General features: G+C 47.0%; 3 protein-coding genes across 3 annotated transcripts; all 3 read right to left on the reverse strand.

Annotated features, from left to right (window-relative positions):
- Window positions 1-10,247: 10,247 nt before the first annotated feature.
- On the reverse strand, window positions 10,248-13,427 carry LOC126188333 (bifunctional endo-1,4-beta-xylanase XylA-like). The gene is made up of 6 exons (XM_049929930.1): window positions 13,318-13,427; window positions 13,025-13,194; window positions 12,442-12,622; window positions 12,172-12,327; window positions 10,773-10,933; window positions 10,248-10,528 (listed from the first exon to the last, which is right to left on the reverse strand). Exons 1-6 carry the CDS (start codon window positions 13,425-13,427, stop codon window positions 10,248-10,250), a joined length of 1,059 nt encoding a protein of 352 aa, XP_049785887.1.
- A 5,694-nt stretch (window positions 13,428-19,121) lies between these two features.
- On the reverse strand, window positions 19,122-23,130 carry LOC126188334 (myb-like protein I). The gene is made up of 7 exons (XM_049929931.1): window positions 22,881-23,130; window positions 21,421-22,504; window positions 21,116-21,376; window positions 20,844-20,991; window positions 20,486-20,761; window positions 20,206-20,332; window positions 19,122-20,098 (listed from the first exon to the last, which is right to left on the reverse strand). Exons 1-7 carry the CDS (start codon window positions 23,128-23,130, stop codon window positions 19,122-19,124), a joined length of 3,123 nt encoding a protein of 1,040 aa, XP_049785888.1.
- Window positions 23,131-23,930: 800 nt separating this feature from the next.
- On the reverse strand, window positions 23,931-34,320 carry LOC126188335 (putative uncharacterized protein DDB_G0271606). The gene is made up of 8 exons (XM_049929932.1): window positions 34,120-34,320; window positions 30,636-30,846; window positions 29,769-30,118; window positions 29,565-29,713; window positions 27,895-28,401; window positions 26,627-27,023; window positions 24,857-25,132; window positions 23,931-24,245 (listed from the first exon to the last, which is right to left on the reverse strand). Exons 1-8 carry the CDS (start codon window positions 34,318-34,320, stop codon window positions 23,931-23,933), a joined length of 2,406 nt encoding a protein of 801 aa, XP_049785889.1.
- Between the last annotated feature and the right edge of the window lie 34,190 nt (window positions 34,321-68,510).

Below are 68,510 nucleotides of genomic sequence, written 5' to 3' on the forward strand. Positions count from 1 at the left end.
TTGCACGTCTACATGAATTTCAGTGTTATTAACAAACCTGCAACACCATTTTTTCAACGAGCGACTAAGGAGTATAACTTTAGAAGCAGTGACAACATTTTCACTTGACATTTCCTAGGTGCAGTCTTTGAAAACTTTCAACAGGTCACAGGCTTGTGTTACACTTGCAATGTCCTCTGCCGTCAGATTTGGAAGATCCGGATAATTCAGAGTGATAACTGTCATTAGGGAATTCTTAACCTCGATTATTCTTCGCAGCATATCATAGGTTGAATTCCATCTTGTAACAGTGTCCTGTTTTAGTGTCAGAACTTAACTGTTCCTGCATCTTTTTCAGTTTCGTGCAGGCCTGCGAACTTCTTTTAAAAAATTCAACATTTTTTTTTACTTTATTCAGAATGGGTTGAATGTGCGGAAGCCCATTCTGAACAATTAAATTGAGTGTGTGCGCAAAGCAGGGGATGTGTTTCCAGGCTGTGAGTCTTATAGCTGCCACAATGTTAGCAGCAGTGTTGCTGACGACACACACGACTTTTTCTTGAATGCCCCATTCCCTTGTGACACGTAGCAGTTCTTCCGAGAGTTTTTCTGACGTGTGCCTTTCGTCGTATTTAAAGCACTCTAGGAGGGAAGACGCCAGCTCCAGGTCTTTAACGTAGTGTGCTGTCACCGACAAATAACTCATTTGTAGTTGAGGTCCACCCATCCATTGTCAGCACAACCGCTTCCGCAGAATTAATTTTGGCTCTCACAATTTCTTTCATCATGGCGTACTGTTGTTGTAGCAGCGTATTGGAAATGGTCTTCCGAGATGGCATTCTGTAAGCACCATTCAGTTTGCCTACAAAACTTTGGAAATGTTTGCTTTCCATTATGTTGAAGGGCAAACAATCCTTTACAACAGTCTGCAGAAGTGCGAAATCTATCTCCCGATTTCTTTTGTTAGAAAGAGGTTTCGGAAAATACATGGGTAATGTTCCGTGATATTGAGGTCTGCTTTCTGATACTGAAGTGATACTGTTATTTTCTGGCACCAACTGCTGTTCGCTTCTGGCATTTGACGATGTTGGTTCCGGATTGTCCGGGTTTTTTATCCAACAAATATCGGAAGATGCAGGAGCAGGGGGCGCTAAGCGCCTGACTGACAATGACACTGTTGGATGCAGCACTCGAGCTAGATTAAATGTATTTCCTCCTTTATATGAAATACACTTAGAACAATAATTGAACTTTGCTTTACCATCACCTAAATCGGCGAAGAAACCCCAAATCTCACTACTTCTACGCGATCGCGAGTTGCTAGCCATTGTATAAGAGTGAACAGATGCAAAAACTGCTTTCCAAAGAAAATAAAGAGGGATTTTACCTGAAATCGTACCAATGACTACAGGTGACAGTTTACGTTTTGAATTTGGAGGGTTATTATTCTCAACAAAAATAAAATCTACAGGAAACTTCTGAATAATTACTTAACGTAGGTATATAGACTTTGTAACAGTGGTAAACATACTCATTCTATTTTGGACTAAATTTTAGAAGAAACAAAATTGGACTGCATTTCGTTGGTAGCCCTAGTTTTCAGTCCATGAATACAACAAATAAGGTTTCACTTGGCAGATAAAGACTTTTTTGGGCGCTTCATGAGAAAATGTCGAGCAAGATTAAATGGAATACCTTCTTTATATGTGACAGGTTTCTCTGTTTATCTTTCCTTTGTCCCCTTCGACCATGCTCTATTTAACTCTCAGACTCTGTAAGAGCGTAAAACGTTGCGTTCACGTTACTGCATAGTTCGGCCATCTGTTGGTAAAATTATGTAGTATTACGAAGCTTTATTGTACGAGCGAGGCGAAGCGAGCGTAGCCGCGGCTGAGCGGCGAACTGGGCAACTTCGCCAGCCTTCCGTACTTCATGAATGAACTACTTCATTTGAACGCTTCACGGCAAAGAGTGAAATGAATGAAGTAGTTCACGGGAATGAACGAGCTCGACCCATCTCTAGTTCGGGGGTCTTTCCGAACGTGCAGAGCAATATCTGACATGTCAGATATTGTGAGCGTGCGTCTGAGCGTTGACCAATGAGATGTCACGACGCCACCTACGTCACACGCACGCCATCTCCCTTCAGTACAGAGTTGTGAGGGGCCATATTGGCATTCATTTCAAACCTATATGTATATATGCCGTTTCTGAGCACCAGAAAATTAAGAATCACTGGAAAACCCGTTATTAACTGCGTTATTCGTTCCAATAAAATAATGAGAAACATATTCGTGGCAAAATAATTGTTGTGACTTGCGTATTATGAGAGTAGGCTATTTGAAGGCAGCGACATGCTGAAGATCCACCCAAAGCGCATTGTTCTTGGCACAATTTGTTATAATTAAATTTCAATTAGTAAGATGTCTACGATTAAGGTTTTCGCATGGGGTAACATAATGTGATTAGATACAGTAGACGGGTTGTTGGTTTAGTGTAATGAGTAGCGTCACTCTCCCGAATTTTAATGACGGCGGTAGTTCACTACTTGACACTCCCAAATTTTTTATCCTAACATTCACGTTTTTATTAGGTTCTGATACTTTATTATTAGTTTAATGTAAGTATACACTATAATATTTGATGTTATGTAAAAATAAGTTCACCTTTTTTGAGGGGTGAATTTGTTCGATTGGCTTAATCTACAGGAGAGCTTGTGCTACTTGTATAAAGATGTTTTGCTCCTCTTTCTTTTACGCTTCGTAATTCACAGGTTGCAAAGATTCTGCTACTGGGTAGGAACAGCGACCAAGTAAGCCTGACCTTGTGATTTTACTAAAATGTGGGAATGATGAAATAATGTTCATCTTATGCGGTGAAGCATTCCAAATTTGTATCGTACTGTTTGTAATGGAACTTTTACAAGCCTGTGTCCTTATTGATTGGACATGGTACTTTCCTTTTCGGGGACGAAGGAGGAAATGTGCGTTTTAATAGAGCTAACGTGGGAATTTTACGCTCGCCCGTCGAGTAATCAGTGTGATTTCCGAACTAGAAACATCCCTCAACTGCCGCTGGAGTGCGTTGCGATCGCGTTTACCACGTTGTGGCCCACGTACCGTATGCACAAGTCGGATCGTTCCTCAGCATTCAGCAGCACGTTGAACTTGGCACGCTCAACGTTAAGGCCTGGCCAGACAGAATGCGGCCTGGCCGCCCGGCCTATGGCCTTGAACCGCAGCAGGCAGGCCGCATTGTTGAATCGCTCGTTATTGTATGGCGGCCGTCACACAGAGTGCGGCTTTGAAGCAAGGGCATGCGGCCTGCCGCACCGGCCGCCGTAGGGTTGTCACAGATTACAGATTCGCCGCAAGCCGGAGCGGCTGCTTGCCTCTGTTGGCGCACTCAACTGCTCTCGGTTTTTGTCTTTCAGCTCGTAGTGCACGCATCATGGACACAGAAAGACTTATAGAGGAGGTGAGACCATACAACTTTTTGTATGATACACGCGATCCTGATTTGGAGGTAGAATACTTTTGCCCTCCATATATTCTTGATAGAAAGCTGAATTCTCAGAAATAGTGTTGTCACTGTGACGTCCATAATTTCCAATATCAACTATTGTAAACTCGTATTATGGATCAACGATCGCCAGGAGAACCAGCGAAAAGAATTGTTTGTAACAGAAGAACTGGGATCCACTATCCTTCGGGCATTTTAACCATCTTTTTCGTCTACGTTTCCAAGGCAGTTCGGAAACCCCCAAACTTCTAGAAATCCTTCTTCAGATTTCTTCCACATCTCTGTTGTAGGAGTAGGTAAATATTTGCGTTGTAGAACAGTCCATATTGCCTGGTACACTTGTTCCACAATTTCTGAGACTGTTGAACGTCCTAACCGAAAAGAAAAAGTTATGGTCTGGTGACTGTCGTCTGTAGTCAAGTATCTGGAAAAGATTAAAATAAATTATGCCGATAGAACGAATAGGTAAGTTAACGACCAAAGATAGGTTTGTTTAAATTCAATGACAATGTTATGAATACAATGAAACAAAACAATCTATTAAGTAGAAAGTTCTCTCTAGCGGGATATACGGATGCTAGATGTTACTATCGTTTGCTGTATTCGTAAACACTGCACATAAATTTATCATTCCACTCGTAACTATGTTGTGGGATAGAATTTTCTCCGCCAAACCTTTCATATGATACAGCAAAACTGAAATGGAATAAATTATACGAGTTTTGTATGAAGCACAAAGAGGCCATAAACGGTAAAACTTACCTCAAACAAATGGCTAGCCTGTGCCTCGTATCAATTGGCTTTCTCCAGTTCGTTGTGCACTTCTCGGTGCTACCTTTTTATCAGGCGATGCAGTTCCTCGAAACATTCTTAAAAATGTTCAAATGTGTGTGAAATCTTATGGGACTTAACTGCTAAGGTCATCAGTCCCTAAGCTTACACACTACTTAACCTAAATTATCCTAAGGACAAACACACACGCCCATGCCCGAGGGAGGACTCGAACCTCCGCCGGGACCAGCCGCACAGTCCATGACTGCAGCGCCTTAGACCGGAAACATTCTGGCGACATACGAAAATATTTGAAGAACCTATCTTCGTCAGACTCTAGATCAATACACAGCCGACGGTATTCTCCTAAGCTTTCTCTCTTGCTATTAATGTCGTGCACCCAACATCTCCTCTTCTTGGTGCCATTTCGTATCGCTAGTGCGAGCTACTCATTACTGCACTTTAAGCTTAGTAATGGGGTTCGGCCCCTTCCACAGTGTAACAGGTGACGCATCAAGAGTCGCTGCGGCCGGATTCTGTCTGGCCGGGCCTTTAACGTTCGACAGCACGGTCCGTGTGCCGACGGCTTAACTGTACTCCGCCTCTTACAACCTGACGTGACGTTAAAACGCAGTTGTCTTACTTTAAAATTTAAACCGAAACGTGTCACCTCTCCAGTGCGAGTCCAGAGTCGAAATCGTTGGGGACTCCTGTTCGAATCGAGAGAAGGTAAGGCTGCGTGACACTCGACGATATTTTTGAGAGCGAGCAACACGCCACAAGTATGAGCGCGGGGCGTCCCGTGGCGCAACTGCGGGCCTACGGATCGAACTCGCGTAACAGGTTTGTCCGCGGCGTGGCTGGTACCACCTCTCGGAAAGCACTCCAGCTCCCGTAGCGAAAGTGGACCTCTGGCGCTCCTTGTGCGCGGGCAGATTTTGTCGTGTCTAAAGAACGCCTGTGTTTAGTGAGGTCTTAGTGTTGTGTAAGGGAAGCAGGATATCTCGTGAGACGTGGTCGACGTCTATAATTGGCTCGGAATCATTTCTTTTGATCAATGATAGGGAACTAAACTGACGGCGGTATTTATGAAGTAACTGTATCGGCGTTCGCCAGAAACGATTCACTATGTATGTGGAAAATATGAATCTATTTGACAGTACAGGCAGTACAGTGTTACACCCTCCGAATACAAGTAAGGACGGTGTTAATCGTGACATCGAATGTCATATTCCTCATGCTCGTTCCACTTGACGAAAGGTGTCTTGTCATCAGATGCCAAATTTGTAAGAAGACTTTTGTGATCACAAAAGAAGTTATTGTGGAACGATCTCATCAGTTGCTCTTTGTTTCCGTATGGAATCTTCCATCGAGTTTCTCTTTATAACACAAGAACATGATGTCTGACGTGGGATGCGAGTCCTGTCTCCTGGACTCGAATCCAAGATTTGGTTCTTGGGGGAGGAGGGGCAGCGTTTGTCACTGTGTTTCTTCTCCCTCTTTCCCCCACAAATATAACTTGTCTCATTCTCACTTTTGGCGTACAACAGTTGCCAATTTTTATAACAATAGCAAGAAAATATGTTACATGTTTTGATGTAATGCACACCCTGACTGGGGAGAAGAGGAGCTTGTGGCATAACTTGACTAGAAGAAGGGACCGGTTGGTAGGACATGTTCTGAGGCATCGAGGGATCACCAATTTAGTATTGGAGAGCAGCGTGGAGGGTAAAAATCGTAGAGGGAGATCAAGAGATGAATACACTAAGCAGATTCGGAAGGATGTTGGCTGCAGTAGGTACTGGGAGATGAAGAAGCTTGCACAGGATAGAGTAGCATGGAGAGCTGCATCAAACCAGTCTCAGGACTGAAGACCACAATAACAACAACAACAACAACAACAACACAATTTTGAGCGTCAGATTTTCGACACGCCGTAACTTTCTTCCATTACGATGGAGAAGTTTGAAATTTGGCTCAAAGGTGTCCAGAACTAAAATGGACAGCAAAAGTGATTGAAAATCTGTGAGCACTAGAATTTGGGACACAAGAAATGGACAGCAAAAATGAAAGATGTGCACATGAGTTGGAGCTTTTAACCTCTCCACATCTGCTCTGGAAATGTCTTGCAATTTAAAATCTGGTCACTAAATCTCTTTCTTACCATTATGAAATCAATCTGAAACCTTCTGGTGTCTCCACGTCTCTTCCACGTAAACAAGTTTCTTTTATGACTAATTTACGCTCTGTGCAAAATTTTACCTGGCGGCTTCCTCTTTCATTCCTTTCCCCGAGTCCATATTCACTACTATTTTTCCTTCTCTTCCTTTTTCCTACTGTCAAACTGCAGTTTCCCATCACAATTAAGTTTTCGTCTCCTTTAACTGTCTGAATATTTTTTTATCTCATCATACATTTCTTCAATCTCTACATCCTCTGCGGACATAGTTGATATATAAACTTGTACTTCTGTGGTAGCCGGCCGGTGTGGCCGTGCGGTTTTAGGCGCTACAGTCTGGAACCGGGTGACCATTACGGTCGCAGGTTCGAATCCGGCCTCCGGCATGGATGTGTATGATGTCCTTAGGTTAGTTAGGTTTAAGTAGTTCTAAGTTCTAGGCGACTGATTACCTCAGAAGTTAAGTCGCATAGTGCTCAGAGCCATTTGAACCATTTGAACTTCTGTGGTAGGTGTGAGCTTCTTGTCTATCTTCGCTACGATAATTCGTTCACTGCGCTGTTCGTAGTAGCTCACCCGCATTCCTGTTTTCCTATTCGTTGCTAAACCGGCTCCTGCATTACCCCTGTTTGATTTTGTCTCTATGACCGTGTGTTCTTACTGCCACCGAACTTTACTAATTCCCACTACATCTAACTTCGACCTATCCATGTCCCTTTTTAAATTTCCTAACTTGCCTGCCCGATTAAGGGATCTAACATTCCACGCTCCAATCCGTAGAACGCCAGTTTTATTTTCTCCTGATAACCACATCCTCCTGAGTAGTCCTCACCCGGAGCTCCAGGTGGGGAACTATTTTGCCTCCGGAATATTTTACCCAATAGGACGCCATCATCGTTCAACAGTAGAGCTGCATGCCCTCGGGAAAAAGTGTAGCTGTAGTTTCCCCTTGATTTCAGCCGTTCACAGTAGCAGCACAGCAAGGCCGTTTTGGTTGATGTTACAATCATCCGAACTGTTGCATCTGCAACTACTAAAAAGGCTGCTGCCCCTCTTCAGGAACCACACGTCTTAACAGATACCCTTCCGTTGTGGTTGCATCTACGGTACGGCCACATATATCGCAAAGGCACGATTCACTTCTAGCGTTAATAACAGTTTCACATGTTCACCCGTTTCCAGGTGAGTTAACGTTTCAATAGTATGGACTGCTCATTAATATACATTGGCTGTATCCGCCAAAGGAGGAAATAGAAGAGCAAGATTGTAGCTGGAACGCCTCGTTGTGCCTGTCCTGCCGTGTAGTGGGTGACGACACACACCGTGAATGCGGCCTTTAACGCCAGATGAAAATCAGATAGCTGATCGATGTGGGAGTGTGGGTATTATTCGAAACAGAGGAGTAAGAGGGTAAACAACGCTGATTGAAATTCCATTCAGGCGAAGCTCTCGGGAATTTCTGAGAGATTGAACGATCAGAGACGCACTCAAGTTTCGCTGCTCTGTCCGTGTGCCTCTAGCCTTTTGTGCTGTCGCCGAGAAGCAGCACGTTCACCGAAGCGGTCCCAACGCGACACAGTTTTCCTGGTGTGCTTACGGGAAGTGTTTACCGACGCACCAGTGAAGACGGTTGACATTACGGGTTGAGCCTCCCACTGGCTTTCGGTTTCCCGCGTCATTTCGAAGACCTCAGTAGTTTTGAGTTTCTCGTCTAAAGGATCCAAATCCTTAACGCCCGTCCGCGCACTTCCTTCTGTAGATAGTATTTGAGAAGAAAGTCCCGAATGATACAGTCGGCATACGATTTGCGACGTGATTCTTCTGTGCACACAAAAGCACTGCGACAGCTATGGCCCAGTCGTTACCCAGTCGTTACAGGATTCTGACTGCCATTTAAAACGCCGGTAAAATTCCAGCCCAGCCTACGCCTTTCGGTGTTGATAGGTATAATGATCCGACGGCATGTTACAGAGTTCAGAAAATGAGAATCTATCAGAATTTTTCGTGGGGTACAGCTCACGGACCAACCCCACTACACTATACGAAACCCACGAAAGAAAAAAATGACCACTATTGTCAACATATAAGTCCCGTGAAAGATAGGAACTCTATCGATGTTTAACATAATTCTGATTTAAGGTTCCGTCTCACTTGCACGTTTTCAATTAGGTTATAAGTTTCGATCACTCTGGATCATCTTCAGATCGAAAACATAGCAAAGCTAAATATGTACGATCTAATATTTTACAGTAAGCAGAAAAAAGAATTGTACATAAATGTACAATGTTTAAGTACTTACAAAAGACAGTTCTAAGCAGACAAGAGCGGTTTCTGGCGCAACTACTTACGTAAATTCTACATTTATGTACAATTATTTGCTCCTACTTATTGTAAAATATTAGATGGTACATATTTAGTTCTGCATTGGTTTAAAACTGAACATCATCCTGAGTGATCGAAGCACGTAATCTAATTAATAATGTGCAACTGAGACTGAACAATAAAGGAGAATTTTTTTAAAAAACCGTTACCTATCTGAATCGCTTATCTTGTAAGCTGTGAAGTGATGCCTGAGGTGCGGTAAATACGTTTACTTGTCGTCAACACCGTCCAGAGACGTTGAAAGCGGCGAGTCTGCCGAAGGCGTCTCGTTTCTGGTGGACAGCGCAGTTGTTTGCTGCTGTGACGGAGCTGTTGGTCACATAGCTGCCAATCAAACTCGTTGTTCCTGCTCTTGTAGAAGCCACAACCACTTTTGCTGTTGGTCCGATAGCTGCCAATCAGACTCTCGTTGTTCCTGCTGTTGTAGAAGCCACAAGCGCTGTTGCTGTTGGTCACATAGCAGCCAATCAAACTCGTTGTTCCTGCTGTTGTAGAAGCCACAAGTGCTGTTGCTGTTGGTCACATAGCAGCCTATCAAACTCATTGTTCCTGCTGTTGTAGAAGCCACAAGCGCTGTTGCTGTTGGTCTGATAGCTGCCAATCAGACTCTCGTTGTTCCTGCTGTTGTAGAAGCCACACGCGCTGTTGCTGTTGGTCACATAGCTGCCAATCAAACTCGTTGTTCCTGCTGTTGTAGAAGCCACAAGAGCTGTTGCTGTTGGTCACATAGCTGCCAATGAACTCGTTGTTCCTACTGCTGTAGAAGCCACAAGCGCTGTTGCTGTTGGTCACATAGCAGCCAATCAAACTCGTTGTTCCTGCTGTTGTAGAAGCCACAAGCGCTGTTGCTGTTGGTCCGATAGCTGCCAATCAGACTCTCGTTGTTCCTGCTGTTGTAGAAGCCACAAGCGCTGTTGCTGTTGGTCACATAGCAGCCAATCAAACTCGTTGTTCCTGCTGTTGTAGAAGCCACAAGCGCTGTTGCTGTTGGTCACATAGCAGCCAATCAAATTCGTTGTTCCTGCTGTTGTAGAAGCCACAAGCGCTGTTGCTGTTGGTCACATAGCTGCCAATGAACTCGTTGTTCCTGCTGATGTAGAAGCCACAAGCGCTGTTGCTGTTGGTCACATAGCAGCCAATCAAACTCGTTGTTCCTGCTGTTGTAGAAGCCACAAGCGCTGTTGCTGCTGGTCACATAGCTGCAATCAAACTCGTTGTTCCTGCTGTTGTAGAAGCCACAAGCGCTGTTGCTATTGGTCACATAGCTGCCAAACAAACTCGTTGTTCCTCCTCTCGTTGAAGCCACAAGCACTTTTGCTGTTGGTCCGATAGCTGCCAATCAGACTCTCGTTGTTCCTGCTGTTGTAGAAGCCACAAGTGCTGTTGCTGTTGGTCACATACCAGCCAATCGAACTCATTGTTCCTGCTGTTGTAGAAGCCACAAGTGCTGTTGCTGTTGGTCACATAGCTGCCAATCAAACTCGTTGTTCCTGCTCTTGTAGAAGCCACAAGCACTTTTGCTGTTGGTCCGATAGCTGCCAATCAGACTCTCGTTGTTCCTGCTATTGTAAAAGCCACAAGCGCTGTTGCTGTTGGTCACATAGCTGCCAATGAACTCGTTGTTCCTGCTGATGTAGAAGCCACAAGCGCTGTTGCTGTTGGTCACATAGCAGCCAATCAAACTCGCTGTTCCTGCTGTTGTAGAAGCCACAAGCGCTGTTGCTGCTGGTCACATAGCTGCAATCAAACTCGTTGTTCCTGCTGTTGTAGAAGCCACAAGCGCTGTTGCTATTGGTCACATAGCTGCCAAACAAACTCGTTGTTCCTCCTCTCGTTGAAGCCACAAGCACTTTTGCTGTTGGTCCGATAGCTGCCAATCAGACTCTCGTTGTTCCTGCTGTTGTAGAAGCCACAAGTGCTGTTGCTGTTGGTCACATACCAGCCAATCGAACTCGTTGTTCCTGCTGTTGTAGAAGCCACAAGTGCTGTTGCTGTTGGTCACATAGCTGCCAATCAAACTCGTTGTTCCTGCTCTTGTAGAAGTCACAAGCACTTTTGCTGTTGGTCCGATAGCTGCCAATCAGACTCTCGTTGTTCCTGCTATTGTAAAAGCCACAAGCGCTGTTGCAGTTGGTCACATAGCAGCCAATCAAACCCGTTGTTCCTGCTGTTGTAGAAGCCACAAGCGCTGTTGCTGTTGGTCACAAAGCTGCCAATCAAACTCGTTGTTCCTGCTGTTGTAGAAGCCACAAGCACTTTTGCTGTTGGTCCGATAGGTGCCAATCTGACTCTCGTCGTTCCTGCTGTTGTAGAAGCAACAAGCGATGTTGCTGTTGGTCAAATAGCAGCCAATCAAACTCGTTGTTCCTGCTGTTGTAGAAGCCACAAGCGCTGTTGCTGTTGGTCACATAGCTTCCAATCAAACACGTTGTTCCTGCTGTTGTAGAAGCCACAAGCGCTATTGCTGTTGGTCACATAACTGCCAATCAAACTTGTTGTCCCTGCTGTTGTAGAAGCCACAAGCGCTTTTGCTATTGGTCCGATAGCTTCCAATCAAACTGTCGTTGTTCCTGCAGTTGTAGAAGCCACAAGCGCTGTTGCAGTTGGTCACATAGCTGCCAATCAAACTCGTTGTTCCTGCTGTTGTAGAAGCCACAAGCACTTTTGTTGTTGGTCCGATAGCTGCCAATCAGACTATCGTTGTTCCTGCTGTTGTAGAAGCCACATGCGCTGTTGCTGTTGGTCACATAGCAGCCAATCAAACTCGTTGTTCCTGCTGTTGTAGAAGCCACAAGCGCTGTTGTTGTTGGTCACATACCTGCCAATCAAACTCGTTGTTCCTGCTGTTGTAGAAGCCACAAGCGCTGTTGCTGTTGGTCACATGGCTGCCAATCAAACTCGTTGTTCCTGCTGTTGCAGAAGCCACAAGCGCTGTTGCTGTTGGTCACATGGCTGCCAATCAAACTCGTTGTTCCTGCTGTTGTAGAAGCCACAAGCACTTTTGCTGTTGGTCCGATAGCTGCCAATCAGACTCTCGTTGTTCCTGCTGTTGTAGAAGCCACAAGTTCTGTTGCTGTTGGTCACATAGCAGCCAATCAAACTCGTTGTTCCTGCTGTTGTAGAAGCCACAAGCGCTATTGCTATTGGTCACATAACTGCCAATCAAACTTGTTGTCCCTGCTGTTGTAGAAGCCACAAGCGCTTTTGCTATTGGTCCGATAGCTTCCAATCAAACTGTCGTTGTTCCGGCAGTTGTAGAAGCCACAAGCGCTGTTGCTGTTGGTCACATAGCAGCCAATCAAACTCGTTGTTCCTGCTGTTGTAGAAGCCACAAGCACTTTTGTTGTTGGTCCGATAGCTGCCAATCAGACTCTCGTTGTTCCTGCTGTTGTAGAAGCCACAAGCGCTGTTGCTGTTGGTCACATAGCAGCCAATCAAACTCATTGTTCCTGCTGTTGTAGAAGCCACAAGCGCTGTTGTTGTTGGTCACATACCTGCCAATCAAACTCGTTGTTTCTGCTGTTGTAGAAGCCACAAGCGCTGTTGCTGTTGGTCGAATGGCTGCCAATCAAACTCGTTGTTCCTACTGTTGTAGAAGCCACAAGCACTTTTGCTGTTGGTCCGATAGCTGCAAATCAGACTCTCGTTGTTCCTGCTGTTGTAGAAGCCACAAGTTCTGTTGCTGTTGGTCACATAGCAGCCAATCAAACTCGTTGTTCCTGCTGTTGTAGAAGCCACAAGCGCTTTTGTTGTTGGTCACATAGCTGCCAATCAAACTCGTTGTTCCTGCTGTTGTAGAAGCCACAACCGCTTTTGCTGTTGGTCACATAGCTGCCAATCAAACGTGTTGTTCCTGCTGTTGTAGAAGCCACAAGCGCTGTTGCTGTTGGTCACAAACCTGGCAATAAAACTGTCGTTATTCCTGCTGTTGTAGAAGCCACAAGCGCTTTTGCTGTTGGTCCGATAGCTGCCAATCAAAGTGTCGTTGTTCCTGCTGTTGTAGAAGCCACAAGCGCTGTTGCTGTTGGTCACATACCTGCCAATCAATCTGTCATTGTTCCTCCTGTTGTAGAAGCCACAAGCGCTTTTGCTGTTGGTCCGATAGCTGCCAAACAAACTGTCGTTGTTCCTGCTGTTGTAGAAGCCACAAGCGCTGTTGCTGTTGATCACATACCTGCCAATCAAACTCACGTTGTTCCTGCTGTTGTAGAAGCCACAAGCGCTTTTGCTGTTGGTCCGATAGCAGCCAATCAAACTCGTTGTTCCTGCTGTTGTAGAAGCCACAAGCGCTGTTGCTGTTGGTCACATGGCTGCAATCAAACTCGTTGTTCCTGCTGTTGTAGAAGCCACAAGCGATGTTGCTGTTGGTCACATAGCAGCCAATTAAACTCGTTGTTCCTGCTGTTGTAGAAGCCACAAGCGCTGTTGTTGTTGGTCACATACCTGCCAATCAAACTCGTTGTTCCTGCTGTTGTAGAAGCCACAAGCGCTGTTGCTGTTGGTCACATAGCTGCCAATCAAACTCGTTGTTCCTGCTGTTGTAGAAGCCACAAGCGCCGTTGCTGTTGGTCACATAGCTGCCAATCAAACTCATTGTTCCTGCTGTTGTAGAAGCCACAAGCGCTGTTGCTGTTGGTCACATAGCTGCCAATCAAACGTGTTGTTCCTGCTGATGTACAAGCCACAAGCGCTTTTGCTGTTGGTCCGATAGCTGCCAATCAAACTGTCGTTGTTCCTGCTGTTGTAGAAGCCACAAGCGCTGTTGTTTTTGGTCAGATAGCTGCCAATCAAACTCGTTAGTCTTGCTGTTGTAGAAGCCACAAGCGCATTTGCTGTTGTTCCGATAGCTGCCAATCAAACTGTCGTTGTTCCTGCTGTTGTAGAAACCAAAAGCGCTGTTATTGTTTGTCACATAGCTGCCAATCAAACTCGGTGTTCCTGCTGTTGTAGAAGCCACAAGCACTTTTGCCGTCGGTCACATAGCTGCCAATCAAACTGTCGTCATTCCTGCTGTTGTAGAAGCCAGAAGCGCTGTTGCTGTTGGTCACATACCTGCCAATCAACCTGTCGTTGTTCCTGTTGCTGTAGAAGGCACAAGCGCTTTTGCTGTTGGTCCGATAGCTGCCAATCAAACTGTCGTTGTTCCTGCTGTTGTAGAAGCCACAAGCGCGGTTGCTGTTGGTCACATAGCTGCCAATCAAACTCGTTGCTCCTGCTGTTGTAGAAGCCACAAGCGCTTTTACTGTTGGTCACATATCTGCCAATCAAACTGTCGTCTTTCATGCTGTTGTAGAAGCCACAAGAGCTGTTGCTGTTGGTCACATACATGCCAAACAAACTGTCGTTGTTCCTGCTGTTGTAGAAGCTACAAGCGCTGTTGCTGTTGTTCGCATACCTGCCAATCAAATTGTCGTTGTTCTTGCTGTTGTAGAAGCCACAAGCGCTTTTGCTGCTGGTCACATAGCTGCCAATCAAACCGTCATTGTTCCTGCTGTTGCGGACGCCACAAGCGCTATTGCTGTTGGTCACATACCTGCCAATCAAACTGTCATTGTTCCTGCTGTTGTAGAAACCACAAGGACTTTTGCTGTTAATCCGATAGTTGCTAATCAAACTATCGTTGTTAATGCTGTTGTAGAAGCCACAAGCACTTTTGCTGTTGGTCTGATAGCTGCCAATCAAACTGTCGTTGTTCCTGCTGTTGTAGAAGGCACAAGCGCTGTTGCTGTTTGTCACATAGCTGCCAATCAAACTTGGTGTTACTGCTGTTGTAGAAGCCACAAGCACTTTTGCTGTTGGTCACATAGCTGCCAATCAAACTGTCGTCATTCCTGCTGTTGTAGAAGCCACAAGCGCTGTTGCTGTTGGTAGCATAGCTGCCAATCAAACAGTCGTTGTTCCTGCTGTTGTAGAAGCCACAAGCGCTTTTGCTGTTGGTCCGATAGTTGCCAAGCAAACTGTCGTTGTTCCTGCTGTTGTAGAAGCCACAAGCGCTTTTGCTGTTGGTATGACAGCTGCCAATAAAACTGTCGTTGTTCCTGCTGTTGTAGAAGCCACAAGCGCTGTTGCTGTTGGTCCGATAGCTGCCAATCAAACTGTTGTTGTTCCTGCTGTTGTAGAAGCCAGAAGCGCTGTTGCTGGTGGTCACATACCTGCCAATCAAGCTGTCGTTGTTCCTGCTGTTGTAGAAGCCACAAGCGCTGTTGCTGTTGGTCCGATAGCTGCCAATGAAACTGTCGTTGTTCCTGCTGTTGTAGAAGCAACAAGCGCAGTTGCTGCTGGTCACATAGCTGCCAATCAAACTCGTTGTTCCTGCCGTTTTAGAAGCAACAAGCGCTTTTGGTGTTGATCCGATAGCTGCCAATCAAACTGTCGTTGTTCCTGCTGTTGTAGAAGCGACAAGCGCTGTTGCTGTTGGTCACATAGCTGCCAATCAAACTCGTTGTTCCTGCTGTTGTAGAAGCCACAAGCGCTTTTGCTGTTGGTCCGATAGCTGGCAATCAAACTGTCGTTGTTCCTGCTGTTGTAGAAGCCACAAGCGTTGTTGCTGTTGGTCACATAGCTGCCAATCAAACTCGTTGTTCCTGCTGTTGTAGAAGCCACAAGCGGTTTTGCTGTTGGTCCAATAGCTGCCAATCAAACTGCCATTGTTCCTGCTGTTGTAGTAGCCACAAGCGCTTTTGCTGTTGGTCCGATAGCTGCCAATCAAATTGTCGTTGTTCCTGCTGTTGTAGAAGCCACAAGCGCTTTTGCTGTTGTTCACATACCTGCCAATCAAACTGTCGTTGTTCCTGCGAATTGTAGAAGCCACAAGCGCTGTTGCTGTTGGTCACATACCTGCCAATCAAATTGTCGTTGTTCCTGCTGTTGTAGAAGCCACAAGCGCTTTTTCTGCTGGTCCGATATTTGCCAATCAAACTGACGCTGTACCTGCTGATGTAGAAGCCACAAGCGCTGTTGCTGTTGGTCACATACATGCCAATCAAACTGTCGTTGTTCCTGCTGTTGTAGAAGCCACAAGCGCTTTTGATGTTCGTCCGATAGCTGCCAATTAAACTGTTGTTGTTCCTGCTGTTGTAGAAACCACAAGCGCTGTTGCTGTTGGTCACATACCTGCCAATCAAACTGTCGTTGTTCCTGCTGTTGTAGAATTCACAAGCGCTGTTGCTGTTGGTCCGATAGCTGCCAATGAAACTGTCGTTGTTCCTGCTGTTGTAGAAGCCACCAGTGCCTTTGCTGTTGGTCCGATAGCTGCCAATCTAACTGTCGTTGTTCCTGCTGTTGTAGAAGCCACAAGCGCTGTTGCTGTTGGTCACATAGCAGCGAATCAAAATCGTTGTTCGTGCTGTTGTAGAAGCCAAAAGCGCTTTTGCTGCTGGTCACATACCTGCCAATCAAACTGTCGTTGTCCCTGCTGTTGTAGAAGCCACAAGCGCTTTTGCTGTTGGTCACGTAGCTGCAAATCAACCTGTCGTCATTCCTGCTGTTGTAGAAGAGACAAGCGCTGTTGCTGTTGGTCACATACCTGCCAATCAATCTGTCGTCGTTCCTGCTGTTGTAGAAGCCACAACCGCTGTTGCTGTTGGTCCGATAGCTGCCAATCAAACTGTCGTTGTTGCTGCTGTTGTAGAAGTCACAATCGCTGTTGGTGTTGGTCACATACCTGCCAATCAAACTGTCGTTGTTCCTGCTGTTGTAGAAGCCAAAAGCGCTGTTGCTGTAGGTCACATACCTGCCAATCAAACATTCGTTGTTCCTGCGAAATGTAGAAGCCACAAGCGCTGTTGCTGTTGGTCACATACCTGCCAATCAAATTGTCGTTGTTCCTGCTTTTGTAGTAGCCACAAGTGCTGTTGCTGTTGTTCCGATACGTGCAATTGAACCTGACGTTGTTCTTGCTGTTGTAAAGGCACAAGCGCTTTTTCTGCTGGTTCGTTAGTTGCCAATCAAACTGTCGCTGTTCCTGCAGATGTAGAAGCCACAAGCGCTGTTGCTGTTGGTCACATACCTGCCAATTAAACTATCGTTGTTCCTGCTGTTGTAGAAGCCACAAGCGTGTTTGCTGTTGGTCCGATAGTTGCCAATCAAACTGTCATTGTTCCTGCTGTTGTAGAAGCCACAAGCGCTGTTGCTGTTGGTCACATACCTGCCAATCAAACTGTCGTTGTTGCTGCTGTTGTAGAAGCCATAAGCGCTTTTGCTGTTGGTCCGATAGCTGCCAATTAAACTTTTGTTGTTCCTGCTGTTGTAGAAGCCACAAGCGCTGTTGCTGTTGGTCACATACCTGCCAATCAATCTGTCGTTGTTCCTGCTGTTGTAGAAGCCACAAGCGCTTTTGCTGTTGGTCCGATAGGTGCCAATCAAACTGTCATTGTTCCTGCTGCTGTAGAAGCCACAATCGCTGTTGCTGTTGGTCACATACCTGCCAATCAAACTGTCGTCGTTCCTGCTGTTTTAGAAACCACAAGCACTTTTGCTGTTGGTCCGATAGCTGCCAATCAGACAATCGTTGTTCCTGCTGTTGTAGAAGCCACACGCTCTGTTGCTGTTGCTCACATACTTGCCAAACAAACTGTCGTTTTTCCTGCTGTTGTAGAAGGCACAAGCGCTGTTCCTGTTGGTCACATAGCTGCCAAACAAACTTGGTGTTACTGCTGTTGTAGAAGCCACAAGCGCCGTTTCTGTTGGTCACATAGCTGCCAATCAGAGTTGTTATTATTGCTGTTGTAGAAGCCACAAGCGCTTTTGCTGTTGGTCTGATAGCTGCCAATCAAACTGTCGTTGTTCCTGCTGTTGTAGAATTCACAAGCGCTGTTCCTGTTGGTCACATAGCTGCCAATCAAACTTGGTGTTATTGCTGCTGTAGAAGCCACAAGCACTTTTGCTGTTGGTCACATAGCTGGCAATCAGACTGTCGTCATTCCTGCTGTTGTAGAAGCCACAAGCGCTGTTGCTGTTGGTAGCATAGCTGCCAATCAAACTGTCGATGTTCCTGCTGTTGTAGAAGCCACAAGCGCTTTTGCTGTTGGTCCGATAGTTGCCAAGCTAACTGTTGTTGTTCCTGCTGTTGTAGAAGCCACAAGCGCTTTTGCTGTTGGTATGACAGCTGCCAATCAAACTGTCGTTGTTCCTGCTGTTGTAGAAGGCACAAGCGCTGTTCCTGTTGGTCACATAGCTGCCAAACAAACTTGGTGTTACTGCTGTTGTAGAAGCCACAAGCACTTTTGCTGTTGGTCACATACCTGCCAATCAAACTGTCGTTGTTCATGCAATTGTAGAAGTCACAAGCGCTGTTGCTGTTGATCACATACCTGCCAATCAAACTGTCGTTGTTTTTGCTGTTGTAGAAGCCACAAGCGCTGTTGCTGTTGGTCCGATAGCTGCCAATCAAACTGTTGTTGTTATTGCTGTTGTAGAAACCACAAGCGCTTTTGCTGTTGGTGTGATAGTTGTCAATCAAACTGTCGTTGACCCTGCTGTTGTAGAAGCCACAAGCGCTGTTGCTGTTGGTCACATACCTGCCAATAAAACTGTCGTTGTTCCTGCTGTTGTAGAAGCCCCAAGCGCTGTTGCTGTTGGTTCGATAGCTGCCAATCAAACTGTTGTTGTTTCTGCTGTTGTAGAAGCCACAAGCGCAGTTGCTGGTGGTCACATACCTGCCAATCAAGCTGTCGTTTTTCCTGCTGTAGTAGAAGCCACAAGCGCTGTTGCTGTTGGTCCGATAGCTGCCAATGAAACTGTCGTTGTTCCTGCTGTTGTAGAAGCCACAATCGCTGTTGCTGTTGGTCACATAGCTGCCAATCAAACTCGTTGTTCCTGCCATTTTGGAAGCCAAAAGCGCTTTTGGTGTTGATCCGATAGCTGGCAATCAATTTGTCGTTGTTCCTGCTCTTGTAGCAGCAACAAGCGTTGTTGCTGTTGGTCACATAGCTGCCAATCAAACTCGTTGTTCCTGCTGTTGTAGAAGCCACAAGCGCTTTTGCTGTTGGTCACGTAGCTGCAAATCAACCTGTCGTCATTTTTGCTGTTGTAGAAGAGACAAGCGCTGTTGCTGTTGGTCACATACCTGCCAATCAATCTGTCGTTGTTCCTGCTGTTGTAGAAGCCACAAGCGCTTTTGCTGTTGGTCCGATAGCTGCCAATCAAACTGTCATTGTTCCTGCTGTTGTAGAAGCCACAATCGCTGTTGCTGTTGGTCACATACCTGCCAATCAAACTGTCGTTGTTCCTGCTGTTGTAGAAACCACAAGGACTTATGCTGTTGGTCCGATGGCTGCCAATCAAACTGTCATTGCTCCTGCTGTTGTAGAAGCCACAAGCGCTGTTGCTGTTGGTCACGTACCTGCCAATCAAACTGTCGTTGTTCCTGCTGTTGTCGAAGCCACAAGCGCTGTTGCTGTTGGTCACATACCTGCCAATCAAACTGACGTTGTTCCTGCGAATTGTAGAAGCCACAAGCGCAGTTGCTGTTGCTCACATACCTGCCAATCAAATTGTCGTTGTTCCTGCTTTTGTGGAAGCCACAAGTGCTGTTGCTGTTGGTCCGATACCTGCCAATCAAACTGACGTTGTTCCTGCTGTTGTAGAAGCCACAAGCGCTGTTGCTGTTGGTCACATACCTACCAATCAAACTGTCGTTGTTCCTGCTGTTGTAGAAGCCACAAGCGAGTTTGCTGTTGGTCCGATAGTTGCCAATCAAACTGTCGTTGTTCCTGCTGTTGTAGCTGCCACAAGCGCTGTTGCTGTTGGTCACATACCTGCCAATCAAACTGTCGTTGTTCGTGCTGTTGTAGAAGCCACAAGCGCTTTTGCTGTTGGTCCGATAGCTGCCAATTAATCTGTTGTTGTTCCTCCTGTTGTAGAAGCCACAAGCGCTGTTGCTGTTGGTCACATACCTGCCAATCAAACTGTCGTTTTTCCTGCTGTTGTAGAAGCCACAAGCGCTGTTGCTGTTGGTCCGATAGCTGCCAATGAAACTGTCGTTGTTCCTGCTGTTGTAGAAGCCACAAGCGCTGTTGCTGTTGGTCCAATAGCTGCCAATCAAACTGTCATTGTTCCTGCTGCTGTAGAAGCCACAAGCGCTGTTGCAGCTGGTCACATACCTGCCAATCAAATTGTCGTTGTTCCTGCCGTTGTAGAAGCCACAAGCGCTGTTGCTGTTCGTCACATAGTTGCCAATCAAACTCGTTCTTCTTGCTGTTGTAGAAGCCACCAGTGCTTTTGCTGTTGGTCCGATAGCTGCCAATCTAACTGTCGTTGTTCCTGCTGTTGTAGAAGCCACAAGCGCTGTTGCTGTTGGTCACATACCTGCCAATCAAACTGACGTTGTTCCTGCGAATTGTAGAAGCTACAAGCGCAGTACTGTTGCTCACATACCTGCCAATCAAATTGTCGTTGTTCCTGCTCTTGTGGAAGCCAAAAGTGCTGTTGCTGTTGGTCCGATACCTGCCAATCAAACTGACGTTGTTCCTGCTGTTGTAGAAGCCACAAGCGCTGTTGCTGTTTGTCACATACCTACCAATCAAACTGTCGATGTTCCTGCTGTTGTAGAAGCCACAAGCGTGTTTGCTGTTGGTCCGATAGTTGCCAATCCAACTGTCGTAGTTCCTGCTGCTGTAGATGCCACAAGCGCTGTTGCTGTTGGTCACATACCTGCCAATCAAACTGTCGTTGTTCGTGCTGTTGTAGAAGGCACAAGCGCTTTTGCTGTTGGTCCGATAGCTGCCAATTAAACTGTTGTTGTTCCTCCTGTTGTAGAAGCCACAAGCGCTGTTGCTGTTGGTCACATTCCTGCCAATCAAACTGTCGTTGTTCCTGCTGTTGTAGAAGCCACAAGCGCTGTTGCTGTTGGTCCGATAGCTGCCAATGAAACTGTCGTTGTTCCTGCTGTTGTAGAAGCCACAAGCGCTGTTGCAGTTGGTCACATACCTGCCAATCAAATTGTCGTTGTTCCTGCCGTTGTAGAAGCCACAAGCGCTGTTGCTGTTGGTCACATAGCTGCCAATCAAACTCGTTCTTCTTGCTGTTGAAGAAGCCACCAGTGCTTTTGCTGTTGGTCCGATAGCTGCCAATCTAACTGTCGTTGTTCCTGCTGTTGCAGAAGCCACAAGCGCTGTTGCTGTTGGTCACATAGCAGCGAATCAAACTCGTTGTTCAAGCTGTTGTACAAGCCAAAAGCGCTTTTGCTGCTGGTCACATACCTGCCAATCAAACTGTCGTTGTTCCTGCTGTTGTAGTAGCCACAAGCGCTTTTGCTGTTGGTCCTATAGCTGCCAATCAAACTGTCGTTGTTCCTGCTGTTGTAGAAGCCACAAGCGCTGTTGCTGCTGGTCACATAGCAGCGAATCAAACTCGTTGTTCCTGCTGTTGTAGAAGCCACAAGCCCTGTTGCTGTTGGTCACGTACCTGCTAATCAAACTGTCGTTGTTCGTGCTGTTGTAGAAGCCACAAGCGCTTTTGCTGTTGGTCCGATAGCTGCCAATCAAACTGTCGTTGTTCCTGCTGTTGTAGGAGCCACAAGCGCTGTTGCTGTTGGTCACATACCTGCCAATCAAACTGTCGTTGTTCCTGCGAATTGTAGAAGCCACAAGCGCTGTTGCTGTTGGTCCGATAGCTGGAAATCAAACTGTCGTTGTTCCTGCAGTTTTAGATGCCACAAGCGCTTTTGCTGTTGGTCCGATAGTTGCCAACCAAACTGTCGTTGCTCCTGCTGTTGTAGATGCCACAAGCGCTGTTGCTGTTGATCACATACCTTCCAATCAAACTGTCGTTGTTCCTGCTGTTGTAGAAGCCACAAGCACTGTTGCTGTTTGTCACATAGCTGCCAATCAAACTCGGTGTTCCTGCTGTTGTAGATGCCACAAGCGCTTTTGCTGTTGGTCACATAGCTGCCAATCAAACTGTCGTCATTCCTGCTGTTGTAGAAGCCAAAAGCGCTGTTGCTGTTGGTCACATACCTGCCAATCAGTCTGTCGTTGTTCCTGCTGTTGTAGAAGACACAAGCGCTTTTGCTGTTGGTCCGATTGCTGCCAATCAAACTGTCATTGGTCCTGCTGTTGTAGAAGCCACAAGCGCTGTTGCTGTTGGTCACATACCTGAAAATCAAACTGTCGTTGTTCCTGCTGTTGTAGAAACCATAAGGACTTTTGCTGTTGGTCCGATAGCTGCCAATCAAACTATCGTTGTTCCTGCTATTGTAGAAGCCACAAGCGCTGTTGATGTTAGTCACATACCTGCCAATCAAATTGTCGTAGTTCCTGCTTTTGTAGAAGCCATATGTGCTGTTGCTGTTGGTCCGATACCTGCAATTCAAACTTACGTTGTTACTGCTGTTGTAGAAGCCACATGCGCATTTTCTGTTGGTCCGATAGTTGCCAATCAAACTGTCGCTGTTCCTGCTGTTGTAAAAGCCACAAGCGCTGTTGCTGTTGGTCAGATAGCTGCCAATCAAACTGTCATTGTTCCTGCTGTTGTAGAAGCCACAAACGCTGTTGCAGTTGGTCACATTCCTGCCAATCAAACTGTCGTTGTTCCTGCCGTTGTAGAAGCCACAAGCCCTGTTGCTGTTGGTCACTAGGCTGCCAATCAAACTCGTTCTTCTTGCTGTCGTAGAAGCCACCAGTGCTTTTGCTGTTGGTCCGATATCCGCCAATCTAACTGTCGTTGTTCCTGCTGTTGTAGAAGCCACAAGCGCTGTTGCTGTTGGTCACATAGCAGTGAACCAAACTCGTTGTTCGTGCTGTTGTAGAAGCCACAAGCGCTTTTGCTGTTGGTCACATAGCTGCCAATCAAACTGTCGTTGTTCCTTCCGTTGTAGGAGCCACAAGCGCTGTTGCTGTTGGTCACATAGCTGCCAATTAGACTCGTTGTTCCTGCTGTTGTAGAAGCCACAAGCGCTTTTCTGTTGGTCACATAGTTGCCAATAAAACTGTCGTTGTTCCTGCTGTTGCAGAAGCCACGAGCGCTGTTGCTGTTGGTCACATAGCTGCCAATCAAACTCGTTGTTCTTGCTGTTGTAGAAGCCACAAGCGCTTTTTCTTTTGCTCACATAGCTGCCAATCAAACTGTCGTTGTTCCTGCTTTTGTAGAAGCCACAAGCGCTGTTGCTGTTGGTCACATAGCTGCCAATGAAACTCGTTGTTCCTCCTGTTGTAGAAGCCACAATCGCTTTTGCTGTTGGTCACATAGCTGCCAATCAAACTGTCGTTGTTCCTGCCGTTGTAGAGGCCACAAGCGCTGTTGCTGTTGGTCTCATAGCTGCCAATCAAACTCGTTCTTCCTGCTGTTGTAGAAGCCATAAGCGCTTTTCTGTTGGTCACATAGGTGCCAGTCAAACTGTCGTTGTTCCTGCATTTGTAGAAGCCACAAGAGCTGTTGCTGTTGGTCACATAGCTGCCAATCAAACTCGTTGTTCTTGTTGTTGTAGAAGTTCAAGCGCTTTTGCTGTTGGTCCGATAGCTGCCAATCAAACTGTCGTTTTCCTTCTGTTGTAGAAGCCAGGAGCGCTGTTCCTGTTGGTCACATAGCTGCCAATCAAACTCGTTGTTCCTGCTCTTGTAGAAGCCACAAACGCTTTTGCTGTTGGTCACATAGCTGCCAATCAAACTGTCGTTATTCCTGCTGTTGTAGAGCCCACAAGCGCTGCTGCTGTTGAACACATAGCTGCCTTCAAACTCGTTGTTCCTGCTGATGTAAAAGTCACAAGCGTTTTTGCTATTGGTCCGATAGCTGCCAATCAAACTGTCGGTGTTCCCGCTGTGGTGTAAGCCACAAGCTCAGTTGCAGTTGGTCACATAGCTGCCAATCAATCTCGTTGTTCTTGCTGATGTAGAAGCCACAAGCGCATTTGCTGTTGGTCCGATACCTGACGATCAAACTGTCGTCGTTCCTGCTGTTGTAGAAGCCACAAGCGCTTTTGCTGTTGGTCACATAGATGCCAATCAAACTGTCGTTGTTCCTGCTGTTGTAGAAGCCACAAGCGCTTTTGCTGTTGGTCCGATAGCTGCCAATCAAACTGTCGTTGTTCCTACAGTTGTAGAAGCCACAAGCGCTGTTACTAGTGGTCACATATCTGCCATTCAAACTGTCATTGTTCCTGCTATTGTAGAAGCCACAAGCGCTGTTGCTGTTGGTCACATAGCTGCCAATCAAACAGTCGTTGTTCCTGCAGTTGTAGAAGCCACAAGCGCTGTTGCTGTTGGTCACATAGCTGCCAATCAAACTCGTTGATCCTGCTGTTGTAGAAGCCACAAGCGCTTTTCCTGTTGGTCCGATAGCTGCCAATCAAACTGCCTTGTTCCTGCTGTTGTAGAAGCCACAAGCGCTTTTGCTGTTGGTCCGAATGCTGCCAATCAAACTGTCGTTGTTCCTGCTTTTGTAGAAGCCAGAAGCGCTGTTGCTGTTGGTCACATGCCTGCCAATCAAACTCGGTGTTCCTGCTGTTGCAGAAGCCACAAGCGCTTTTGCTGTTGTTCCGATAGCTGCCAATCAAACTGTCGTTTTTCCTGCTGTTGTAGAAGCCACAAGTTCCGTTACTGTTGGTCACATAGCAGCGAATTAAACTCGATGTTCTTGCTGTTGTAGAAGCCACAACCGCTTTTGCTGTTGGTCCGATAGCTGCAAATCAAACTGTCGTTGTTCCTCCTGTTGTAGAAGCCACGAGCACTGTTGCTGTTGGTCACATAGCAGTGAATTAAACTCGATGTTCTTGCTGTTGTAGAAGCCACAAGCGCTTTTGCTGTTGGTCCGATAGCTGCCAATCAAACTGTCGTTGTTCCTGCTGTTGTAGAAGCCACAAGCGCTGTAGCTGTTGGTCACATAACTACCAATCAAACCCGTTGTTCCTGCTGTCATAGAAACCACAAGCGCTTTTGCTGTTGGTCCGATAGCTGCCAATCAAACTGTCGTTGTTCCTGCTGTTGTAGAAGCCACAAGCGCTGTTGCTGTTGGTCATATAGCTGCCATTGAAACTCGTTGTTCCTGCTGTTATAGAAGCCACAAGCGCTTTTGCTGTTGGTCACGTACCTGCCAATCAAACTGTCGTTGTTCCTGCTGTTGTAGAGTCCAAAAGCGCTTTTGCTGTTGGTCCGATAGCTGCCAATAAAACAGTTGTTGTTGCTGCTGTTGTGGAAGACACAAGCGCTGTTGCTGTTGGTCACGTACCTGCCAATCAAACAGTCGTTGTTCCTGTTGTTGTAGAAGCCACAAGTGCTGTTGCTGTTGGTCCGATAGCTGCCAATCAAACTGTCGTTCTTCCTGCTGTTGTAGAAGCCGCAAGCGCTGTTGCTGTTGGTCACATAGCTGCCAATCAAATTCGTTGTTCTTGCTGTTGTAGAAGCCACAGGTGCATTTGCTGTTAGTCCGATAGCTGCCAATCAAACTGTCGTTGTTCCTGCTGTTGTAGAAGCCACAAACGCTGTTGCTGTTGGTCACATAGCAGCCAATCAAACTCGTTGTTCCCTCTGTTGTAGAAGCCACAAGCGCTTTTGCTGCTGGTCACATAGCTGCCAACCAAACTGTCGTTGTTCCTGCTGTTGTAGAACCCACAAGCGCTGTTGCTGTTGGTCACATAGCTGCCAAGCAAACTCGTTATTCTCGCTGTTGTAGAAGCCACAAGCGCTTTTGCTCTTGGTCCGATATCTGCCAATGAATCTGTCGTTGTTCCTGCTGTTGTAGAAGCCACAAGCGCTGTTGCTGTTGGGCTCATAGCTGCCAATCAAACTCGTTGTTCCTGCTGTTGTAGAAGCCACAAGCGCTTTTGCTGTTGGTCACATAGCTGCCAATCATACTGTCGTTGTTCCTGCTGTTGTAGAAGCCACAAGTGCTGTTCTGTTGGTCACATAGCTGCCAACGAAATTCGTTTTTCGTGCTGTTGTAGAAGCCACAAGCGCTTTTGCTGTAGGTCCGATAGCTGCCAATCAAACTGTCGTTATTCCTGCTTTTGTAGAAGCCACAAGCGCTGTTGCTGTAGGTCATATAACTGGCATCGAAACTCGTTGTTTCTGGTGTTGTAGAAGCCGCAAGCGTTTTCGCTGTTGGTCACATGGCTGCCAATCAACTGGTGTTGTTCTTGCTGTTGTAGAAGCCACAAGCGCTTTTGCCGTTGGTCACATAGCAGCCAATCAAACTCGTCATTCCTGCTGTTGTAGATGCCACAAGCGCTGTTACTGTTGGTCACATATCTGCCAATCAAACTGTCGTTATTCCTGCTATTGTAGAAGCCACAAGCGCTTTTGCTGTTGGGCCAATGGTCGCCATTCAAACTGTCGTTGTTCCTGCGGTTGAACAAGCCACAAGAGGTGTTGCTGTTGGCCACATAGCTGCAAATCAAACACGTTGTTCCTGCTGTTGTAGAAGCCACAAGCGCTTTTGCTGTTGGTCACAATGCTGCCAATCAAACTGTCGTTGTTCCTGCTGTTGTAGAAGCCACAAGCGCTGTTGCTGTTGGTCACATAGCAGCGAATTAAACTCGATGTACTTGCTGTTGTAGAAGCCACATGCGCTTTTGCTGTTGGTCCGATAGCTGCCAATCTAACTGTCGTTGTTCCTGCTGTTGTAGAAGCAACAAGCGCTGTAGCTGTTGGTCACATAGTTGCCAATCAAACCCGTTGTTCCTGCTGTCATAGAAGCCACAAGCGCTTTTGCTGTTGGTCCGATAGCTGCCAATCAAACTGTCGTTGTTCCTGCTGTTGTAGAAGCCACAAGCACTGTTGCTGTTGTTCATATAGCTGCCATTGAAACTCGTTGTTCCTGCTGTTATAGAAGCCACAAGCGCTTTTGCTGTTGGTCACATACCTGCCAATCAAACTGTCGTTGTTCCTGCTGTTGTAGAGGCCACAAGCGCTTTTGCTGTTGGTCCGATAGCTGCCAATCAAACTGTTGTTGTTGCTGCTGTTGTGGAAGACACAAGCGCTGTTGCTGTTGGTCACATACCTGCCAATCAAACAGTCGCAGTTCCTGCTGTTGTAGAAGCCACAAGCGCTGTTGCTGTTGGTCACATAGCTGCCAATCAAATTGTCGTTGTTCCTGCTGTTGTAGAAGCCACAAGCTCTGTTGCTGTTGGTCACATAGCTGCCAATCAAATTCGTTGTTCTTGCAGTTGTAGGAGCCACAAGTGCTTTTGCTGTTGGTCCGATAGCTGCCAATCAAACTGTCGTAGTTCCTGCTGTTGTAGAAGCCACAAGCGCTGTTGCTGTTGGTCAGATAGCAGCCAATCAAACTCGTTGTTCCATCTGTTGTAGAAGCCACACACGCTTTTGCTGTTGGTCACATAGCTGCCAATCAATCTGTCGTTATTCCTGCTGTTGTAGAAGCCACAATCGCTGTTGCAGTTGGACACATAACTGCCAATCAAACTCGTTGTTCCTGCTGATGTAGAAGCCACATGCGCTTTTGCTGTTGGTTCGATAGCTGCCAATCAAACGGTCGTTGTTCCTGCTGTTGTAGAACCCACAAGCGCTGTTGCTGTTGGTCACATAGCTGCAAAGCAAACTCGTTATTCTTGCTGTTGCAGAATCCACAAGCGCTTTTGCTGTTGGTCCGATAGCTGGAAATCAAACTGTCGTTGTTCCTGCTGTTGTAGAAGCCACAAGTGCTTTTGCTGTTGGTCATATAGCTGCCAATCAAACTGTCGACATTCCTGCTGTTGTAGAAGCCACAAGTGCTGTTGCTGTTGGTCACATAGCTGCCAATCAAACTCGTTGTTCTTGCTGTTGTAGAAGTTACAAGCGCATTTGCTGTTGGTCTAATAGCTGCCAATCAAACTGTCGTTATTCCTGCTGTTGTAGAAGCCACAATCGCTGTTGCAGTTGGACACATAACTGCCAATCAAACTCGTTCTTCCTGCTGATGTAGAAGCCACGAGCGCTGTTCCTGTTGGTCACATAGCCGCCAATCAAACTCGTTGTTCCTGCTGTTGTAGAAGCCACAAACGCTTTTGCTTTTGGTCACATAGCTGCCAATCAAACTGTCGTTATTCCTGCTGTTGTAGAACCCACAAACGCTGTTGCTGTTGAACACATAGCTGCCTTCAAACTCGTTGTTCCTGCTAATGTAAAAGTCACAAGCGGTTTTGCTGTTGGTCCGATAGCTGCGAATCAAACTGTCGTTGTTCCCGCTCTTGTTTAAGCCGCAAGCTCAGGTGCAGTTGGTCACATAGCTGCCAATCAAACTCGTTGTTCTTGCTGATGTAGAAGCCACAAGCGCTTTTGCTGTTGGTCCGATAGCTGCCGATCAAACTGTCGTTGTTCCTGCTGTTGTAGAGGCCACAAGCGCTTTTGCTGTTGGTCACATAGATGCCAATCAAACTGTCGTTGTTCCTGCTGTTGTAGAAGCCACAAGCCCTTTTGCTGTTGGTCCGATAGGTGACAATCAAACTGTGGTTGTTCCTACAGTTGTAGAAGCCACAAGCGCTGTTACTAGTGGTCACATATTTACCATTCAAACTGTCGTTGTTCCTGCTATTGTAGAAGCCAGAAGCGCTGTTGCTGTTGGTCACATAGCTGCCAGTCAAACAGTCGTTGTTCCTGCTGTTGTAGAAGCCACAAGCGCTGTTGCTGTTGGTCACATATCTGCCAATCAAACTCGTTGATCCTACTGTTGTAGAAGCCACAACCGCTTTTGCTGTTGGTCACACAGCTGCCGATCGTCGTTGTTCCTGCTGTTGTAGAAGCCACAAGCGCTGTAACTGTTGGTCACATAGCTGCCAATCAAACTCGTTGTTCATTCTGTTGTAGAAGCCAAGAGCGCTTTTGCTGTTGGTTCGATAGCTGCCAATCAAACTGTTGTTGTTCCTGCTGTTGTAGAAGCCACCATCGCTGTTGCTGTAGGTCATATAGCTGCCATCGAAACTCGTTGTTCTTGCTGTTGTAGAAGCTACAAGCGCTTTTGCTGTTGTTCCGATAGCTGCCAATAAAACTGTCGTTATTCCTGCTGCGGAAGAAGCCACAAGCGCTGTTACTGTTGGTCACATAGCTGCCAAACAAACTCGTTGCTCCTGCTGTTGTAGAAGCCACAAGCGCTTTTGGTTTTGGTCCGATAGCTGCCAATCAAACTGTCGTTGTTCCTGATATTGTAGAAGCAACAAGCGCTGTTACTGTTGGTCACATAGCTGCCAATAAAATTCGTTGTTCCTGCTGTTGTAAAAGCCACAAGCGCTTTTGCTGTAGGTCCGATATCTGCCAATCAAACTGTCGTTGTTCCTGCTGTTGTAGAAGCCACAAGCGCTGTTGCTGTACGTCATATAACTGATATCGAAACTCGTTGTTTCTGGTGTTGTAGAAGCCGCAAGCGTTTTTGCTGGTGGTCACATGGCTGCCAATCAAACTGTCGTTGTTCTTGCTGTTGTAGAAGCCACAAGCGCTTTTGCTGTTGGTCACATAGCAGCCAATCAAACTCGTCATTCCTGCTGTTGTAGTAGCCACAAGCGCTGTTACTGTTGGTCACATATCTGCCAATCAAACTGTCGTTGTTCCTGCTATTGTAGAAGCCACAAGCGCTTTTGCTGTTGGGCCAATGGTTGCCATTCAAACTGTCGTTGTTCCTGCTGTTGTAGATGCCACAAGCGCTGTTTCTGTTAGTCACATAGCTGCCAATCAAACTCGTTGTTCCTGCTGTTGTAGAAGCCACAAGCGCTTTTGCTGTTAGTCACATAGCTTCCAATCAAAACCGTTGTTCCTTCTGTTGTAGAAGCTACAAGCGCTTTTGCTGTTGGTCACATAGCTGCCAAACAAACTGTCGTTGTTCCTGCTGTTGCAGAAGCCACAAGCGCTGTTGCTGTTGGTCACATAGCTGCGAATTAAACTCTTGTTCTTGCTGTTGTAGAAGCCACAAGCGCTTTTGCTGTTGGTCCGATAGCTGCCAATCAAACTGTCGTTGTTCCTGCTGTTGTAGAAGCCACAAGGGCTGTTACTGTTGGTCACATAGCTGCCAATCAAACTCGTTGTTCCTGCTGTTGTAGAAGCCACAAGCGCTGTTGCTGTTTGTCAGATAGCTGCCAATCATACTCGTTGTTCCTGCTGTTGTAGAAGCCACAAGCGCTTTTGCTGTTGGTCCGACAGCTGCCAATCAAATTGCGTTGTTCTTGCTGTTGTAGAAGCCACAAGCGCTGTTGCTGTTGGTCACATAGCTGCCAACGAAACTCGATGTTCCTGCTGTTGTAGAAGCCACAAGCGCTTTTGCTGTTGGTCACATAGCTGCCAATCAGACTGTTGTTGTTCCTGCTGTAGTTGAAGCCACAAGCGCTGTTGCTGTTTGTCACATAGCTGACATTCAAACTCGTTGTTCCTGCTGTTGTAGAAGCCGCAAGCGTTTTTACTGTTGGTCACATGGCTGCCAATCAAACTGTCGTTGTTCTTGCTGTTATAGAAGCCACAAGCGCTTTTGCTGTTGGTCACATAGCTGCCAATCAAACTGTCTTTGTTCCTGCTGTTGTATAAGCCACATGCGCATTTGCTGTTGGTCCGATAGCTGCCAATGAAACTGTCGTTGTTCATGCTATTTTAGAAGTCACAAGCGCTGTTGCTGTTGGTCACATAGCTGCCAATCAAATTCGTTGTTCCTGCTGTTGTAGATGCCACAAGCGCTTTTGCTGTTGGTCCGATAGCTGCCAATCAAGCTGTCGTTGTTCCTGCTGTTGTAGGAGCCACAAGCGCTGTTGCTGTTGGTCAGATAGCTGCCAATCAAATTCGTTGTTCTTGCTGTTGTAGAAGCCACAAGCGCTTTTGCTGTTGGTCCGATAGCTGCCAATCAAACTGTCGTTGTTCCTGATGTTGTAAAAGCCACAAGCGCTGTTGCTGCTGCTCACATAGCAGCCAATCAAACTCGTTTTTTCTGCTGTTGTAGAAGCCACAAGCGCTTTTGCTGTTGGTCCAATAGCTGCCAATCAAACTGTCTTTGTTCCTGCTGTTGTAGAAGCCACAAGAGGTGTTGCTGTTGGCCACGTAGCTGCCAATCAATCTCGTTGTTCCTGCTGTTGTTGAAGCCTCAAGCGCTTTTGCTGTTGGTCCGATAGCTGCCTATTAAATTGTCGTTGTTCCCACTGTTGTAGAAGCAACAAAGGCTGTTGCTGTTGGTCACATAGCTGCCAATCAAACTCGTTTCTCCTGCTGTTGTAGAAGCCACAAGCGCTTTTGCTGTTGGTTACATAGCTGCCAATCAAACTGTCGTTGTTCCTGCTGTTGTAAAAGCCACAAGCGCTGTTCTGTTGGTCACATAGCTGCCAATGAAATTCGTTGTTTCTGCTGTTGTAGAAGCCACAAACGCTTTTGCTGTAGGTCCGATAGCTGCCAATCAAACTGTCGTTCTTCCTGCTGTTGTAGAAGCCACAAGCGCTGTTCTATTGGTCACATAGCTGGCAATCAAACTCGTTGTTTCTGCTGTTGTAGAAGCCGCAAGCGTTTCTGCTGTTGGTCACATGGCTGCCAATCAAACTGTCGTTGTTCTTGCTGTTGTAGAAGCCACAAGCGCTTTCGGTATTGGTCACATAGCAGCCAATCAAACTAGTCATTCCTGCTGTTGTAGAACCCATAAGCGCTGTTACTGTTGGTCACATATCTGCCAATCAAACTGTCGTTGTTCCTTCTATTGTAGAAGCCACAAGCGCTTTTTCTGTTAAGCCAATTGTTTCCATTCAAACTGTCGTTCTTCCTGCTGTTGTAGAAGCCACAAGACGTGTTGCTGTTGGCCACATAGCTGCCAATCAAACTCGTTGTTCCTGCTGTTGTAGAAGCCACAAGCGCTTTTGCTGTTGGTCACATAGCAGCCAATCAAACTATCGTTGTTCCAGCTGCTGTAGAAGCCACAAGCGCTGTTGCTGTTGGTCACATAGCAGCGAATAAAAAACGCGTTGTTCTTGCTGTTGTAGAAGCAACAAGCGCTTTTGCTGTTGGTCCGATAGCTTCCAATCGAACTGTCGTTTTTCCTGCTGTTGTAGAAGCCACAACCGCTGTTGCTGTTGGTCACATAGCTGCCAATCAATTTCGTTGTTCCTGCTGTCGTAGAAGCCACAAGCGCTTTTGCTGTTGGTCCGATAGCTGCCAATCAAACTGTCGTTGTTCCTGCTGTTGTAGAAGCCACAAGCACTGTTGCTGTTGGTCAGATAGCTGCCAATCAAACTCGTTGTTCCTGCTGTTGTAGAAGCCACAAGCGCTTTTGGATTTGGTCCGACAGCTGCCAATCAAATTGCGTTGTTCCTGCTGTTGTAGGAGCCACAAGCGCTGTTGCTGTTGGTCACATAGCTGCCAATGAAACTCGATGTTCCTGCTGTTGTAGAAGCCACAAGCGCTTTTGCTGTTGGTCACATAGCTGCCAATCAAACTGTCGTTGTTCCTGCTGTAGTTGAAGCAACAAGCGCTGTTTCTGTTGGTCACATAGCTGCCATTCAAACTCGTTGTTCCTGCTGTTGTAGAAGCCGCAAGCGTTTTTGCTGTTGGTCACATGGCTGCCAATCAAACCCGTTGTTCCTGCTGTTGTAGAAGCCAAAAGCGCAGTTGCTGTTGGTCACATGTCTGCCAATCCAACTGTCGTTGTTCCTGCTATTGTAGAAGCCACAAGCGCTGTTGCTGTTGGTCACATAGCTGCCAATCAAACTGTCGTTGTTCCTGCTGTTGTATAAGCCACAAGCGCCTTTGCTGTTGGTCCGATAGCTGCCAATGAAACTGTCGTTGTTCCTGCTATTATATAAGTCACAAGCGCTGTTGCTGTTGGTCACATAGCTGCCAATCACATTCGTTGTTCCTGCTGTTGTAGAAGCCACAAGCGCTTTTGCTGTCGGTCCGATAGCTGCCAATCAAGCTGTCGTTGTTCCTGCTGTTGTAGAAGCCACAAGCGCGTTTGCTGTTGGTCACATAGCTGCCAATGAAACTCGTTGTTCTTGCTGTTGTAGAAGCCACAAGCGCTTTTGCTGTTGGTCCGATAGCTGCCAATCAAACTGTCGTTGTTCCTGATGTTGTAGAAGCCAGAAGCGCTGTTGCTGTTGGTCACATAGCAGCCAATCAAACTCGTTTTTCCTGCTGTTGTAGAAGCCACAAGCGCTTTTGCTGTTGGTCCAATAGCTGCCAATCAACCTGTCGTTGTTCCTGCTGTTGGAGAAGCCACAAGACGTGTTGCTGTTGGCCACATAGCTGCCAATCAATCTCGGTGTTCCTGCTATTGTTGAAGCCAAAAGCGCTTTTGCTGTTGGCCCGATAGCTGCCAATCAAATTGTCGTTGTTCCCGCTGTTGTAGAAGCAACAAAGGCTGTTGCTGTTGGTCACATAGCTGCCAATCAAACTCGTTGTTCCTGCTGTTGTAGAAACCACAAGCGCTTTTGCTGTTGGTCACATAGCTGCCACTCAAACTGTCGTTGTTCCTGCTGTTGTAGAAGCCACAAGCGCTGTTCTATTGGTCACATAGCTGCCAATCAAACTCGTTGTTTCTGCTGTTGTAGAAGCCGCAAGCGTTTTTACTGTTGGTCACATGGCTGCCAATGAAACTGTCGTTGTTCTTGCTGTTGTAGAAGCCACAAGCGCTTTCGCTATTGGTCACATAGCAGCCAATCAATCTCGTCATTCCTGCTGTTGTAGAAACCATAAGCGCTGTTACTGTTGGTCACATATCTGCCAATCAAACTAGTTGTTCCTGCTATTGTAGAAGCCACAAGCGCATTTGCTGTTGATCCGATAGCTGCCAATCAAACTGTCGTTGTTCCTGCTGTTGTAGATGCCGCAAGCGCTGTTGCTGTTAGTCACATAGCTGCCAATCAAACTCGTTGTTCCTGCCGTTGTAGAAGCCACAAGCGCTTTTGCTGTTGGTCACATAGCTGCCAATCAAACCCGTTGATCCTGCTGTTGTAGAAGACACAAGCGCTTTTGCTGTTGGTCACATAGCTGCCAATCAAACTGTCGTTGTTCCTGCTGTAGTTGAAGCCACAAGCGCTGTTGCTGATGGTCACATAGCTGCCAATCAAACTTGTTGTTCCTACTGTTGTAGAAGCCGCAAGCGTTTTTGCTGTTGGTCACATGGCTGCCAATCAAACTGTCGTTGTTCTTGCTGTTATAGAAGCCACAAGCGCTTTTGCTGTTGGTCACATAGCTGCCAATCAAACTCGTTGTTCCTGCTGTTGTAGAAGTCACAAGCGCTGTTGCTGTTGGTCACATAGCTGCCAATCAAACTGTCGTTGTTCCTGCTGTTGTAGAAGCCACAAGCGCCTTTGCTGTTGGCCCGATAGCTGCCAATGAAACTGTCGTTGTTCCTGCTATTGTAGAAGCCACAAGCGCTGTTGCTGTTGGTCACATAGCTGCCAATCAAACTCGTTGTTCCTGCTGTTGTAGAAGCCACAAGCGCTTTTGCTCTTGGTCCGATAGCTGCCAATCAAACTGTCGTTGTTCCTGCTGTTGTACAGGCCACAAGCGCTGTTGCTGTTGGTCATATAGCTGCCGTTGAAACTCGTTGTTCCTGCTGTTGTAGAAGCCACAAGCGCTTTTGCTGTTGGTCCAATAGTTGCCATTCATACTGTCGTTATTCCTGCTGTTGTAGAAGCCACAAGAAGTGTTGCTGTGGGCGACATAGCTGCCAATCAAACTAGTTGTTCCTGCTATTGTAGAAGCCAAAAGCGCTTTTGCTGTTGGTCCGATAGCTGCCAATCAAACTGTCATTGTTCCTGCTGTTGTAGATGCCACAAGCGCTGTTGCTGTTAGTCACATAGCTGCCAATCAAACTCGTTGTTCCTGCTGTTGTAGAAGCTACAAGCGCTTTTGCTGTTGGTCACATAGCTGCCAATCAAACCCGTTGTTCCTGCTGTTGTAAAAGCCACAAGCGCTTTTGCTGTTGGTCACATAAATGCCAATCAAACTGTCGTTGTTCCTGCTGTTGCAGAAGCCACAAGCGCTGTTGCTGTTGGTCACATAGCTGCGAATTAAACTCTTTGTTCTTGCTGTTGTAGAAGCCACAAGCGCTTTTGCTGTTGGTCCGATAGCTGCCAATCAAACTGTCGTTGTTCCTGCTGTTGTAGAACCCACAAGCGCTGTTACTGTTGGTCACATAGCTGCCAATCAAACTCGTTGTTCCTTCTGTCGTAGAAGCCACAAGCGCTTTTGCTGTTGGTCCGATTGCTGCCAGTCAAACTGTCGTTGTTCCTGCTGTTGTAGAAGATACAAGCGCTGATGCTATTGGTCATATAGCTGCCATTGAAACTCGTTGTTCCTGCTGTTGTAGAAGCTACAAGCGCTTTTGCTGTTGGTCCGATAGCTGCCAATCAAACTGTCATTGTTCCTGCTATAGTTTAAGTCACAAGTGCTGTTGTTGATGGTCACATAGCTGCCAATCAAATTCGTTGTTCCTGCTGTTGTAGAAGCCGCAAGCATTTTTGCTGTTGGTCACATGGCTGCCAATCAAACTGTCGTTGTTCTTGCTGTTATAGAAGCCACAAGCGCTTTTGCTGTTGGTCACATAGCTGTCAATCAAACTGTCGTTGTTCCTGCTGTAGTTGAAGCCACAAGCGCTGTTGCTGATGGTCACATAGCTGCCAAACAAACTGTCGTTGTTCCTGCTGTTGTAGAAGCCACAAGTGTTTTTTCTGTTGGTCACATGGCTGCCAATCAAATTTCCGTTGTTCTTGCTGTTATAGAAGCCACAAGCGCTTTTGCTGTTGGTCACGTAGCTGCCAATCAAACTCGTTGTTCCTGCTGTTGTAGAAGCCACAAGCACTGTTGCTGTTAGTCACAGATCTGCCAATCAAACTGTCGTTGTTCCTGCTGTTGTAGAAGCCACAAGCGCTGTTCTGTTGGTCACATAGCTGCCAATCAAATTCGTTGTTCCTTCTTTTGTAGAAGCCACAAGCGCTTTTGCTGTTGGTCCGATAGCTGCCAATCAAACTGTCCTTGTTCCTGCTGTTGTAGAAGCCACAAGCGTTGTTGCTGTTGGTCACATAGCAGCCAATCAATTTCGTTGTTCCTGCTGTCCTAGAAGCCACAAGCGCTTTTGCTGTTTGTCCAATAGCTGCCAATCAAATTCCTTGTACCTGCTGTTGTAGACGCCACAAGCGCTTTTGCTGTTGGTCCGATAGCTGCCAATCAAGCTGTCGTTGTTGCTGCTGTTGTAGAAGCCACAAGCGCTTTTGCTTTTTGTCACATAGCTGCCAATGAATCTCGTTGTTCTTGCTGTTGTAGAAGCCACAAGCGGTTTTGCTGTTGGTCCGATTGCTGCCAATCAAACTGTCGTTGTTCCTGCTGTTGTAGAAGCCACAAGCGCTGTTGCTGTTGGTCACATAGCAGCCAATCGAACTCGTTTTTCCTGCTGTTGTAGAAGCCACAAGCGCTTTTGCTGTTGGTCCAACAGCTGTCAATCAAACTGTCGTTGTTCCTGCCGTTGTAGAAGCCACAAGAGGTGTTGCTGTTGGCCACATAGCTGCCAATCAATCTCGTTGTACCTGCTATTGTTGAAGCCACAAGCGCTTTTGCTGTTGCTCCGATAGCTGCCAATGAAACTGTCGTTGTTCCTGCTGTTGTAGAAGCCACAAGCGCTTTTGCTGTTGGTCACATAGCTGCCAATCAAACTCGTTGTTCCTGCTGTTGTAGAAGCCACAAGCGCTGTTACTGTTGGTCACATGGCTGCCAATCAAACTGTCGTTGTTCCTGCTGCTGTGGAAGCCACAAGCGCTGTTGCTGTTGGTCACGTAGCTGCCAATGAAACTCGTTGTTCTTGCTGTTGTAGAAGCCGCAAGCGCTTTTGATGTTGGTCCGATTGCTGCCAATCAAACTGTCGTTGTTCCTGCTGTTGTAGTAGCCACAATCGGTGTTGCTGTTGGCCACATACCTGCCAATCAAACTCGTTGTTCCTGCTATTGTAGAAGCCGCAAGCGCTTTTGCTTTTGGTCCGATAGCTGCCAATCAAACTGTCGTTGTTCTTGCTGTTGTAGAAGCCACAAGCGCTGTTACTGTTGGTCACATAGCTGCCAAACAAACTCGTTGTTCCTGCTGTTGTAGAAGCCACAAGCGCTTTTGCTGTTGGTCACATAGCTGTCAATCAAACTGTCGTTTTTCCTGCTGTAGTTGAAGCCACAAGCGCTGTTGCTGATGGTCACATAGCTGCCAATCAAACTGTCGTTGTTCCTGCTGTTGTAGAAGCCACAAGCGTTTTTGCTGTTGGTCACATGGCTGCCAATCAAACTGTCGTTGTTCTTGCTGTTATAGAAGCCACAAGCGCTTTTGCTGTTGGTCACATAGCTGCCAATCAAACTCGTTGTTTCTGCTGTTGTAGAAGCCACAAGCACTGTTGCTGTTAGTCACAGATCTGCCAATCAAACTGTCGTTGTTCCTGCTGTTGTAGAAGCCACAAGCGCTGTTCTGTTGGTCACATAGCTGCCAATCAAATTCGTTGTTCCTTCTTTTATAGAAGCCACAAGCGCTTTTGCTGTTGGTCCGATAGCTGCCAATCAAACTGTCCTTGTTCCTGCTGTTGTAGAAGCCACAAGCGCTTTTGCTGTTTGTCAAATAGCTGGCAATCAAATTCCTATTTCCTGCTGTTGTAGACGCCACAAGCGCTTTTGCTGTTGGTCCGATAGCTGCCAATCAAGCTGTCGTTGTTGCTGCTGTTGTAGAAGCCACAAGCGCTGTTGCTGTTTGTCACATATCTGCCAATGAATCTCGTTGTTCTTGCTGTTGTAGAAGCCACAAGCGCTGTTACTGTTGGTCACATAGCTGCCAAACAAACTCGTTGTTCCTGCTGTTGTAGAAGCAACAAGCGCTTTTGCTGTTGGTCCAATAGCTGCCAATCAAACTGTCGTTGTTCCTGCCGTTGTAGAAGCCACAAGAGGTGTTGCTTTGGCCACATAGCTGCCAATCAATCTCGTTGTTCCTGCTATTGTTGAAGCCACAAGCGCTTTGCTGTTGCTCCGATAGCTGCCAATGAAACTGTCGTTGTTCCTGCTGTTGTAGAAGCCACAAGCGCTTTTCTGTTGGTCACATAGTTGCCAATCAAACTGTCGTTGTTCCTCCTGTTGCAGAAGTTACGAGCGCTGTTGCTGTTGGTCACATAGCTGCCAATCAAACTCGTTGTTCTTGCTGTTGTAGAAGCCACAAGCGCTTTTCTGTTGGTCACATAGTTGCCAATAAAACTGTCGTTGTTCCTGCTGTTGCAGAAGCCACGAGCGCTGTTGCTGTTGGTCACATAGCTGCCAATCAAACTCGTTGTTCTTGCTGTTGTAGAAGTCACAAGCGCTTTTTCATTTGCTCACATAGCTGCCAATCAAACTGTCGTTGTTCCTGCTGTTGTAGAAGCCACAAGCGCTGTTGCTGTTGGTCACATAGCTGCCAATCAAACTCGTTGTTCTTGTTGTTGTAGAAGTTAAAGCGCTTTTGCTGTTGGTCCGATAGCTGCCAATCAAACTGTCGTTTTCCTTCTGTTGTAGAAGCCAGGAGCGCTGTTCCTGTTGGTCACATAGCTGCCAATCAAACTCGTTGTTCCTGCTCTTGTAGAAGCCACAAACGCTTTTGCTGTTGGTCACATAGCTGCCAATCAAACTGTCGTTATTCCTGCTGTTGTAGAACCCACAAGCGCTGCTGCTGTTGAACACATTGCTGCCTTCAACCTCGTTGTTCCTGCTGATGTAAAAGTCACAAGCGTTTTTGCTATTGGTCCGATAGCTGCCAATCAAACTGTCGGTGTTAACGCTGTGGTGTAAGCCACAAGCTCAGTTGCAGTTGGTCACATAGCTGCCAATCTATCTCGTTGTTCTTGCTGATGTAGAAGCCACAAGCGCTTTTGCTGTTGGTCCGATACCTGACGATCAAACTGTCGTCGTTCCTGCTGTTGTAGAAGTCACAAGCGCTTTTGCTGTTGGTCACATAGATGCCAATCAAACTGTCGTTGTTCCTGCTGTTGTAGAAGCCACAAGCGCTTTTGCTGTTGGTCCGATAGCTGCCAATCAAACTGTCGTTGTTCCTACAGTTGTAGAAGCCACAAGCGCTGTTACTAGTGGTCACATATCTGCCATTCAAACTGTCATTGTTCCTGCTATTGTAGAAACCACAAGCGCTGTTGCTGTTGGTCACATGGCTGCCAATCAAACAGTCGTTGTTCCTGCTGTTGTAGAAGCCACAAGCGCTGTTGCTGTTGGTCACATAGCTGCCAATAAAACTCGTTGATCCTGCTGTTGTAGAAGCCACAAGCGCTTTTCCTGTTGGTCCGATAGCTGCCAATCGAACTGCCTTGTTCCTGCTGTTGTAGAAGCCACAAGCGCTTTTGCTGTTGGTCCGAATGCTGCCAATCAATCTGTAGTTGTTCCTGCTTTTGTAGAAGCCAGAAGCGCTGTTGCTGTTGGTCACATGCCTGCCAATCAAACTCCGTGTTCCTGCTGTTGCAGAAGCCACAAGCGCTTTTGCTGTTGGTCCGATAGCTACCAATCAAACTGTCGTTTTTCCTGCTGTTGTAGAAGCCACAAGTGCCGTTACTGTTGGTCACATAGCAGCGAATTAAACTCGATGTTCTTGCTGTTGTAGAAGCCACAACCGCTTTTGCTGTTGGTCCGATAGCTGCCAATCAAACTGTCGTTGTTCCTCCTGTTGTTGAAGCCACAAGCGCTGTTGCTGTTGGTCTCATAGCAGTGAATTAAACTCGATGTTCTTGCTGTTGTAGAAGCCACAAGCCCTTTTGCTGATGGTCCGATAGCTGCCAATCAAACTGTCATTGTTCCTGCTGTTGTAGAAGCCACAAGCGCTGTAGCTGTTGGTCACATAACTACCAATCAAACCCGTTGTTCCTGCTGTCATAGAAACCACAAGCGCTTTTCTGTTGGTCCGAAACCTGCCAATCAAACTGTCGTTGTTCCTGCTGTTGTAGAAGCCACAAGCGCTGTTGCTGTTGGTCATATAGCTGCCATTGAAACTCGTTGTTCCTGCTGTTATAGAAGTCACAAGCGCTTTTGCTGTTGGTCACGTACCTGCCAATCAAACTGTCGTTGTTCCTGCTGTTGTAGAGTCCAAAAGCGCTTTTGCTGTTGGTCCGATAGCTGCCAATCAAACTGTTGTTGTTGCTGCTGTTGTGGAAGACACAAGCGCTGTTGCTGTTGGTCACATACCTGCCAATGAAACAGTTGTTGTTCCTGCTGTTGTAGAAGCCACAAGTGCTGTTGCTGTTGGTCCGATAGCTGCCAATCAAACTGTCGTTGTTCCTGCTGTTGTAGAAGCCGCAAGCGCTGTTGCTGTTGGTCACATAGCTGCCAATCAAATTCGTTGTTCTTGCTGTTGTAGAAGCCACAAGTGCTTTTGCTGTTAGTCCGATAGCTGCCAATCAAACTGTCGTTGTTCCTGCTGTTGTAGAATCCACAAACGCTGTTGCTGTTGGTCACATAGCAGCCAATCAAACTCGTTGCTCCTGCTGTTGTAGAAGCCACAAGCGCTTTTGCTGCTGGTCACATAGCTGCCAACCAAACTGTCGTTGTTCCTGCTGTTGTAGAACCCACAAGCGCTGTTGCTGTTGGTCACATAGCTGCCAAGCAAACTCGTTATTCTCGCAGTTGCAGAAGCCACAAGCGCTTTTGCTCATGGTCCGATATCTGCCAATGAATCTGTCGTTGTTCCTGCTGTTTTAGAAGCCACAAGCGCTGTTGCTGTTGGGCTCATAGCTGCCAATCAAACTCGTTGTTCCTGCTGTTGTAGAAGCCACAAGCGCTTTTGCTGTTGGTCACTTAGCTGCCAATCAAACTCGTCATTCCTGCTGTTGTAGATTCCACAAGCGCTGTTATTGTTGGTCACATATCTGCCAATCAAACTGTCGTTATTCCTGCTATTGTAGAAGCCACAAGCGCTGTTGCTGTAGGTCATATAACTGGCATCGAAACTCGTTTTTTCTGGTGTTGTAGAAGCCGCAAGCGTTTTCGCTGTTGGTCACATGGCTGCCAATCAACTGGTGTTGTTCTTGCTGTTGTAGAAGCCACAAGCGCTTTTGCCGTTGGTCACATAGCAGCCAATCAAACTCGTCATTCCTGCTGTTGTAGATGCCACAAGCGCTGTTACTGTTGGTCACATATCTGCCAATCAAACTGTCGTTATTCCTGCTATTGTAGAAGCCACAAGCGCTTTTGCTGTTGGGCCAATGGCCGCCATTCAAACTGTCGTTGTTCCTGCTGTTGTAGAAGCCACAAGAGGTGTTGCTGTTGGCCACATAGCTGCAAATCAAACTCGTTGTTCCTGCTGTTGTAGAAGCCACAAGCGCTTTTGCTGTTGGTCACAATGCTGCCAATTAAACTGTCGTTGTTCCTGCTGTTGTAGAAGCCACAAGCGCTGTTGCTAATGGTCACATAGCAGCGAATTAAACTCGATGTTCTTGCTGTTGTAGAAGCCACATGCGCTTTTGCTGTTAATCCGATAGCTGCCAATCAAACTGTCGTTGTTCCTGCTGTTGTAGAAGCCACAAGCGCTGTAGCTGTTGGTCACATAGCTGCCAATCAAACCCGTTGTTCCTGCTGTCATAGAAGCCACAAGCGCTTTTGCTGTTGGTCCGATAGCTGCCAATCAAACTGTCGTTGTTCCTGCTGTTGTAGAAGCCACAAGCGCTGTTGCTGTTGTTCATATAGCTGCCATTGAAACTCGTTGTTCCTGCTGTTATAGAAGCCACAAGCGCTTTTGCTGTTGGTCACATACCTGCCAATCAAACTGTCGTTGTTCCTGCTGTTGTAGAGGCCACAAGCGCTTTTGCTGTTGGTCCGATAGCTGCCAATCAAACTGTTGTTGTTGCTGCTGTTGTGGAAGACACAAGCGCTGTTGCTGTTGGTCACATACCTGCCAATCAAACAGTCGTTGTTCCTGCTGTTGTAGAAGCCACAAGCGCTGTTGCTGTTGGTACGATAGCTGCCAATCAAACTGTCGTTGTTCCTGCTGTTGTAGAAGCCACAAGCTCTGTTGCTGTTGGTCACATAGCTGCCAATCAAATTCGTTGTTCTTGCAGTTGTAGGAGCCACAAGTACTTTTGCTGTTGGTCCGATAGCTGCCAATCAAACTGTCGTTGTTCCTGCTGTTGTAGAAGCCAAAAGCGCTGTTGCTGTTGGTCAGATAGCAGCCAATCAAACTCGTTGTTCCATCTGTTGTAGAAGCCACAAACGCTTTTGCTGTTGGTCACATAGCTGCCAATCAATCTGTCGTTATTCCTGTTGTTGTAGAAGCCACAATCGCTGTTGCAGTTGGACACATAACTGCCAATCAAACTCGTTGTTCCTGCTGATGTAGAAGCCACAAGCGCTTTTGCTGTTGGTCCAATAGCTGCCAATTAACTGTCGTTATTCCTGCTGTTGTAGAAGCCACAATCGCTGTTGCAGTTGGACACATAACTACCAATCAGACTCGTTGTTCCTGCTGATGTAGAAGCCACGAGCGCTGTTCCTGTTGGTCACATAGCTGCCAATCAAACTCGTTGTTCCTGCTGTTGTAGAAGCCACAAACGCTTTTGCTGTTGGTCACATAGCTGCCAATCAAACTGTCGTTATTCCTGCTGTTGTAGAACCCACAAGCGCTGTTGCTGTTGAACACATAGCTGCCTTCAAACTCGTTGTTCCTGCTAATGTAAAAGTCACAAGCGTTTTTGCTGTTGGTCCGATAGCTGCGAATCAAACTGTCGTTGTTCCCGCTCTTGTTTAAGCCGCAAGCTCAGTTGCAGTAGGTCACATAGCTGCCAATCAAACTCGTTGTTCTTGCTGATGTAGAAGCCACAAGCGCTTTTGCTGTTGGTCCGATAGCTGCCGATCAAACTGTCGTTGTTCCTGCTGTTGTAGAAGCCACAAGCGCTTTTGCTGTTGGTCACATAAATGCCAATCAAACTGTCGTTTTTCCTGCTGTTGTAGAAGCCACAAGCCCTTTTGCTGTTGGTCCGATAGCTGACAATCAAACTGTCGTTGTTCCTACAGTTGTAGAAGCCACAAGCGCGGTTACTAGTGGTCACATATCTACCATTCAAACTGTCGTTGTTCCTGCTATTGTAGAAGCCAGAAGCGCTGTTGCTGTTGGTCACATAGCTGCCAATCAAACAGTCGTTGTTCCTGCTGTTGTAGAAGCCACAAGCGCTGTTGCTGTTGGTCACATAGCTGCCAATCAAACTCGTTGATCCTACTGTTGTAGAAGCCACAAGCGCTTTTGCTGTTGGTCCGATAGCTGCCAATCAAACTGCCTTGTTCCTGCTGTTGCAGAAGGCACAAGCGCTTTTGCATGTTGGTCCGACAGCTGCCAATCAAACTGTCGTTGTTCCTGCTTTTGTAGAAGCCAGAAGCGCTGTTGCTGTTGGTCACATGCCTGCCAATCAAACTCGGTGTTCCTGCTGTTGCAGAAGCCACAAGCGCTTTTGCTGTTGGTCCGATAGCTGCCAATCAAACTGCCGTTTTTCTTGCTGTTGTAGAAGCCACAAGCGCCGTTACTGTTGGTCACATAGCTGCCAAACAAACTCGTTGTTCCTTCTGTTGTAGAAGCCACAAACGTTTTTGCTGTTGGTCCGATAGTTGCGAATCAAACTCTCGTTGTTCCTGCTATTGTAGAAGCCACAAGCGCTGTTGCTGTTGGTCACATCGCTGCCAATCAAATTCGTTGTTCCTGCTGTTGTAGAAGCCACAAGCGCTTTTGCTGTTGGTCACACAGCTGCCGATCAAACTGTCGTTGTTCCTGCTGTTGTAGAAGCCACAAGCGCTGTAACTGTTGGTCACATAGCTGCCAAACAAACTCGTTGTTCATTCTGTTGTAGAAGCCAAGAGCGCTTTTGCTGTTGGTTCGATAGCTGCCAATCAAACTGTTGTTGTTCCTGCTGTTGTAGAAGCCACCATCGCTGTTGCTGTAGGTCATATAGCTGCCATCGAAACTCGTTGTTCTTGCTGTTGTAGAAGCTACAAGCGCTTTTGCTGTTGTTCCGATAGCTGCCAATAAAACTGTCGTTATTCCTGCTGCGGTAGAAGCCACAAGCGCTGTTACTGTTGGACACATAGCTGCCAAACAAACTCGTTGCTCCTGCTGTTGTAGAAGCCACAAGCGCTTTTGCTGTTGGTCCGATAGCTGCCAATCAAACTGTCGTCGTTCCTGCTGTTGTAGAAGCCACAAGCGCTGTTGCTCTTGGGCTCATAGCTGCCAATCAAACTCGTTGTTCCTGCTGTTGTAGAAGCCACAAGCGCTTTTGCTGTTGGTCCGATAGCTGCCAATCAAACTGTCGTTGTTCCTGCTGTTGTTGATGCCACAAGCGCTGTTGCTGTTAGTCACATAGCTGCCAATCAAACTCGTTGTTCCTGCTGTTGTAGAAGCCACAAGCGCTTTTGCTGTTAGTCACATAGCTTCCAATCAAACCCGTTGTTCCTTCTGTTGTAGAAGCCACAAGCGCTTTTGCTGTTGGTCACATAGCTGCCAAACAAACTGTCGTTGTTCCTGCTGTTGCAGAAGCCACAAGCGCTGTTGCTGTTGGTCACATAGCTGCGAATTAAACTCTTGTTCTTGCTGTTGTAGAAGCCACAAGCGCTTTTGCTGTTGGTCCGATAGCTGCCAATAAAACTGTCGTTGTTCCTGCTGTTGTAGAAGCCACAAGGGCTGTTACTGTTAGTCACATAGCTGCCAATCAAACTCGTTGTTCCTGCTGTCGTTGAATCCACAAGCGCTTTTGCTGTTGGTCCGATAGCTGCCAATCAAACTGTCGTTTTCCTGCTATTGTAGAAGCCACAAGCGCTGTTGCTGTTGGGCCCATAGCTGCCAATCAAACTCGTTGTTCCTGCTGTTGTAGAAGCCACAAGCGCTTTTGCTGTTGGTCAAATAGCTGCCAATCAAACTGTCGTAGTTCCTCCATTTGAAGAAGCCACAAGCGCTGTTCTGTTGGTCACATAGCTGCCAGTGAAACTCGTTGTTCCTGCTGTTGTAGAAGCCAAAAGCGCTTTTGCTGTCGGTCACGTAGCTGCCAATCAATTTCGTTGTTCCTGCTGTTGTAGAAGCCACAAGCGCTTTTGCTGTTGGTCACATAGCTGCCAATCAGACTGTTGTTGTTCCTGCTGTAGTTGAAGCCACAAGCGCTGTTGCTGTTGGTCACATAGCTGACATTGAAACTCGTTGTTCCTGCTGTTGTAGAAGCCGCAAGCGTTTTTGCTGTTGGTCACATGGCTGCCAATCAAACTGTCGTTGTTCTTGCTGTTATAGAAGCCACAAGCGCTTTTGCTGTTGGTCACATAGCTGCCAATCAAACTGTCGTTGTTCCTGCTGTTGTATAAGCCACATGCGCATTTGCTGTTGGTCCGATAGCTGCCAATGAAACTGTCGTTGTTCATGCTATTTTAGAAGTCACAAGCGTTGTTGCTGTTGGTCACATAGCTGCCAATCAAATTCGTTGTTCCTGCTGTTGTAGAAGCCACAAGCGCTTTTGCTGTTGGTCCGATAGCTGCCAATCAAGCTGTCGTTGTTCCTGCTGTTGTAGAAGCCACAAGCGCTGTTGCTGTTGGTCACATAGCTGCCAATCAAATTCGTTGTTCTTGCTGTTGTAGAAGCCACAAGCGCTTTTGCTGTTGGTCCGATAGCTGCCAATCAAACTGTCGTTGTTCCTGATAATGTAGAAGCCACAAGCGCTGTTGCTGCTGGTCACATAGCAGCCAATCAAACTCGTTTTTTCTGATGTTGTAGAAGCCACAAGCGCTTTTGCTGTTGGTCCAATAGCTGCCAATCAAACTGTCTTTGTTCCTGCTGTTGTAGAAGCCACAAGAGGTGTTGCTGTTGGCCACGTAGCTGCCAATCAATCTCGTTGTTCCTGCTATTGTTGAAGCCACAAGCGCTTTTGCTGTTGGTCCGATAGCTGCCAATTAAATTGTCGTTGTTCCCGCTGTTGTAGAAGCAACAAAGGCTGTTGCTGTTGGTCACATAGCTGCCAATCAAACTCGTTGTTTCTGCTGTTGTAGAAGCCACAAGCGCTTTTGCTGTTGGTCACATAGCTGCCAAACAAACTGTCGTTGTTCCTGCTGTTGCAGAAGCCACAAGCGCTGTTGCTGTTGGTCACATAGCTGCGAATTAAACTCGTGTTCTTGCTGTTGTAGAAGCCACAAGCGCTTTTGCTGTTGGTCCGATAGCTGCCAATCAAACTGTCGTTGTTCCTGATGTTGTAGAAGCCACAAGCGCTGTTGCTGCTGGTCACATAGCAGCCAATCAAACTCGTTTTTTCTGCTGTTGTAGAAGCCACAAGCGCTTTTGCTGTTGGTCCAATAGCTGCCAATCAAACTGTCTTTGTTTCTGCTGTTGTAGAAGCCACAAGAGGTGTTGCTGTTGGCCACGTAACTGCCAATCAATCTCGTTGTTCCTGCTATTGTTGAAGCCACAAGCGCTTTTGCTGTTGGTCCGATAGCTGCCAATTAAATTGTCGTTGTTCCCGCTGTTGTAGAAGCAACAAAGGCTGTTGCTGTTGGTCACATAGCTGCCAATCAAACTCGTTGTTCCTGCTGTTGTAGAAGCCACAAGCGCTTTTGCTGTTGGTCACATAGCTGCCAAACAAACTGTCGTTGTTCCTGCTGTTGCAGAAGCCACAAGCGCTGTTGCTGTTGGTCACATAGCTGCCAATCAAACTCGTTGTTCCTGCTGTCGTTGAATCCACAAGCGCTTTTGCTGTTGGTCCGATAGCTGCCAATCAAACTGTCGTTGTTCCTGCTATTGTAGAAGCCACAAGCGCTGTTGCTGTTGGGCCCATAGCTGCCAATCAAACTCGTTGTTCCTGCTGTTCTAGAAGCCACAAGCGCTTTTGCTGTTGGTCAAATAGCTGCCAATAAACTGTCGTAGTTCCTCCATTTGAAGAAGCCACAAGCGCTGTTCTGTTGGTCACATAGCTGCCAGTGAAACTCGTTGTTCCTGCTGTTGTAGAAGCCACAAGCGCTTTTGCTGTCGGTCACGTAGCTGCCAATCAAACTGTCGTTGTTCCTGCTGTTGTAGAAGCCACAAGCGCTGTTGCTGTTTGTCACATAGCTGCCAATCAAACTCGTTGTTCCTGCTGTTGTAGAAGCCACAAGCGCTTTTGCTGTTGGTCCGACAGCTGCCAATCAAATTGCGTTGTTCTTGCTGTTGTAGAAGCCACAAGCGCTGTTGATGTTGGTCACATAGCTGCCAACGAAACTCGATGTTCCTGCTGTTGTAGAAGCCACAAGCGCTTTTGCTGTTGGTCACATAGCTGCCAATCAGACTGTTGTTGTTCCTGCTGTAGTTGAAGCCACAAGCGCTGTTGCTGTTGGTCACATAGCTGACATTCAAACTCGTTGTTCCTGCTGTTGTAGAAGCCGCAAGCGTTTTTGCTGTTGGTCACATGGCTGCCAATCAAACTGTCGTTGTTCTTGCTGTTATAGAAGCCACAAGCGCTTTTGCTGTTGGTCACATAGCTGCCAATCAAACTGTCGTTGTTCTTGCTGTTGTATAAACCAGATGCGCATTTGCTGTTGGTCCGATAGCTGCCAATGAAACTGTCGTTGTTCATGCTATTTTAGAAGTCACAAGCGCTGTTGCTGTTGGTCACATAGCTGCCAATCAAATTCGTTGTTCCTGCTGTTGTAGAAGCCACAAGCGCTTTTGCTGTTGGTCCGATAGCTGCCCATCAAGCTGTCGTTGTTCCTGCTGTTGTAGAAGCCACAAGCGCTGTTGCTGTTGGTCACATAGCTGCCAATCAAATTCGTTGTTCTTGCTGTTGTAGAAGCCACAAGCGCTTTTGCTGTTGGTCCGATAGCTGCCAATCAAACTGTCGTTGTTCCTGATGTTGTAGAAGCCACAAGCGCTGTTGCTGCTGGTCACATAGCAGCCAATCAAACTCGTTTTTTCTGCTGTTGTAGAAGCCACAAGCGCTTTTGCTGTTGGTCCAATAGCTGCCAATCAAACTGTCTTTGTTCCTGCTGTTGTTGAAGCCACGAGAGGTGTTGCTGTTGGCCACATAGCTGCCAATCAATCTCGTTGTTCCTGCTATTGTTGAAGCCACAAGCGCTTTTGCTGTTGGTCCGATAGCTGCCAATTAAATTGTCGTTGTTCCCGCTGTTGTAGAAGCAACAAAGTCTGTTGCTGTTGGTCACATAGCTGCCAATCAAACTCGTTGTTCCTGCTGTTGTAGAAGCCACAAGCGCTGTTCTGTTGGTCACATAGCTGCCAATGAAATTCGTTGTTTCTGCTGTTGTAGAAGCCACAAGCGCTTTTGCTGTAGGTCCGATAGCTGCCAATCAAACTGTCGTTCTTCCTTCTGTTGTAGAAGCCACAAGCGCTGTTCTATTGGTCACATAGCTGGCAATCAAACTCGTTGTTTCTGCTGTTGTAGAAGCCGCAAGCGTTTCTGCTGTTGGTCACATGGCTGCCAATCAAACTGTCGTTGTTCTTGCTGTTGTAGAAGCCACACGCGCTTTCGCTATTGGTCACATAGCAGCCAATCAGACTAGTCATTCCTGCTGTTGTAGAAGGCATAAGCGCTGTTACTGTTGGTCACATATCTGCCAATCAAACTGTCGTTGTTCCTACTATTGTAGAAGCCACAAGCGCTTTTTCTGTTAAGCCAATTGTTGCCATTCAAACTGTCGTTGTTCCTGCTGTTGTAGAAGCCACAAGACGTGTTGCTGTTGGCCACATAGCTGCCAATCAAACTCGTTGTTCCTGCTGTTGTAGAAGCCACAAGCGCTTTTGCTGTTGGTCACATAGCTGCCAATCAAACTATCGTTGTTCCAGCTGTTGTAGAAGCCACAAGCGCTGTTCTGTTGGTCACATAGCTGCCAATGAAATTCGTTGTTTCTGTTGTTGTAGAAGCCACAAGCGCTTTTGCTGTAGGTCCGATAGCTGCCAATCAAACTGTCGTTCTTCCTGCTGTTGTAGAAGCCACAAGCGCTGTTCTATTGGTCACATAGCTGGCAATCAAACTCGTTGTTTCTGCTGTTGTAGAAGCCACAAGCGCTGTTGCTGTTGGTCACATAGCTGCCAATCAATTTCGTTGTTCCTGCTGTCGTAGAAGCCACAAGCGCTTTTGCTGTTGGTCCGATAGCTGCCAATCAAACTGTCGTTGTTCCTGCTGTTGTAGAAGCCACAAGCGCTGTTGCTGTTGGTCAGATAGCTGCCAATCAAACTCGTTGTTCCTGCTGTTGTAGAAGCCACAAGCGCTTTTGCTGTTTGTCCGACAGCTGCCAATCAAATTGCGTTGTTCCTGCTGTTGTAGAAGCCACAAGCGCTGTTGCTGTTGGTCACATAGCTGCCAATGAAACTCGTTGTTCCTGCTGTTGTAGAAGCCACAAGCGCTGTTGCTGTTGGTCACATAGCTGCCATTCAAACTCGTTGTTCCTGCTGTTGTAGAAGCCGCAAGCGTTTTTGCTGTTGGTCACATGGCTGCCAATGAAACAGTCGTTGTTCTTGCTGTTATAAAAGCCACAAGCGCTTTTGCTGTTGGTCACATAGCGGCCAATCAAACCCGTTGTTCCTGCTGTTGTAGAAGCCAAAAGCGCAGTTGCTGTTGGCCACCTGTCTGCCAATCCAACTGTCGTTGTTCCTGCTATTGTAGAAGCCACAAGCGCTGTTGCTGTTGGTCACATAGCTGCCAATCAAACTGTCGTTGTTCCTGCTGTTGTATAAGCCACAAGCGCCTTTGCTGTTGGTCCGATAGCTGCCAATGAAACTGTCGTTGTTCCTTCTATTGTATAAGTCACAAGCGCTGTTGCTGTTGGTCACATAGCTGCCAATCAAATTCGTTGTTCCTGCTGTTGTAGAAGCCACAAGCGCTTTTGCTGTTGGTCCGATAGCTGCCAATCAAGCTGTCGTTGTTCCTGCTGTTGTAGAAGCCACAAGCGCGTTTGCTGTTGGTCACATAGCTGCCAATGAAACTCGTTGTTCTTGCTGTTGTAGAAGCCACAAGCGCTTTTGCTGTTGGTCCGATAGCTGCCAATCAAACTGTCGTCGTTCCTGATGTTGTAGAAGCCACAAGCGCTGTTGCTGTTGGTCACATAGCAGCCAATCAAACTCGTTTTTCCTGCTGTTGTAGAAGCCACAAGCGCTTTTGCTGTTCGTCCAATAGCTGCCAATCAAACTGTCGTTGTTCCTGCTGTTGTAGAAGCCACAAGCGCTTTTGCTGTTGGTCACATAACTGCCACTCAAACTGTCGTTGTTCCTGCTGTTGTAGAAGCCACAAGCGCTGTTCTGTTGGTCACATAGCTGCCAATGAAATTCGTTGTTGCTGCTGTTGTAGAAGCCACACGTGCTTTTGCTGTAGGTCCGATAGCTGCCAATCAAACTGTCGTTGTTCCTGCTGTTGTAGAAGCCACAAGCGCTGTTCTATTGGTCACATAGCTGCCAATCAAACTCGTTGTTTCTGCTGTTGTAGAAGCCGCAAGCGTTTTTGCTGTTGGTCACATGGCTGCCAATCAAACTGTCGTTGTTCTTGCTGTTGTAGAAGCCACAAGCGCTTTCGCTATTGGTCACATAGCAGCCAATCAAACTCGTCATTCCTGCTGTTGTAGAAACCATTAGCGCTGTTACTGTTGGTCACATATCTGCCAATCAAACTAGTTGTTCCTGCTATTGTAGAAGCCACAAGCGCATTTGCTGTTGATCCGATAGCTGCCAATCAAACTGTCGTTGTTCCTGCTGTTGTAGATGCCGCAAGCGCTGTTGCTGTTAGTCACATAGCTGCCAATCAAACTCATTGTTCCTGCCGTTGTAGAAGCCACAAGCGCTTTTGCTGTTGGTCACATAGCTGCCAATCAAACCCGTTGATCCTGCTGTTGTAGAAGACACAAGCGCTTTTGCTGTTGGTCACATAGCTGCCAATCAAACTGTCGTTGTTCCTGCTGTAGTTGAAGCCACAAGCGCTGTTGCTGATGGTCACATAGCTGCCAATCAAACTTGTTGTTCCTGCTGTTGTAGAAGCCGCAAGCGTTTTTGCTGTTGGTCACATGGCTGCCAATCAAACTGTCGTTGTTCTTGCTGTTATAGAAGCCACATGCGCTTTTGCTGTTGGTCACATAGCTGCCAATCAAACTCGTTGTTCCTGCTGTTGTAGAAGCCACAAGCGCTGTTGCTGTTAGTCACATATCTGCCAATCACACTGTCGTAGTTCCTGCTATTGTAGAAGCCACAAGCGCTGTTGCTGTTGGTCACATAGCTGCCAATCAAACTGTCGTTGTTCCTGCTGTTGTAGAAGCCACAAGCGCCTTTGCTGTAGGCTCGATAGCTGCCAATGAAACTGTCGTTGTTCCTGCTATTGTAGAAGCCACAAGCGCTGTTGCTGTTGGTCACATAGCTGCCAATCAAACTCGTTGTTCCTTCTGTCGTAGAAGCCACAAGCACTTTTGCTGTTGGTCCGATTGCTGCCAGTCAAACTGTCGTTGTTCCTGCTGTTGTAGAACCCACAAGCGCTGTTACTGTTGGTCACATAGCTGCCAACGAAACTCGTTGTTCCTGCTATTGTAGAAGCCACATGCGCTTTTGCTGTTGGTCCGATAGCTGCCAATCAAACTGTCGTTGTTCCTGCTGTTGTAGATGCCACAAGCGCTGTTGCTGTTAGTCACATAGCTGCCAATCAAACTCGTTGTTCCTGCTGTTGTAGAAGCTACAAGCGCTTTTGCTGTTGGTCACATAGCTGTTAATCAAACCCGTTGTTCCTACTGTTGTAAAAGCCACAAGCGCTTTTGCTGTTGGTCCGATAGCTGCCAATCAAACTGTTGTTGTTCCTGCTGTTGCAGAAGCCACAAGCGCTGTTGCTGTTGGTCACATAGCTGCGAATTAAACACTTTGTTCTTGCTGTTGTAGAAGCCACAACCGCTTTTGCTGTTGGTCCGATAGCTGCCAATCAAACTGTCGTTGTTCCTGCTGTTGTAGAAGCCACAAGCGCTGTTCTGTTGGTCACATAGCTGCCAATGAAATTCGTTGTTTCTGCTGTTGTAGAAGCCACAAGCGCTTTTGCTGTAGGTCCGATAGCTGCCAATCAAACTGTCGTTCTTCCTGCTGTTGTAGAAGCCACAAGCGCTGTTCTATTGGTCACATAGCTGGCAATCAAACTCGTTGTTTCTGCTGTTGTAGAAGCCGCAAGCGTTTCTGCTGTTGGTCACATGGCTGCCAATCAAACTGTCGTTGTTCTTGCTGTTGTAGAAGCCACACGCGCTTTCGCTATTGGTCACATAGCAGCCAATCAGACTAGTCATTCCTGCTGTTGTAGAAGGCATAAGCGCTGTTACTGTTGGTCACATATCTGCCAATCAAACTGTCGTTGTTCCTACTATTGTAGAAGCCACAAGCGCTTTTTCTGTTAAGCCAATTGTTGCCATTCAAACTGTCGTTGTTCCTGCTGTTGTAGAAGCCACAAGACGTGTTGCTGTTGGCCACATAGCTGCCAATCAAACTCGTTGTTCCTGCTGTTGTAGAAGCCACAAGCGCTTTTGCTGTTGGTCACATAGCTGCCAATCAAACTATCGTTGTTCCAGCTGTTGTAGAAGCCACAAGCGCTGTTGCTGTTGGTCACATAGCAGCGAATTAGACTCGTTGTTCTTGCTGTTGTAGAAGCAACAAGCGCTTTTGCAGTTGGTCCGATAGCTGCCAATCAAACTGTCGTTGTTCCAGCTGTTGTAGAAGCCACAAGCGCTGTTCTGTTGGTCACATAGCTGCCAATGAAATTCGTTGTTTCTGTTGTTGTAGAAGCCACAAGCGCTTTTGCTGTAGGTCCGATAGCTGCCAATCAAACTGTCGTTCTTCCTGCTGTTGTAGAAGCCACAAGCGCTGTTCTATTGGTCACATAGCTGGCAATCAAACTCGTTGTTTCTGCTGTTGTAGAAGCCACAAGCGCTGTTGCTGTTGGTCACATAGCTGCCAATCAATTTCGTTGTTCCTGCTGTCGTAGAAGCCACAAGCGCTTTTGCTGTTGGTCCGATAGCTGCCAATCAAACTGTCGTTGTTCCTGCTGTTGTAGAAGCCACAAGCGCTGTTGCTGTTGGTCAGATAGCTGCCAATCAAACTCGTTGTTCCTGCTGTTGTAGAAGCCACAAGCGCTTTTGCTGTTTGTCCGACAGCTGCCAATCAAATTGCGTTGTTCCTGCTGTTGTAGAAGCCACAAGCGCTGTTGCTGTTGGTCACATAGCTGCCAATGAAACTCGTTGTTCCTGCTGTTGTAGAAGCCACAAGCGCTGTTGCTGTTGGTCACATAGCTGCCATTCAAACTCGTTGTTCCTGCTGTTGTAGAAGCCGCAAGCGTTTTTGCTGTTGGTCACATGGCTGCCAATGAAACAGTCGTTGTTCTTGCTGTTATAAAAGCCACAAGCGCTTTTGCTGTTGGTCACATAGCGGCCAATCAAACCCGTTGTTCCTGCTGTTGTAGAAGCCAAAAGCGCAGTTGCTGTTGGCCACCTGTCTGCCAATCCAACTGTCGTTGTTCCTGCTATTGTAGAAGCCACAAGCGCTGTTGCTGTTGGTCACATAGCTGCCAATCAAACTGTCGTTGTTCCTGCTGTTGTATAAGCCACAAGCGCCTTTGCTGTTGGTCCGATAGCTGCCAATCAAGCTGTCGTTGTTCCTGCTGTTGTAGAAGCCACAAGCGCGTTTGCTGTTGGTCACATAGCTGCCAATGAAACTCGTTGTTCTTGCTGTTGTAGAAGCCACAAGCGCTTTTGCTGTTGGTCCGATAGCTGCCAATCAAACTGTCGTCGTTCCTGATGTTGTAGAAGCCACAAGCGCTGTTGCTGTTGGTCACATAGCAGCCAATCAAACTCGTTTTTCCTGCTGTTGTAGAAGCCACAAGCGCTTTTGCTGTTCGTCCAATAGCTGCCAATCAAACTGTCGTTGTTCCTGCTGTTGGAGAAGCCATAAGAAGTGTTGCTGTTGGCCACATAGCTGCATATCAATCTCGGTGTTCCTGCTATTGTTGAAGCCACAAGCGCTTTTGCTGTTGGTCCGATAGCTGCCAATCAAATGGTCGTTGTTCCCGCTGTTGTAGAAGCAACAAAGGCTGTTGCTGTTGGTCACATAGCTGCCAATCAAACTCGTTGTTCCTGCTGTTGTAGAAGCCGCAAGCGTTTTTGCTGTTGGTCACATGGCTGCCAATCAAACTGTCGTTGTTCTTGCTGTTGTAGAAGCCACAAGCGCTTTCGCTATTGGTCACATAGCAGCCAATCAAACTCGTCATTCCTGCTGTTGTAGAAACCATAAGCGCTGTTACTGTTGGTCACATATCTGCCAATCAAACTAGTTGTTCCTGCTATTGTAGAAGCCACAAGCGCATTTGCTGTTGATCCGATAGCTGCCAATCAAACTGTCGTTGTTCCTGCTGTTGTAGATGCCGCAAGCGCTGTTGCTGTTAGTCACATAGCTGCCAATCAAACTCATTGTTCCTGCCGTTGTAGAAGCCACAAGCGCTTTTGCTGTTGGTCACATAGCTGCCAATCAAACCCGTTGATCCTGCTGTTGTAGAAGACACAAGCGCTTTTGCTGTTGGTCACATAGCTGCCAATCAAACTGTCGTTGTTCCTGCTGTAGTTGAAGCCACAAGCGCTGTTGCTGATGGTCACATAGCTGCCAATCAAACTTGTTGTTCCTGCTGTTGTAGAAGCCGCAAGCGTTTTTGCTGTTGGTCACATGGCTGCCAATGAAACTGTCGTTGTTCTTGCTGTTATAGAAGCCACATGCGCTTTTGCTGTTGGTCACATAGCTGCCAATCACACTGTCGTAGTTCCTGCTATTGTAGAAGCCACAAGCGCTGTTGCTGTTGGTCACATAGCTGCCAATCAAACTGTCGTTGTTCCTGCTGTTGTAGAAGCCACAAGCGCCTTTGCTGTAGGCTCGATAGCTGCCAATGAAACTGACGTTGTTCCTGCTATTGTAGTAGCCAAAGGCGCTGTTGCTGTTGGTCACATAGCTGCCAATCAAACTCGTTGTTCCTTCTGTCGTAGAAGCCACAAGCACTTTTGCTGTTGGTCCGATTGCTGCCAGTCAAACTGTCGTTGTTCCTGCTGTTGTAGAACCCACAAGCGCTGTTACTGTTGGTCACATAGCTGCCAACAAAACTCGTTGTTCCTGCTATTGTAGAAGCCACATGCGCTTTTGCTGTTGGTCCGATAGCTGCCAATCAAACTGTCGTTGTTCCTGCTGTTGTAGATGCCACAAGCGCTGTTGCTGTTAGTCACATAGCTGCCAATCAAACTCGTTGTTCCTGCTGTTGTAGAAGCCACAAGCGCTTTTGCTGTTGGTCACATAGCTGAAAATCAAACTCGTTGTTCCTGCTGTTGTAGAAGCCCCAAGCGCTGTTACTTTTGGTCAGATAGCTGCCAATCAAACTGTCGTTGTTCCTGCTATTGTAGAATCCACAAACGCCGTTGCTGTTGGTCACATAGCTGCCAATCAAATTCGTTGTTCCTGCTGTTGTAGAAGCCACAAGCGCTTTTGCTGTTGGTCCGATGGCTGCCAATCAAACTGTCGTTGTTCCTGCTGTTGTAGAAGCCACAAGTGCTGTTACTGTTGGTCACATAGCTGCCAATCAAACTCGTTGTTCCTGCTGTTGTAGAAGCCACAAGCGCTTTTGCTGTTGCTCTCATAGCTGCCAATCAAACTGTCGTTGTTCCTGTTGATGTAGAAGCCACAAGCGCAGTTGCTGTTGGTCACATGGCTGCCAATGAAACTCATTGCTCCTGCTGTTGTAGAAGCCCCAAGCGCTGTTACTTTTGGTCACATAGCTGCCAATCAAATTGTCGTTGTTCCTGCTATTGTAGATGCCACAAACGCTGTTGCTGTTGGTCACATAGCTGCCAATCAAATTCGTTGTTCCTGCTGTTGTAGAAGCCACAAGCGCTTGTGCTGTTGGTCCGATGGCTGCCAATCAAACTGTCGTTGTTCCTGCTGTTGTAGAAGCCACAAGTGCTGTTACTGTTGGTCACATAGCTGCCAATCAAACTCGTTGTTCCTGCTGTTGTAGAAGCCACAAGCGCTTTTGCTGTTGCTCTCATAGCTGCCAATCAAACTGTCGTTGTTCCTGTTGATGTAGAAGCCACAAGCGCAGTTGCTGTTGGTCACATGGCTGCCAATGAAACTCAATGCTCCTGCTGTTATAGAAGCGACAAGCGCTTTTGCTGTTGGTCCAATAGCTGCCAATCAAACTCTCGTTGTTCCTGTTGTTGTAGAAGCCGAAAGCACTGTTGCTGTTGGTTACATAGCTGCCAAACAAACTCGTTGTTCCTGCTGTTGTACAAGCAACAAGCGCTTTTGCTGTTGGTCCGATAGCTGCCATTCAAACTGTCGATGTTCCTGCTATTGTAGAAGCCACAAGCGCTGTTGCTGTTGGTCACATAGCTGCCAGTCAAACACGTTGTTTCTGCTCTTGTAGAAGCCACAAGCGCTTTTGCTGTTGGTCACATAGCTGCCATTCAAACTGTAGTTGTTCCTGATGTTGTAGAAGCCACAAGCGCTGTTGCTGTTGGTCACATAGCTGCCAATCAAACTCGTTGTTACTGCTGTTGTAGAAGCCACAAGCGCTTTTGCTGTTGGTCCGATAGCTGCCATACAAAATGTCGTTATTCCTGCTGTTGTAGAAGCCACAAGCGCTGTTGCTGATGGTCACATATCTGCCAATCAATCTCGTTGTTCCTGCTATTGTAGAAGTAACAAGCGCTTTTGCTGTTGTTCACATAGCTGCCATTCAAACTGTCGTTGTTCCTGCTGTTGTAGAAGCCACAAGCGCTTTTGCTGTTGGTCACATAGCTGCCAATCAAACTCGTTGTTCCTGCTGTTGTAGAAGCCCCAAGCGCTGTTACTTTTGGTCACATAGCTGCCAATCAAACTGTCGTTGTTCCTGCTATTGTAGATGCCACAAACGCTGTTGCTGTTGGTCACATAGCTGCCAATCAAATTCGTTGTTCCTGCTGTTGTAGAAGCCACAAGCGCTTGTGCTGTTGGTCCGATGGCTGCCAATCAAACTGTCGTTGTTCCTGCTGTTGTAGAAGCCACAAGTGCTGTTACTGTTGGTCACATAGCTGCCAATCAAACTCGTTGTTCCTGCTGTTGTAGAAGCCACAAGCGCTTTTGCTGTTGCTCTCATAGCTGCCAATCAAACTGTCGTTGTTCCTGTTGATGTAGAAGCCACAAGCGCAGTTGCTGTTGGTCACATGGCTGCCAATGAAACTCAATGCTCCTGCTGTTATAGAAGCGACAAGCGCTTTTGCTGTTGGTCCAATAGCTGCCAATCAAACTCTCGTTGTTCCTGTTGTTGTAGAAGCCATAAGCGCTGTTGGTGTTGGTCACATAGCAGCCAATCAAACTCGTTTATCTTGTTGTTGTAGAAGCCACAAGCGCTTTTGCTGTTGGTCCGATAGCTGCCAATCAAACTGTCGTTGTTCCTGCTGTTGTAGAAGCCACATGCGCTGTTGCCATTGGTCACATAGCTGCTAATCAAACTCGTTGTTCCTGCTGTTGTAGAAGCCACAAGCGCTTTTGCTGTTGGTCCGATAGCTGTCAATCAAACTGTCGTTGTTCCTGCTGTTGTAGAAGACAGAAGCGCTGTTGCTGATGGTCACATAGCTGCCAATCAATTTCGTTGCTCCTGCCGTCGCAGAAGCCACAAGCGCTTTTGTTGTTGGTCACATAGCTGCCAATCAAACTGTCGTTGTTCCTGCTGTTGTAGAAGCGGGAAGCACTGTTGCTGTTGGTTACATAGCTGCCAAACAAACGCGTTGTTCCTGCTGTTGTAGAAGCCACAAGCGCGTTTGCTGTTGGTCCGATGGCTGCCAATCAAACTGTCGTTGTTCCTGCTGTTGTAGAAGCCACAAGTGCTGTTACTGTTGGTCACATAGCTGCCAATCAAACTCGTTGTTCCTGCTGTTGTAGAAGCCACAAGCGATTTTGCTGTTGGTCTCTTAGCTGTCAATCAAACTGTCGTTGTTTCCGTTGATGTAGAAGCCACAAGCGCAGTTGCTGTTGGTCACATGGCTGCCAATGAAACTCATTGCTCCTGCCGTTATAGAAGCCACAAGCGCTTTTGCTGTTGGTCCGATAGCTGCCAATCAAACTGTCGTTGTTCCTGCTGTTGTAGAAGCCACAAGCGCTGTTGCCGTTGGTCACATAGCTGCTAGTCAAACTCGTTGTTCCTGCTGTTGTAGAAGCCACAAGCGCTGTTACTGTAGGTCACATAGGTGCCAATAAAACTGTCCATGTTCCTGCTGTTGTAGAAAGCAAAAGCGCTGTTGCTGTTGGTCACATAGCTGCCAATGAAACTCGTTGTTTCGGCTGTTGTAGAAGCCACAAGCGCTTTTGCTGTTGGTCACATAGCTGCCAATTAACTCGTTGTTCTTGCTGTTGTAGAAGCCACAAGCGCTTTTGCTGTTGGTCACATAGCTGCCAATCAAACAGTCGTTGTTCCTGCTGTTGTAGAAGCCACAAGCGCTGGAGCTGTTACTCATATAGCTGCCAAACAAACTCGTTGTTCCTGCTGTTGTAGAAGCCACAAGCGCTGTTCCTGTTGGTCTCATAGCTGCCAATCAAATTCGTTGTTTATGCTGTTGTAGAAGCCACAAGCGCTTTTAATGTTGGTCCGATAGCTGCCAATCAAACTGTCGTTGTTCCTGTTGTTGTAGAAGCCATAAGCGCTGTTGGTGTTGGTCACATAGCAGCCAATCAAACTCGTTTATCTTGTTGTTGTAGAAGCCACAAGCGCTTTTGCTGTTGGTCCGATAGCTGCCAATCAAACTGTCGTTGTTCCTGCTGTTGTAGAAGCCACATGCGCTGTTGCCATTGGTCACATAGCTGCTAATCAAACTCGTTGTTCCTGCTGTTGTAGAAGCCACAAGCGCTTTTGCTGTTGGTCCGATAGCTGCCAATCAAACTGTCGTTGTTCCTGCTGTTGTAGAAGCCACAAGCGCTGTTGCTGATGGTCACATAGCTGCCAATCAAACTCGTTGTTTCTGCTGTTGGAGAAGCCACAAGCGCTTTTGCTGTTGTTCACATAGCTGCCAATCAAACTGTCGTTGTTCCTGATGTTGTAGAAGCCACAAGCGCTGCTGCTGATGGTCACATAGCTGCCATTCAAACTAGTTGTTCCTGCTGTTGTAGAAGCCACAAGCGCTGTTGCTGTTGTTCACATAGCCGCCAATCAAACTGTCGTTGTTACTGCTGTTGTAGAAGCCACAAGCGCTTTTGCGGATGGTCACATAGCTGCCAATCAAACTTGTTGTTCCTGCTGTTGTAGAAGCCCCAAGCGCTGTTACTGTTGGTCACATAGCTGCCAATCAAACTGTCGTTGTTCCTGCTATTGTAGAAGCCACAAGCGCTGTTGCTGTTGGTCACAAAGCTGCCAAACAGACTCGTTGTTCCTTCTGTTGTAGAAGGCACAAGCGCTTTTTGTGTTGGTCCGATAGCTGCCAATCAAACTGTCGTTGTTCCTGCTATTGTTGAAGCCACAAGCGCTGTTGCTGTTGGTCACATAGCTGCCAATCAAATTCGTTGTTCCTGCTTTTGTAGAAGCCACAAGCGCTTTTGCTGTTGGTCACATAGCTGCCAATCAAACTGTCGTTGTTACTGCTATTGTAGAACCCACAAGCGTTGTTGCTGTTGGTCACATAGCTGCCAATCAAAGTCGTTGTTCCTGCTGTTATAGAAGCCACAAGCGCTTGTGCTGTTGGTCCGATAGCTGCCAATCAAACTGTCGCTGTTACTGCTGTTGTAGAAGCCACAAGCGCTGTTGCTGTTGGTCACATAGCTGCCAATGAAACTCGTCGTTCCTGCTGTTGTAGAAGCCACAAGCGCTTTTGCTGTTGGTCACATAGCTGCCAATCAAAGGGTCGTTGTTCCTGCTGTTGTAGAAGCCACAAGCGCTGTTGCTGTTGGTCACATAGCAGCGAATTAAACTCGTTGTTCTTGCTGTCGTAGAAGCAACAAGCGCCTTTGCTGTTGGTCCGATAGCTGCCAATCAAACTGTCGTTGTTCCTGCTGTTGTAGAAGCCACAAGCGCTGTTGCTGTTGGTCACATAGCTGCCAATCAATTTCGTTGTTCCTGCTGTCGTAGAAGCCACAAGCGCTTTTGCTGTTGGTCCGATAGCTGCCAATCAAACTGTCGTTGTACCTGCTGTTGTAGAGGCCACAAGCGCTGTTGCTGTTGGTCATATAGCTGCCATTGAAACTTGTTGTTCTTGCTGTTGAAGAAGCCACAAGCGCTTTTGCTGTTGGTCCAATAGTTGCCATTCAAACTGTCGTTGTTCCTGCTGTTGTAGAAGCCACAAGCGCTGTTGCTGTTGGTCATTTAGCTGCCATTGAAACTCGTTGTTCCTGCTGTTGTAGAAGCCACAAAAGGTGTTGCTGTTGGCCACATAGCTGCCAATCAATCTAGTTGTTCCTGCTATTGTAGAAGCCACAAGCGCATTTGCTGTTGGTCCGATAGCTACCAATCAAACTGTCGTTGTTCCTGCTGTTGTAGATGCCGCAAGCGCTGTTGCTGTTAGTCACATAGCTGCATATCAAACACGTTGTTCCTGCTGTTGTAGAAGCCACAAGCGCTTTTGCTGTTGGTCACGTAGTTGCCAATCAAACTGTCGTTGTTCCTGCTGTTGATGAAGCCACAAGTGCTGTTGCTGTTGGTCAGATAGCTGCCAATCAAACTCGTTGTTCCTGCTGTTGTAGAAGCCGCAAGCGCTTTTGCTGTTGGTCCGATAGCTGCCAATCAAATTGCGTTGTTCCTGATGTTGTAGAAGCCACAAGCGCTGTTGCTGTTGGTCACATAGCTGCCAAGGAAACTCGATGTTCCTGCTGTTGTGGAAGACACAAGCGCTTTTGGTGTTGGTGACATAGCTCCCAATCAAACTGTTGTTGTTCCTGCTGTAGTTGAAGCCACAAGCGCTGTTGCTGATGGTCACATAGCTGCCAATCAAACTCGTTGTTCCTGCTGTTGTAGAAGCTACAACCGCTTTTGCTGTTGGTCCGATAGCTGCCAATCAAACTGTCGTTGTTCCTGCTATAGTTTAAGTCACAAGCGCTGTTGTTGATGGTCACATAGCTGCCAATCAAACTCGTTGTTCCTGCTGTTGTAGAAGCCGCAAGCAATTTTGCTGTTGGTCGCATGGCTGCCAATCAAACTGTCGTTGTTCTTGCTGTTATAGAAGCCACAAGCGCTTTTGCTGTTGGTCACATACCTGCCAATCAATCTCGTTGTTACTGCTGTTGTAGAAGCCACAAGAAGAACTGCTGTTGGTCACATATCTGCCAATCAAACTGTCGTTGTTCCTGCTATTGTAGAAGCCACAAGCGCTGTTGCTGTTGTCACATAGCTTCCAATCATCTGTCCTGGTTCCTGCTGTTGTAGAAGCCACAAGCGCTTTTGCTGTTGGTCCGATAGCTGCCAATGAAACTGTCGTTGTTCCTGCTATTGTAGAAGCCACAAGCGCTGTTGCTGTTGGTCACATAGCTGCCAATTAAATTCGTTGTTCCAGCTGTTGTAGAAGCCACAAGCGCTTTTGCTGTTGATCCGATAGCTGCAAATCAAGCTGTCGTAGTTCCTCCATTTGTAGAAGCCACAAGCGCGGTTCTGTTGGTCACATAGCTGCCAATGAATGTCGTTGTTCCTGCTGTTGTAGAAGCCACAAGCGCTTTTGCTGTTGGTCACATAGCTGCCAATCAAACTGTCGTTGTTCCTGCTGTACTTGAAGCCACAAGCGCTGTTACTGATGGTCACATAGCTGCCAATCAAACTGTCGTTGTTCCTGCTGTTGTAGAAGCCACAAGCGTTTTTGCTGTAGGTCACATGGCTGCCAATCAAACTGTCGTTGTTCTTGCTGTTATAGAAGCCACAAGCGCTTTTGCTGTTGGTCACATAGCTGCCAATCAAACTCGTTGTTCCTGCTGTTGTAGAAGCCACAATCGCTGTTGCTGTTAGTCACATATCTGCCAATCAAACTGTCGCTGTTCCTGCAATTGTAGAAGCCACAAGTGTCTTTGCTGTTGGTCCGATAGCTGTCAATGAAACTGTCGTTGTTCCTGCTATTGTAGAAGCCACAAGCGCTGTTGCTGTTGGTCACATAGCTGCCAATCAAGTTCGTTGTTCCTTCTTTTGTAGAAGCCACAAGCGCTTTTGCTGTTGGTCCGATATCTGCCAATCAAACTGTCGTTGTTCCTGCTGTTGTAGAAGCCACAAGCGTTGTTGCTGTTGGTCACATAGCTGCCAATCAATTTCGTTGTTCCTGCTGTCCTAGAAGCCACAAGCGCTTTTGCTGTTGGTCCAATAGCTGCCAATCAAAATCCTTGTTCCTGCTGTTGTAGAAGCCACAAGAGCTTTTGCTGTTGGTCCGATAGCTGCCAATCAAGCTGTCGTTGTTGCTGCTGTTGTAGAAGCCACAAGCGCTATTGCTGTTTGTCACATAGCTGCCAATGAATCTCGTTGTTCTTGCTGTTGTAGAAGCCACAAGCGGTTTTGCTGTTGGTCCGATAGCTGCCAATCAAACTGCCGTTGTTCCTGCTGTTGTAGAAGCCAAAAGCACTGTTGCTGTTGGTCACGTAGCAGCCAATCAAACTCGTTGTTCCTGCTGTTGTATAAGCCACAAGTGCTTTTGCTGTTGGTCCGATGGCTGCCAATCAAACTGTCGTTGTTCCTGCTGTTGTAGTAGCCACAATCGGTGTTGCTGTTGGCCACATAGCTGCCAATCAAACTCGTTGTTCCTGCTATTGTAGAAGCCGCAAGCGCTTTTGCTTTTGGTCTGATAGCTGCCAATCAAACTGTCGTTGTTCCTGCTGTTATAGAAGCCACAAGCGCTGTTACTGTTGGTCACATAGCTGCCAAACAAACTCGTTGTTCCTGCTGTTGTAGAAGCAACAAGCTCTTTTGCTGTTGGTCCGATAGCTGCCACTCAAACTGTCGTTGTTTCTGCTATTGTAGAAGCCACAAACGCATTTGCTGTTGGTCACATAGCTGCCAATCAAACTGTCGTTGTTTTTGCTGTTGTAGAAGCCACAAGCACTGTTGCTGTTGGTCACATAGCTGCCAATCAAACACGTTGTTCTTGCCGTTGTAGAAACCACAAGCGCTTTTGTTGTTGGTCACATAGCTGCCAATCAATCTGTCGTTGTTCCTGCTGTTGTAGAAGCCGCAAGCACTGTTGCTGTTGGTTACATAGCTGCCAAACAAACTCGTTGTTCCATATATTGTAGAAGCAACAAGCGCTTTTGCTGTTGGTCCGATAGCTGCCATTCAAACTGTCGATGTTCCTGCTATTGTAGAAGCCACAAGCGCTGTTGCTGTTGGTCACATAGGTGCCAATTAAATTCGTTGTTCCTGCTGTTGTAGAAGCCACAAGCGCTTTTCCTATTGGTCCGATACCTGCCAATCAAACTGTCGTTGGTACTGCTGTTGTAGAAGCCACAAACGCTGTTGCTGTTGGTCACATAGCTGCCAATCAAACTCGTTTTTTCTGCTCTTGTAGAAGCCACAAGCGCTTTTGCTGTTGGTCACATAGCTGCCAATCAAACTGTAGTTGTTCCTGATGTTGTAGAAGCCACAAGCGCTGTTGCTGTTGGTCACATAGCTGCCAATCAAACTCGTTGTTCCTGCTGTTGTAGAAGCCACGAGCGCGGTTACTTTTGGTCACATAGCTGCCAATCAAACTGTCGTTGTTCCTGCTATTGTAGAAGCCAGAAACGCTGTTACTGTTGGTCACATAGCTGCCAATCAAATTCGTCGTTCCTGCTGTTGTAGAAGCCACAAGCGCTTTTGCTGTTGGTCTGATGGCTGCCAATCAAACTGTCGTTGTTCCTGCTGTTGTAGAAGCCACAAGTGCTGTTGCTGTTGGTCACATAGCTGCCAATCAAACTCGTTGTTCCTGCTGTTGTAGAAGCCACAAGCGCTTTTGCTGTTGCTCTCATAGCTGCCAATCAAACTGTCGTTGTTCCTGTTGATGTAGAAGCCACAAGCGCAGTTGCTGTTGGTCACATGGCTGCCATTGAAACTCATTGCTCCTGCTGTTATAGAAGCCACAAGCGCTTTTGCTGTTGGTCCAATAGCTGCCAATCAAACTGTCGTTGTTCCTGTTGTTGTAGAAGCCATAAGCGCTGTTGGTGTTGGTCACATAGCAGCCAATCAAACTGTAGTTGTTCCTAATGTTGTAGAAGCCACAAGCGCTGTTGCTGTTGGTCACATAGCTGCGAATTAAACACTTTGTTCTTGCTGTTGTAGAAGCCACAAGCGCTTTTGCTGTTGGTCCGATAGCTGCCAATCAAACTGTCGTTGTTCCTGCTGTTGTAGAACCCACAAGCGCCGTTACTGTTGGTCACATAGCTGCCAATCAAACTCGTTGTTCCTTCTGTCGTAGGAGCCACAAGCGCTTTTGCTGTTCGTCCGATTGCTGCCAGTCAAACTGTCGTTGTTCCTGCTGTTGTAGAAGATACAAGCGCTGTTGCTATTGGTCATATAGCTGCCATTGAAACTCGTTGTTCCTGCTGTTGTAGAAGCTACAAGCGCTTTTGCTGTTGGTCCGATAGCTGCCAATCAAACTGTCGTTGTTCCTGCTATAGTTTAAGTCACAAGCGCTGTTGTTGATGGTCACATAGCTGCCAATCAAACTCGTTGTTCCTGCTGTTGTAGAAGCCGCAAGCAATTTTGCTGTTGGTCACATGGCTGCCAATCAAACTGTCGTTGTTCTTGCTGTTATAGAAGCCACAAGACCTTTTGCTGTTGGTCACATAGCTGCCAATCAATCTCGTTGTTCCTGCTGTTGTAGAAGCCACAAGAAGAGTTGCTGTTGGTCACATATCTGCCAATCAAACTGTCGTTGTTCCTGCTATTGTAGAAGCCACAAGCGCTGTTGCTGTTGGTCACATAGCTTCCAATCATCTGTCCTGGTTCCTGCTGTTGTAGAAGCCACAAATGCTTTTGCTGTTGGTCCGATAGCTGCCAATCAAGCTGTCGTAGTTCCACCATTTGTAGAAGCCACAAGCGCGGTTCTGTTGGTCACATGGCTGCCAATGAAACTCGTTGTTCCTGCTGTTGTAGAAGCCACAAGCGCTTTTGCTGTTGGTCACATAGCTGTCAATCAAACTTTCGTTGTTCCTGCTGTAGTTGAAGCCACAAGCGCTGTTGCTGATGGTCACATAGCTGCCAATCAAACTGTCGTTGTTCCTGCTGTTGTAGAAGCCACAAGCGCTTTTGCTGTTGGTCCGATAGCTGCCAATCAAACTGTCCTTGTTCCTGCTGTTGTAGAAGCCACAAGCGTTGTTGCTGTTGGTCACATAGCTGCCAATCAATTTCGTTGTTCCTGCTGTCCTAGAAGCCACAAGCGCTTTTGCTGTTGGTCCAATAGCTGCCAATCAAATTGCTTGTTCCTGCTGTTGTAGAAGCCACAAGCGCTTTAGCTGTTGGTCCGATAGCTGCCAATCAAGCTGTCGTTAGTTGCTGCTGTTGTAGAAGCCACAAGCGCTGTTGCTGTTTGTCACATAGCTGCCAATGAATCTCGTTGTTCTTGCTGTTGTAGAAGCCACAAGCGGTTTTGCTGTTGCTCCGATAGCTGCCAATCAAACTGTCGTTGTTCCTGCTGTTGTAGAAGCCACAAGCGCTGTTGCTGTTGGTCACATAGCAGCCAATCGAACTCGTTTTTCCTGCTGTTGTAGAAGCCACAAGCGCTTTTGCTGTTGGTCCAATAGCTGCCAATCAAACTGTCGTTGTTCCTGCCGTTGTAGAAGAAACAAGAGGTGTTGCTGTTGGCCACATAGCTGCCAATCAATCTCGTTTTTCCTGCTATTGTTGAAGCCACAAGCGCTTTTGCTGTTCCTCCGATAGCTGCCAATGAAACTGTCGTTGTTCCTGCTGTTGTAGAAGCCACAAGCGCTTTTACTGTTGGTCACATAGCTGCCAATCAAACTCGTTCCTGCTGTTGTAGAAGCCACAAGCGCTGTTATTGTTGGTCACTTGGCTGCCAATCAAACTGTCGTTGTTCCTGCTGCTGTGGAAGCCATAAGCGCTGTTGCTGTTGGTCACATAGCTGCCAATGAAAAACGTTGTTCTTGCTGTTGTAGAAGCCGCAAGCGCTTTTGATGTTGGTCCGATAGCAGCCAATCACACTGCCGTTGTTTCTGCGTTTGTAGAAGCCACAAGCGCTTTTGCTGTTGGTCCGATGGCTGCCAATCAAACTGTCGTTGTTCCTGCTGTTGTAGAAGCCACAAGTGCTGTTACTGTTGGTCACATAGCTGCCAATCAATCTCGTTGTTCCTGCTGTTGTAGAAGTCACAAGCGCTTTTGCTGTTGTTCACATAGCTGCCAATCAAACTGTCGTTGTTCCTGCTATTGTAGAAGCCACAAACGCTGTTGCTGTTGGTCACATAGCTGCCAATCACATACGTTGTTCCTGCTGTTGTAGAAGCCACAAGCGCTTTTGCTGTTGGTCCGATGGCTGCCAATCAAACTGTCGTTGTTCCTGCTGTTGTAGAAGCCACAAGTGCTGTTACTGTTGGTCACATAGCTGCCAATCAAACTCGTTGTTCCTGCTGTTGTAGAAGCCACAAGCGCTTTTGCTGTTGGTCTCTTAGCCGTCAATCAAACTGTCGTTGTTTCCGTTGATGTAGAAGCCACAAGCGCAGTTGCTGTTGGTCACATGGCTGCCAATGAAACTCATTGCTCCTGCCGTTATAGAAGCCACAAGCGCTTTTGCTGTTGGTCCGATAGCTGCCAATCAAACTGTCGTTGTTCCTGCTGTTGTAGAAGTCACAAGCGCTGTTGCCGTTGGTCACATAGCTGCTAGTCAAACTCGTTGTTCCTGCTGTTGTAGAAGCCACAAGCGCTGTTACTGTAGGTCACATAGGTGCCAATAAAACTGTCCATGTTCCTGCTGTTGTAGAAAGCAAAAGCGCTGTTGCTGTTGGTCACATAGCTGCCAATGAAACTCGTTGTTTCGGCTGTTGTAGAAGCCACAAGCGCTTTTGCTGTTGGTCACATAGCTGCCAATTAACTCGTTGTTCTTGCTGTTGTAGAAGCCACAATCGCTTTTGCTGTTAGTCACATAGCTGCCAGTCAAACAGTCGTTGTTCCTGCTGTTGTAGAAGCCACAAGCGCTGGAGCTGTTACTCATATAGCTGCCAAACAAACTCGATGTTCCTGCTGTTGTAGAAGCAACAAGTGCTTTTGCTGTTGGTCACATAGCTGCCAATTAAATTCGTTGTTCCTGCTGTTGTAGAAGAGACAAGCGCTTTTGCTGTTGGTCCCATCGCTGCCAATCAAACAGTCGTTGGTACTGCTGTTGTAGAAGCCACAAGCGCTGTTGCTGTTGGTCACATAGCTGCCATTCAAACTCATTGTTCCTGCTGTTGTAGAAGCCACAAGCGCTACTGCTGTTGTTCACATAGCCGCCAATCAAACTGTCGTTGTTACTGCTGTTGTAGAAGCCACAAACGCTTTTGCGGATGGTCACATAGCTGCCAATCAAACTTGTTGTTCCTGCTGTTGTAGAAGCCCCAAGCGCTGTTACTGTTGGTCACATAGCTGCCAATCAAACTGTCGTTGTTCCTGCTATTGTAAAAGCCACAAGCGCTGTTCCTGTTGGTCACATAGCTGCCAATCAAATTCGTTGTTTATGCTGTTGTAGAAGCCACAAGCGCTTTTGCTGTTGGTCACATAGCTGCCAATCAACCTGTCGTTGTTACTGCTATTGTAGAAGCCACAAGCGCTGTTCCTGTTGGTCTCATAGCTGCCAATCAAATTCGTTGTTTATGCTGTTGTAGAAGCCACAAGCGCTTTTAATGTTGGTATGATAGCTGCCAATCAAACTGTCGTTGTTCCTGTTGTTGTAGAAGCCATAAGCGCTGTTGGTGTTGGTCACATAGCAGCCAATCAAACTCGTTTATCTTGTTGTTGTAGAAGCCACAAGCGCTTTTGCTGTTGGTCCGATAGCTGCCAATCAAACTGTCGTTGTTCCTGCTGTTGTAGAAGCCACATGCGCTGTTGCCATTGGTCACATAGCTGCTAATCAAACTCGTTGTTCCTGCTGTTGTAGAAGCCGCAAGCGCTTTTGCTGTTGGTCCGATAACTGCCAATCAAACTGTCGTTGTTCCTGCTGTTGTAGAAGCCACAAGCACTGTTGCTGATGGTCACATAGCTGCCAATCAAACTCGTTGTTTCTGCTGTTGGAGAAGCCACAAGCGCTTTTGCTGTTGTTCACATAGCTGCCAATCAAACTGTCGTTGTTCCTGATGTTGTAGAAGCCACAAGCGCTGCTGCTGATGGTCACATAGCTGCCATTCAAACTCGTTGTTCCTGCTGTTGTAGAAGCCACAAGCGCTGTTGCTGTTGTTCACATAGCCGCCAATCAAACTGTCGTTGTTACTGCTGTTGTAGAAGCCACAAGCGCTTTTGCGGATGGTCACATAGCTGCCAATCAAACTTGTTGTTCCTGCTGTTGTAGAAGCCCCAAGCGCTGTTACTGTTGGTCACATAGCTGCCAATCAAACTGTCGTTGTTCCTGCTATTGTAGAAGCCACAAGCGCTGTTGCTGTTGGTCACAAAGCTGCCAAACAGACTCGTTGTTCCTGCTGTTGTAGAAGCCACAAGCGCTTTTTTTGTTGGTCCGATAGCTGCCAATCAAACTGTCGTTGTTCCTGCTATTGTTGAAGCCACAAGCGCTGTTGCTGTTGGTCACATAGCTGCCAATCAAATTCGTTGTTCCTGCTTTTGTAGAAGCCACAAGCGCTTTTGCTGTTGGTCACATAGCTGCCAATCAAACTGTCGTTGTTACTGCTATTGTAGAACCCACAAGCGTTGTTGCTGTTGGTCACATAGCTGCCAATCAAAG

Source organism: Schistocerca cancellata, chromosome 5 (genome assembly GCF_023864275.1).
Source record: "Schistocerca cancellata isolate TAMUIC-IGC-003103 chromosome 5, iqSchCanc2.1, whole genome shotgun sequence".
Classification (NCBI taxonomy): domain Eukaryota; kingdom Metazoa; phylum Arthropoda; class Insecta; order Orthoptera; family Acrididae; genus Schistocerca; species Schistocerca cancellata.

What these genes read in the sequence shown, in the direction of transcription:
- LOC126188333 (XM_049929930.1), bottom strand. Translation starts at nt 13,427, where the DNA reads ATGAGTTTGATTGGCAGCTATGTGACCAACAGCAACGGCGCTTGTGGC. An exon ending in TCTACAACAGCAGGAACAAC is followed by an intron (nt 12,623 to 13,024) that starts GTGAGTTTGATT and finishes CTTCTACAACAG; the next exon opens with CAGGAACAACGAGTTTGATT. An exon ending in CTATCGGACCAACAGCAAAA is followed by an intron (nt 12,328 to 12,441) that starts GTGCTTGTGGCT and finishes TTTGATTGGCAG; the next exon opens with GTATGTGACCAACAACAACA.
- LOC126188334 (XM_049929931.1), bottom strand. Translation starts at nt 23,130, where the DNA reads ATGGCTTCTACAACAGCAGGAAGAACGAGTTTGATTGGCAGCTATGAG. An exon ending in CAACAGCAGGAACAACGACA is followed by an intron (nt 20,992 to 21,115) that starts GTTTGATTGGCA and finishes CTTGTACAACAG; the next exon opens with CTTGAACAACGAGTTTGATT. An exon ending in TTCAACAGCAAGAAGAACGA is followed by an intron (nt 20,762 to 20,843) that starts GTTTGATTGGCA and finishes TTTGATTGGCAG; the next exon opens with GTATGTGACCAACTGCAACA.
- LOC126188335 (XM_049929932.1), bottom strand. Translation starts at nt 34,320, where the DNA reads ATGAATGGCAACTATTGGACCAACAGCAAAAGCGCTTGTGGCTTCTAC. An exon ending in TACAACAGCAGGAACAACGA is followed by an intron (nt 30,847 to 34,119) that starts GTTTGATTGGCA and finishes ACAATTTAATAG; the next exon opens with GCAGCTATCGGACCAACAGC. An exon ending in AACGACAGTTTGATTGGCAG is followed by an intron (nt 25,133 to 26,626) that starts GTATGTGACCAA and finishes TTTGATTGGCAG; the next exon opens with CTATGTGACCAACAGCAACA.